The sequence below is a fragment of the Gymnodraco acuticeps genome, unplaced genomic scaffold, assembly GCF_902827175.1.
Source record: "Gymnodraco acuticeps unplaced genomic scaffold, fGymAcu1.1, whole genome shotgun sequence".
Lineage (NCBI taxonomy): Eukaryota > Metazoa > Chordata > Actinopteri > Perciformes > Bathydraconidae > Gymnodraco > Gymnodraco acuticeps.
In genome coordinates this window covers 3,347,328-3,419,416 of record NW_022992250.1, presented here as the reverse complement: position 1 = coordinate 3,419,416, position 72,089 = coordinate 3,347,328, and positions in this window count along the sequence as shown.

Sequence of the window (72,089 nt, the reverse complement as noted above, 5' to 3'; positions counted from 1 at the left end):
AGAATGCATGAATAAGGGGGAGTTGAGCTGAGTCGGGGCTCACTGACATCGTGCACATTCTTGCATATGCACACAAGCAGGGATGCACACTAATACACTGAGACACACATGCATGCACATCCCTAAAAACGAAATCCCATCCTAAATGCCCACAGCCTCCCTCACCAATGTCTATTCACCTCCAAGGCTATTGGAATATAAAATCTCTGTATCATTTGCCATTGAGAAGGAATAAAACATTAAGGGAGCTTTTCCAGATATACATATTGCCTGCACCAGAGTGCAACTTATAAGTTTATCTTTGAAAGTGCCTCCTGTAAAGCAGATACAAGTAGCCTGGGGTAAAATATAATAATTCCTCTCAGGTGCAGTAAAATCAATGCTCTTTTTGTAAACATTTTTGATTGTGTGAGCCAATGCTGGTTCTCTTGGAAAAACTGATTAAAGCTTTCAAATGTTGCTGGAAATGATAGATCATGCTGATTGGAGATGTAGTACTCAAACCTCCCAGTCTTCTTCTCTGTCAGTTTTTCTTTCTGTAAACTTTAATTCAGAACACAGCATATGATGAAGTGGAACAAAAAGCAGCAGGTACTATAATGGATGTTTATCTTGCGGCATATTTCCTTAAAACTGTTATTAACTTCACATCTTCTTTGACTGGCCCTTATGTTGAGTTTCTCTGAGTCAGACAAAACCGTCCGTTAAACCTCTACAGGGCTTTGCTACATGGTCGAAATATACTAGCCAGCCAGGAAAAGCAAGGGGGATTATGCTGTATTCACAGCCACAGGGGAAGGAGAGAGAAAAGCAGAGCGAGCCAGCTGGGAAAATACAATCATTCAAAACCTGCCAGAATTATTCTTAGAGGCCTCTTCCCTCCCCAATTCCTCTGGGTTAAGGTGCACTAAGTCACTTAAGCTTTCTGGCCGTGTATCATGGAGGCTTTGGATAGTATGGCTTCCCACTGTAACAGAGGCAGATTTACACGTCTGCACCAGGGTCTCCGCTGCCACGTTGGCTCTTTAAATACACCCCTACTTACTCCTTGTTATATCTCAAACCACACAGTTAAACATAGTAGTTGAAGGTAGTTGCTTTCCCAGTGTGTATTTTTCTGTCTGTCATTCATCCTCAACAAAAGGACAATCAAAGCCCAAATAGCAATGACCAAATTTTGCAAGTTTGGTAACTCCCCCTTTTCTTGTTTTCTTTGTGTCCGGTACATTCTCAAAAGCCATATTTTGTGTTTCCAATACTTTCTCTGGGCTGGTCATGGTGGTGTCAAAGTGGATGTGCCATTATTTCTAATTTACTGAATAAATATAATCCACCCCTTTCCTAGTAGCCTCCATTTGTTATTCTGGAGGACATGGACAACAAGCTTTTTGGCCAAAAAAAAAGAAGATATTCTTTAGTATGATATGACACTGTTTGTGTACTCAGTAATGTTTTGGAAATCTACATTATCCTGAATTCAACCCAAATCTAACAATAAAGAGGAAATGCTTTGACTGCATTTGCTGTAAACGACAGCCAAAAGTAAATTAAGAAGGCAGCCAATCAGAAAACAGGGAGCTCTTGTAATGAAATATGATAAAATGCAATATTAAAACTGGATACAAACAGAAAAAAGGCCTGTCTCTTATAAGCCTGTTTCTGGGTGGCTGTTGCTAATGTTTTACAATGAATCATATTTTCTAAAAATTTGCTCTCTCCCAATGAGAGGATGGCACCAACAAAGTCCACCAATTCCACTTGGCCTAAACAATCCAGATAATGGAAACCATCAAACACCTAATTGGGAATGTAGTGATATTTTCAAGGTCATTGGCCTGTTGTAGATTCTCAGGAGAATTAGTTATTGATTGTATTAAACCAGTCATGCATGAACCATTGGGAGAAATGTAGCTCCTTCACATTATTCAATCATTTATTTAAAAAAATAGCCTTTAATGAGTTATCGATATTAAATGCAATTGGTATTGATTAAGACTCATGCATGAGAAATTCATTTGAGGGTCCCATTGCTGGGTCACTCTACTGGCCCTTGGTGGTTTAATTATAATTGAGTGAGATAAGAATGGAACCATGCAGTCATGACATGTGAAAGGAGCCTGATCATATATCAACAGCACTATAGTTTCACTGCAGTGCAGCACAATATATCGTGGTTGACATGTTTTGAGACTCGGTACGATAGAGTTGAGCGGGGAGAGGATCATCGCACCGAGACAACCTTTTTAACTGGGTCACAGCAAGGCAGAAACATACAGGAGGAAATAGAAGTGAGATAAATCTGCACGGGGTATGAAGTTATTTTGGAAATAGTCTGCATGTGAGGATAAGAGGTGTGAAGGAAAGGCAGACGCGTCTCACTACATTTGACACGTCTCCCAGCCTCTGGCATCAGATAAGTCACCCTGCTCAGAAGAATATTTAGACATCTCTGGGCTTATGATAACTCCTGTTGGATCCGCTTAGGTAGACTTGAAAGATTAATGTGGACCATTACAAAGTCATGATAGAAGTTGACTTAGCCCATTACAACACAACAGATGATTCAAAATAGTCCATCTTTCAAAGAACTTTTGTCATTTTGTTTTTCTTTGTTTAGAACACTTCATTTTGTAGTCTAATGGTTGGCCTGCATGTTTGCCTTTTGTGGACTTAATGAAGTCTGAGTTTGTATTATTCACTGAATGTTTCAGCTCCAAAGTGACTTTCTCTGGTAAATTACATTTTATTTGTGCACACTATGAACATTTTCTCCGATAGACTTCCCTTACTATTTCACGACAAGGAATTTAAAACATCTCCATATACTGAAAATGTATTTCTGTTCAGGTCCAGTCACTGCTGTGATTGGCAATGAAGAAATTCTCCTGACTTCTGCTATCTCTCAAAACTCCCCTTTGTGTTGGAAAGGTGCAGTATTAATGACGTTTGTCAGCAACAGCTAATTATTTTCTTCTTATTATATAATTTATCAACTACTTTTTTGATTAATTGACCAATTATTTCTGTCTCGCTTTATTTGTCTGCAGTAATATTCACACACACACACACACACACACACACACACACACACACACACACACACACACACACACACACACACACCACACACACACACACACACACACACACACACACACACACACACACACACACACAGCATTTCTCAGAGGCCTTAATGACTTTTTTTGAGGTGAGCTATTTAGACAGAGCTTGTGGCCACCTGTGCATGTTGGCAATTCCTCTTTAGACCAATTACACACATAAAGATCCCCTCCCATGTCCTCAAATTAGATCTCCCTCTCTCTCCTCCCACCTTCCGACTTGCTGATTTTAATGAAAAGGGGCTCCAAAGATCACATACATGTGTATGTGCAAAAAGATGTTCTAATGTGTAAAATATTTGCGAATTCCTAGGGGTCTCACCTATAGGTCTTTATTAGAGGCACTAATGGCGCATTTCCACTGCAGCGCGTAGCACAGTTTAAGCGTGCCGTGCCAAACCCGGCTTGTTTTTTGTTGCGTTTCCACTAGGGGTAGTTCCGGCTAACGGGTACCTTTTCACAGTTTTTCTGGCCCTCCAAAATCGTGGTTCTTTCCGGGCCAACAACCGGGCTGAATATGCTAAACTAGTGACGTGAGTGCCTACACAATTACATTACATTACATGTCACTTGTTAAACACTTTTATCCAAAGCGACTTACATACTCAATACTGTGGGCAATCCAATCCCCACAGGAGCAATTTGGGGTGAAGTGTCTTGCCCAGGGACACAACGACATGCTGACTGCAGTGGGGTTTGAACCTGTGACCTCCTGATCCGAACACCATCGCTCAACCCACTGCACTACATGCCTCCCAATGAACATATTTTACCGTGATTTAATTGTATTACACGTTTCAAAATGATGCTGAAGTAACAACATATTGATACCGGATAGTAAAAACCATGAATGAATGCTTTGACAAGTCTGCAGACAGACGGCAGGCGAAAAACCTTTTAGAAATGTGTGTTTTTTGAATGGAGATAAGCTAACGTTGTATATGCTCTGACCGTCCACACTCACAACAACGGCCTACAGACATAAATAAACCAGCGACTGTATTCGCCATGACACAGACAGTCTGTGTTTTGTACTTGTTTAACTTTTGTCTAGTTTCTGAACAGATATGAGGAGATGTGAGCTCTGAGTGCTAACAGCTAATGGTGGATGTTTGGTTTTGTGGTTCACATTGAAGATGACGTCATGGCTCCCCCTACACTGCGTTACTATAGTCCAGAGGTTGCGCTAGACTTATTCACTGCCCGTCATTTTGACGGACAGGATCGTAAAATGTCCGTCAAAATTCAGCAGTATTACCCGTCGGCCTTTACACTTTCGGGGGGGGGGGGGGGGAGCACGGTCGTGAACTGTCAACGGGGGGCGGGGCGCACGCTTGTGAACTGTTAGCGCCGTGTTATGCATGCCCACTGCACCTCGCGGGAGTGCGCACAGCGTAAAGCCAAAACTCACAGACATTTCAATGATTTGGGTTTGGAAACGGTATAATTTCCTTTTTGGCAGGCATGCTTAACACCGGAGCCTCGCTGCGGGGAAACTTTGGCGCTGTTCCGAGTTTGTTCTAATCCGTCAAAATGACGGACTGCTTTCAGATTTTTCCGTCATTGTTAAAAAAAATCCGTCATAGACGGAAAATATTCGGTTAATGCGATCTCTGCTATAGTCACTGCCCCAACTACTAAACTGTAATGGAAACACAGCATAAAGTGAGCCTGTCTTTTCTTGAATTTAGGACTTCCGGATCATGGCCATCTCTTCCTTTTCAATTTGGAAGGACTTCCTGTCATAAGCCATAGCATCCACGTACATTTCCCCTCTGTGGGACAAATAAAGGTATTCTGATTTTGATTCTGAATTTCAGATTGAAAGGCCTTTCGTCCCATAAGTTGTTCCCCGAGTTCTTTGTTGAAGGTGTTTCTTCCCTTTTTCCTTGTAGTCCTTCTCTAACTGAAAGGCATCAGAGGCCAGAGCCTCCTTCATGATGTTGAAATGTGTCTCTTCATATGATGGTTGGTTGGCTTCTGCTTCTGTCTGCCATTACAGCATGTCGTTCTCCACATGGAACCATCCTGTGGTGTAATGCAACAAGTTGTTACTTTGGGGGTAAAGCAGCTCTTCATCTCTGAAGTCGGGAGGGGATAGTACTCATAACTATCATTGTTGCATAAACAGTTAACCTCCTTGTACACAGGGATGTTGTTTCGCACACACGCACGCATGCAGTCACATGCATAATAAAACCAGCACGCACATTGTGCAGGTCAGAGGAGAGTTAGTTTTCTACCTGTCAAGATAACAGTAACAACTCTATTTAAACTTTGCCAGCCTCGCTGATGTGAAATAATGGCTAATCTCTGCGCTGCCGTGCAAGAAACACACCCAGGGAGGACTGTCAGCAAGGCTCAGTCTGTGTGTGAATGTGTGTGTGCCTTTATGTGTGTGTCTGTGCCGCTGAATACGTGTAAATCACTGGTGGTATTAGAGAGCGTCCTGCAGTGTTTATGTCTGGCTAATAAAATAACTGGAGGCTGCTTCCTAGCCCCCCGCAGTGAGTCTCCTCCTCATTCCTTAATCTGTGTCCCCCCTTCCAGTTCACCATGACACGACTCTCCATCAAAACTCACTGACCCATCAGGTGGACATTTGTGCGTACGACATAATGCTCGTCCATTAGTGTGTTTTCCATTACATGCAAACACATAAGTCTGTGTGTTTGTGTGAAGTGCTTTCCCTTTTGACCAATTACATGGAAGTGGCAGGGAAGACGTTTTGATTTGATTCATGTCATTTATGCTATTATTATGTAATAGCATACATTACTAGACTAGAGAGTGGATGTTAATACCATCCCAATTTAGAGTTTTTGAATTAAAACATTTTTAATATTGAAACTCCTCTACCTTCTTGTGATCTCAATAGTCATAAAGGAGTAAATAAATAATAATCTAAGGGTAAGAACACAACGTTTCTATCCTCATTGTGTGAAAGTAAGACACCATAATACCAAGACAATTACACTTTAACAGCTAATTGAAATTTTATAAATAATATTATTGGTATTATCAAAATAAAATGACTTTTTTATATGTATAAATGTTTAATTTGTGTTTATTGGACAGACCAATCCCTCCTGAACTGTGCCATTAGTTTTAATGTTTGATAATACAAAATAAAAAATGTAATGCATTATTATTATTATTATAATCTGATGTAATACTAATCTGTTTGTATATCTTCAGTAACTGACACAGAGTTCCTATTTGCTGTAGTGCTTATAAAACAGGGTTTCTAATGTTATGTAATTAACTCTGAATCTGAGGACGTAGCACACCCCTACTTTGTGATTTTGAACATTTCAATCTATGCTTAGAATATATTCACCAGGCACAATTTGAAGGAGATAAAACACATTGCACACGGAAACAAAAGCAGGTGCCGTGGTTATAAGGAGAAACCAAGAGAAGATTGTATCAGAGTTCCCTTCTGCAGAACAGCTTGTTCCTCGCCTCTGTTATCTCTCACCATCATTCATATCAGCTTTGGTCATTCCTTACACAGTAAATCATGTTACATGCTAGATATCACTACTGTACTGCCTTAGCAACTGAACCGAATTATTTATATATGCCTTCTGTCGTGCTGATTCAATATTTAAATACGTGGTTATATCCATCACAGGTACAATGCTTGTTGCACAGTAACCAGACACACCTCCACTGGGGATTAGCCAGTCACTTTGCATTATCAAATAGTTAGGTTTGAATTAGGTTGGTGCCAACACTTCAAACATTTGGTATGGCTTGTAAGCTAGACTTCATTATCCAGAATAATGCAGGGGAAGTCCACATCTGCTTTACATAGGACACTATCAAATCCTCAAAGATTTTCTGTGTTTAGTGTATAACAACACGGTATACCCAAATGCATCAGTCTCATACTTATTTCATGCTGCGGGCAAACCAAAGTTCGTGAATATTTCAGTGTCCTATTACGCTCCAAAGTTGTATTTGTCAGGTTCTCTGAGTCAGACGGTTTCAGGTTCAAACTTTCTGAGTCGGAGAGTTTCAAGATGCAATTTCCCCGTTCCTCTTCGACGTCCCTGGAGCCCTCAATTCTCTTTTTTTTATCCACATTCACACCATTTTATGTCTGGGCCTTGAAGGCAGTAAGAACCCACATTTTGACTGAGTAGTGAAGTGACTGGCAGCTACAGCTCTCCCTCCTCTCCTCCTCACTCCCACCTCTCCCTTTATCTTGGAACATTTCTAGTCACTTGTTCTATTCTTTCTTATCTTTGTCCCCCTTTGTTTCTGTTCTCCCTATAACTCTTCTTCACTATCGATTTCTCTCATTCGGTATTATTTTCTATGTGTCCCATAGACCTTATCATTCTTATGTCCTCTCTTCAGTGCTTACTCCCACTGTATAAGATACATGTTCTTTCTCCAATTCTATGCGTCTCCTGCTCTCGGACTGTCCTTCACGGGCAATTTACCAAGAGTGGCCATTCACCTTTCAGCCCTCGAGCTTTCAACACCGGTTTTAACACAAAAATCCCAGAGAGAGAGAGAGAGAGAGAGAGACACGGTCCAATGAAAGCCCTTAAAAGCTTTAAATCCGTTTTTTGCAGCGTGGACGGGAGAGGTGCAGGTGTATGGGAACACAGAAGGTTATGTGTGTGCACACTCACATACACAGTTTGTGTTGTTAAGGGTCTGCTCCTGTCTGTTGTAGAACATTCTATGATGCATGCACAGATCCTTGGTCCTAACAACCCTGTCAATCAAACCGGACTGGGGGCGAGTTCTCTTGTAGTCATTTTGTGAACAGACAAGAAACCTCAGGGATCTTTCTTCTGTAATACCATGTGCAAGCCTTCTGGGTACATTATAAGAAATAGTGTTATGTGAACTCTGGAAGGTAAGGTCCAGGCCAGGGCTATTTCAATGCGAGTATAACCTTTTATATGATCCAGTTTACAATGTACCCATCTTAAACTGAACTTCATATGCATTCGTGTAGATGGTATATGTGCTTGACAGAACAGAAGTCATTTTTTCCATGGTGAAACACAAAATATATATTATAGAAGACAACTGGCAAGACATATGTGCCTAAGGAATTTCAGTTTGTAGTTCAGAGTTGCATGACTATATGTCATGTTCAATTATACGTAATCCAGTACGCAAATGTCTCCCGATATACTCAAAGCTTCAGCATGTTTGGTCTGACAAACGCTTGGCAGGATAACTAAACTCAGCTCATGCCAACCTGAGGCTTTCAACACATATTTATGAAGGTACCTGTAGCCTAAGGACACCCACATTATACTGACTTCTCAGACTTTGCTCCCACTTTGTTTACTTAAGCCAACAATCTTATCACAAAACTGTCATATTAGTAGCTCAGCATATTTCCAAGACAGCATGGAACAGTGCCATCTGTAACTTAGTTTCGAGTCAGAAAATTAGTTTTGAAACAGTACTCTATGTTGATCAGTTGCTTTCAGTGGTGCTATTTTCAAGATATAGTTACATTTAAACTGATGTGCGGATGCTGCAGGGAGAGAGCTGTACGGTCAAATCAAAGCAAAGAAAGGAAACTATATAACTATGTGAGACAAGATAAGTTGAGACAAGGCAGGGTGACGCAAAAGAGGGAAAGGAGAGACAAGAGCGAAAAGGACAGAACACGAAAGATGAGGGCGAGAAAAGACCAAGGGTGAAGCATGGCAAGGTGATGTTGAGATGAGGCAGACATCTTGTCTTGGTCCGCATGCCATAATTGAAAAATAAATAAGTTTATATGATTTACAATGATCAAATGCAGAGTTTGAAATTCAAACTGACAGAAAATACAAGATGCCAATACCAACAAATATCTGTTTTTCACCACATATCTGTTCCCCAACTTTGTTAATAACAAAGTTTTACTATTTTAAAATATTGGCCAATTGTGTTTATCATGTCTTAAGGAGTTTGGAAGTATAACTTATCCCCAAATATATGGTCCAGTAGAGTAATACGAGTTCAGTTATCATATTTTATTATCACAGCATTACAGAGTTATCAGGTCATTACCAAATGGTGTCCCCATCTGATTACTTTCCTCTTATCTCCCTTCTCTGTCTTTCTCCTATTTTCTGCCCACTGCTGCTTGGATTGATACTAAATGGTGTCGACTCTATTTTGCTAGACAGGTCCTGGCTCTCAGTCTATCTACCTCACACCTGCACCAACACGCATCAATAGCCAATGAGTTTTGACAAAGCGTTTGGGTCATGGTGATTCTGTCTATCTCTAACAATTTGTGTAAAAAAAAACTCAGCATTTCCTGTTACATTTCTAAATTTGTATTATGTGTATCTCTTTATGGTATTATTTATTGTGATATACAGTACAATAATATACTTTTGTGCATTACATGAATGCACACACAATGTACAAAATTATTTTGTATTACAACTGATTTGTATTCCATATATTATTCCTCTATTTCATTCCATTGCAATGTAAAAACTGTTATATTTTACTATATATTTTTAATTATTTTTAAATATTTTTCTAGTTCTCTTCCTGTGTTTTTAATTCTTGTTTTTAAATTCCTCGTACGTGTAAACCTACCTGGTAATAAACCTGTTTCTGATTCAGATTCTGAAATAAATCTGTACAATAAAATTGAGATAATATTATTCCTTATTACGTAGGTATCCCCTGGCATAAAGAATGAAAATGGCGCCAAACCAGGAAGTGGAGCTTGCATGTTTGTGAATAGTGGCAAATCCTTATCCCATGGATCTTTTTTGATGGACTATATAGCTTTTTCCTAAATGATCACAAAAAGAGACGTATAGGATTGAATTGAGTTGGCAGTCGGTTGATGTTCGAGCTTTGTGGATTTAACTCTGGCCAATCAGGCATATCAACATGTCAGATTATACGTTTTTGGTTGGAAAGAAACCAGTTATTGCGTGCAAGATTGAGTGGTACCATTTAAACATGGCAGGCTGTAGCTCTGGAACCATTCTTCCAAATGACAGCTGCCTTCTCTCCTTGTTCAGAGGAGTCTGGGCAGCTGTTAATATGTGCAGTTTGGGTGTTAGTATATTGATAAAGCCACAGCTGAGTGGAAATTTGCTGACATTATATCCAAGGGTGTTTCTTACACAGAGGAGGGCTCTGTGATGAACAGCAATCTTGTATTTAACCGGTTATAAACCTCTTAAGCCCCAAGTCTGTTTTTCAGGTTTCAGGCTCGAAAATGACATTCCCAGAACAAATGACCATATCTTCCCTTCTAAAAGGGTTAAATTAATAATCTTTTTTCTCAAAGTAATGATAAACCTGTGAGTTGGATGTAGAAAAGTCAGAATCAATATAGATGTTTTTTTATTTTAAAGAAAATTCAGATTGAACATGGTAAAAAACTGTAAAGTGTCCGTCCCAAAAATATTTTGTGCTTATAGTGAAAACTAACCTTGGATGATGGGTTAGTAGACTAAAAGCTTTAGGAATCCAAAGTACAACATATAATAAGTACCCTGTATCAAGATTGATGCAAAACAAGTGATATTTGACCTTTTTAGACAGATTTAGCAAAAAAAACCTCTTCTGGTGCCATTTGGGTGGATTTTCCTTATCTCTGGCCCCCCTTCATCGATTTTGACATGTGACATCTCTTTCTGACCGTTAGAGCCAATAGAATCGAAGGGAAATCGTCCCGCACACACTCATGTTAAAAAAAGGTTGCATCTTTCGCATTCAATCTTGCTTCAGAGCGTAGGAATGGCCTGCTCTGGTATTTTAAAACGGAATTGCAGTTGTATTGCTTATAGATTATCAGAACATTTCAAAGGGGACACAGACACATTGGATATTAACCTATGGATTAACTACAGCATCGTTGTTATCGTTTTAATGCCATTGAAGACCAGTGTTGACCAGACAAAACCAAGGTAAGCCATGTTAGCGTTGTAGGCTACCTAGCGCCACATGTTTTGATGTACGTTTTTGTTGATAACGTCGCGAGTTTGTATCTTTCAGTGTTGAGGTGGGCACCGTGCAGCTAGGATAAGTAATAAGGGAGCTAGGAGTGATTTTCGGTGCAGTAATAGGTTAGCATTTTTCGCTCGGGGCTAATTCAGAGGCTCACTGTTAGCATTGTGTGTTTTTTTGAGAAAAATGAAAAAGATCAGTTAAATTAGTTTTTTCCCGTTATATGGATATAAAATATTCATAGTTTATTAAATATTAAGGTTCCTTAGACGTTGTTTCCTGCAAATGATGCGATTTCGGCCCCGGAACCAGGTCCGTGGGGCTTAAGAGGTTATGACATTTGGATGGTATACTGGTAAAACGTTATTCAGAAGTATTTGATTGGCTATGAATGCTTCACAATAGGATAACGGTGATTATTCAGAAGTGCTTTATATTTTAGTTCTTTGGATTCTCAAGAGGTTAAGTGGATTTCTCTCAGCAACAACCAGAAAAGACTCTTGTAAGTCTCTTGTAAATTGTAAGTCGAAGGAACATTTTCAACACTAAAAATTGATAATGACATGAACAGTCAATACTGATAAAACCATTGAGTGAGAGACATGAGACACCACATACCGAACATTGAGAACCAAACATTGACAATGTTGGGAAAATCGGAATCAGTTTGAGTATTCAGCAAAGAACAGCAAAATGTTTCAAGATCAATGTTCGCTTTTGGTCTATAGAACATCCACTAAGAATCAATTGAACCCTGCAGGAGGAACTCCACCAATCCCACAACGGGGGCTAGATGTTGTTAAGACTTGCCAGCTCTTAAAACTCATAAGTAGAATTCAGACTTATATTGGGCTTGATGATTAAAACGTTGTATTGCATCTTATGCCAATGCAACATTACCAAAGCCAAAAAGTGTTTTTGTTGATCAGTGTCCTTGAACAGATATCAAACTGCAAGTTGTGCAAATCTTTCCTAACGGATGCTTCTTTATAATGTATTGTGCGTGCATGTGACAGGTCACAGGTTTTTTTCTCAAGCCATGGTAGTAATGTAGCTGTTCCTAAGTATGTTTGGCAGTTACTCAATAACTTAACAATTGTTGTGAGATAATTATTTGCTCTCAACATTGCTGTAGTCCAGGATTGACTCTATGGTAATTTTTGGACAATTGCCTTTAGTCATCTTCTGCATTTTTTTTTTACCAAGCCAGCCTTTTGTTCCTGTTTGCTGTTGACTCATTTTGTCACTGTACGATGGAGGTGTTGCCAGCATGTTGGCAGGAGACGCCATATTGTGTTATAGATTTTGCCTTTAGGAAAGAATGTGAAACATGAGGTGACTTTACACAAGTGTCCTTGTAAGTCATGGGTTGAGGGTATGGTAGGTGGGGAGGCTCATTCTTCGTGCTGAGCTGTCGTTATCTGAACTAGATGCACCCTGACTGACACAAAGTCTTCCTCCCTCCTCTCACTCTCTTCTATGTCTGTACCTAATGAAGTGTCAACACTAATGATGTTCTTTTCGCTGGTGCTAATTCTCCTGACTTGGTGTGTCACTCCTCTGTGCTCCTCGCAGAGAGGTCACATCAGGTTTACCACTGCAGTAAATTCACCTCAGCAGAGCACGCAGGGTGTTTGCGTGCGGGCGTATGTGTGCCGCCTTCTCTTTTTTGCTCATTAAGCAGGAAAGTTTTGCAGTGTTTGCTTGTCCGATAGCCCATGCATCAGAGCTGTCCTGCCCTGGTAAATCCTCCCTGTGAAGGCATGGCTTATTTTAGAATTTAGGTCAAAAATAAATATTCATATATGAGTAATGTTAAGGGAGATTGCATTTTTAGGACGAGATGAGTTAGACATTTTGTTGCATAGACAGCTGATGATTACATAGATAACAGCTTGCAAGGTACCAAAATGAACAGTTACACGTTTTTTACAGCTCTAATAATGCTCACATTCTTCGCACTAACTTTACTGATGCCCCTTTATTCAGGACTGGCATGTCCATCTTAAGATACAGAGGAAACATTCATTATTCATCAAGCATAACTCCAGACGTCTACATTAGGTGAGAGAACACCTGCTTTAAGGGAAGATGAACACAGTTAATCACTTACATTAATGGTAATAGAGTAATAATCCTACAAAAGAAAAACCTGTTCACAAAATCCAGGCATTGTATTACCAATGCAACAGAAGCAGGTAGGATGATTCATGCTGACCCATTCTGCCCCATTCGGATTGACTGCAGACTCAGGTTTAACCTGTGTCACTGAGTGTATCAAGAAGGGTAATAGAAGTCAAAGGCAGCGCTTCATTGACATATAATACTGCATATATACTGCGGTTAGACCATGATTTTGTGCAGGGACACTTACTGCCTGACACTAGGGACTAGGTTTCTTTCTTTGCCTGTGCTTTTGGAAGTTCTGATCTAAAGGTGAATGCAACAATGACAAAAACACTCGTCCACTGAATTTCTTTTAATATGGAATTCTTGATTTTACATTGTGTCACTGTAAGGAAAAATGTAATAACATTGTAAATGCATAATGTGTGTGTAATGTTATGTTAAACATCTGCTCCTACAAATTCTCACAGAAGGCAATTTAGGACACCAGGTTCAAGCTAAGCCACTCCCCTTCAGACCGAACCCAACTATCCATTCACCACCACCAGGGTCAAGTTAAGCCACTCCCCTTCAGACCGAGCCCAACTATCCATTCACCACCGCCACTGTCTAGACCAGGAGTCACCAACCTTTTTTAGGATGAGGGCTACTTTCAAAAAATAAAACAAGTCGGGGGCTACTTTTACTCCTCTTTTTTTCATTTTTTTTTTCAGTGTATATATTTAGCACATTTTAACATTATTATATGCTTACCTTTAACCTTTGTGTGCTGTTTGGGTCTGTGGGACCCGTTTTTAGTGTTTCTTCAAATAACATGTATGCAATTTAATTATTTTAACCTGCTTTATTTTGGGGGGGGGCCTCACATCCTCTAGGGGGGTCCTCACCTCCTCTAGGGGGGTCCTGGGGCATGCACCCCCGGGAAGATGTTTATTAAAATGTTGAAGTGAAATGCATCAATCTGGTGCACTTTGAGCACAAAATGAATTTATGGATACAGCTCTCAACACTCAGATGAAAGGGAGCTGTATACTTTTCAATGATCCAAACATCTTTAGAATATGATCACAATCAATAACAAATCATTTAAACTTGTTTATTCTTATCTTGTTACCTAGTTAGCATTCTATCTTTTTCTTTATGCATATTTTACTGATCACTCCCCTTTTAAACTGTTTTTTGTACTGTCCTATAGTACTGTAGTGAAATATTTGTATTTATTCATGTTAGCAAACTATGGATAAGCTTAAAATGGGAATAATTTGGGTAAAACTGTGAGCTGGATTTGGGGCCTGTTGACATGTGTTTTTGAGGACAAAGGAAGATGGGGGAAGGTGAGAGCATGTCTTGAGTTGCATTCAACTTAGATCTAGCTACAGTGATTGGGGAAACCTAAGGTCTAAGGTGTTAGGGATATTTGGGGCTGCCAATCAAGGAGGTCCAAATGGGAGGATCTGATAACTCCTCCCATTGTCAAAGAGTATAAACACAGACACACACGCGGTGTTCAGCCTCTTTCCTCTGGCTGGCTCACGTGCAGGTAAATTCGGGATCCCAAAGATTAACTGTATTGAATTTGTACTGTATTGATTATATTGCATTGTCATATTACCATTAAAGTAGATTAACGGTTACTTGGTAGCTCTGGATTCCTTCCTGTATTAACCAGCTTGATAGGGACGCGCGGAGATTTGAAAAGCGGACCAGATATCCCTTTAAATCTCTAACAAATGGTGACCCGGACGTGCCAGATATAACGAAGCTGAGGAAGAATCCAGACGACCAGAAAGTTTAAATGGAATATACAATGCATATTTTACTATGTTAGGAAAGTTATATACAAAACGTGAACGTTGATCGCCAGGTAGACGGAAAGTCCTGCGTAACGTAAATAGAGCAGTTTGGCGCGGATCTGCAGGTAGTTTATTCCTGAGTGGCGTGGAGACGGTGCAGTTTGTTCGGTGCGAGGTTTGATTCCTGCACGACAAAACCTGGAAACACGATATTTTAGATCGGGTCGCCGTTTAAAACTGGTGTTAAATAACAGACCAAGGCTGAAAGCTAAAAGCCAGAGGTCTGTTATATGTTAAATCGGGGGAGAGCGTTTCCCTTTGTCTGTAAACTTCTGCTGCTGCCATCTAGTGGCTGAAAGGGGGTATCACACCCTTGACATTTTTCATTACATTGCTGGCCGGTATTGAAGACGGGAAGCACGTTAATAGTAACAACGACAATAGTCCAGTATATTAATTAGAACTGATTTTGGAAAACTGGTACAAAACAATAAGGAATTGAACATTGTTTACAACGACAGCACCAGGAGATGAGTAAACTCAATAATCTGTAGAGTGTAAATACATTGTGAAAAACACATTTTACACTCGAACTGTTTGCACATCATAGACAAGGAATTTAGACAATATAAATAAATGTTCAGAAAGTAGACATAGGCCTACACTTGATTCAAATTTCATTACTGTGATCCGATTGGTGTGCTCTGCAGGTTTACTATTGTTCGAAGTAACAGTGGGATTTAAAATGAGAGAAAATATGGAGATGTTTTTTTTTGTAGTGTGTGGAATATGTGATGCTGGAAACATGTAAGTATTTCAGAGTTGTGTTGGGTAAATATGTAACAATGGATGAAACAATTTTTGGAGTGAGTTTTTGTAATATCATTAGTAGACATTAATTATGTTGTTTAGATGGCATTTAACAACTAAGACAGATAGTATGATTAGAAAGAGACAGAGTGGAAAGGGTTGGATTCATTTAACATCAGTGTGCTAGACTTCTTATAGGTAAGGTGTCCCGAGACCTGGACTCCCCCTCTGAGTTAGAAAGGCTTCGATCCCGACCCTCCAAGCAGACAAAAGACCTAACCCAACAGGAGACTCCTCCTTCTCCATCGTACAGACAGAGAACCAGAGCTGAACCAACAACAACAACAAGACTACATCAAGACTGCAGCCAGAACTATCTCCACCTGTGGCATCCAGAACCAAACAGCATGCTGACATACAGAGAGATACTCTCATCAGCCCCTCAGACAGGACATGAGAGCAGAATCCGCCCTCCATAAAAACAGCAGAGAGACTGTAAAGGAGGAGTGCAACAACAGTGGCATGATGGGGCTGCAGATGTAACTGGGCCAATGGCTGCCTAAAAAAGTTACAGCGGATGGATTCAACAGCTGATGGACTGAAGAGAAGACAGAATAAGAGGAGTTGGCATGGTCGATTAGAAGTGAGGAGGCCGGGGTCACGGCTTGAGAAAACCAGGGGAGGAGAAAAGGAGAACGGGAATGAGTGAGTTACACATAAACACACTTATTCACAAAACGCACATTTAAATAACTTGAATTAACTTCATAAATACGTAAAGACAGAAATATTTATTAATCAATTGGTAAATTAAAAATAGCAGTAAAGAGGAAACTATTAAAGTAAAATGATAATTATCCTAAAACACACTGACAGAGTAGAACCATATTCTTCAATATTTTCATCATGTTAACAAATCATTCTTTAAGAGATTTTTATTCACGTGTGAATAAAGTAGCAATCTCATTGGTTACAATATTGATCACCATTAAAAGGATAGTTTTAGGAACCACTCTATAAGACAAATCTTTATTTGTATTAATAATGTTAAAGGGAGAGCTGGTGCCAAGCCACATATAAAATTCCAATCTAAAGTGTTGATTTCACCATTGTAGCATAGTTATTACCATAGGAGGGCTTTAAGATGGAAATATAAAACGACTTCGGTTTTAAATCCTTGATAAAGGAGGGAGTAATTGTTACATGTTCGGACACCCAAGGTTCCACACACTGCTAAAGAGTTTAACATTGTTTTTTAAGTAGACCAGAATTAAAGATAAATGAGTATAATGAGCTATGAAATGCAGAGCGACACAGATCCTAGTAATGTTTTGACTCAAGATAATAGTTATGTACACAAGTTTCTGAAATAGATCATTAGACATTTTAATACTAATTAGGTGTAAATTGATTGCAGTAGTAGTAGTACTCGAAGGAAGTGAGTTTTGTACCAAGTTTCAGGAAAAGTGGGAGGCAGAAGTCCCAATGACAAGTGAGAATCATCTTGAAAATCATAGTTGAAATCGTGACATATTTTTGTAGACAAAGGATACTGGCCTATGCTGAAATGTCAAAGTCTCTGCAGAGCACGACACATGGCCAAAAAAGACGGAGACCAACTGACCTTTGACCCTGACCGACAGTGTAACTTGACAAGGCACTGTGGATGACTGACTCTGGGGTGAAGCTGACCAAACTTGACATGACAACCAGACAGTGTGAGTGTGAATGAATGCCGGCATGTGATCAGTGTAACTGCATGATTCTAAAACAATAACCAACCAAGCATGTTTTTGGACTAACATATTATTTTGGTGCTCCAAGGGAAACGAGAGGTTTCCTAAAAATTCCACAAAAAGGGGAAACCGCACATGTGACCTGGTTATATTTTACTCTCACATGAGTTGGCGGTTTGCAAATGTAAAACTAAAATCTGAAGATTCTGTTTCTTTTAGGCCTGAAGGACGGAGAAGAACACTTCTTTTCACTGAAGTGTTTACTGTGGAAATAATGATAATGGATGTCAAATTGTAAATAATGTTCGTTATGTCCCTAACCAATTACCTGACAGTTTTTGTTCCCCTCCCATTACAGGGTTTTGTTACACATGATTTCATGTGTAAAAGGGGGGAGTGTGTATAATGTATAAATGTCAACATGGCTGTAAAATTCACAATTTACATTTTTCTTTTAAGGATTGACAGAAACCTTCCGCCCCAACCCAGATGTTCAAACTGAGCATTGAATGTAATTAACCTGCTCCATATCTGGGGATAAGATACTGTTTGATGAATGTTGAGATGTTTCTAAATATTGATTTGAGTTATAACAGGTAACACAGAAGCAGTGGCCAAGGGGCTACTGTGAGAGATATAATTCCAGAATAGAATACCGAAGAAGTTGACCTGTGATAATGAAACAATTTTGTAATAGTTTAACAGACATTAGAGTAACTGAGGTTTGAAATGTAGAAAGAACATATTACAGTTAAAGCTAAAACATAGTAGTGTATTGAGACAGAATTTAATTTAGACAACATCATGTAGCTAGCCTGGTAAATAAGTAAAAGCCATAGACTTTATTGTTTAGGTCATTATGGGGATATACATTTCATCTAAATTTAGAATAGAAAGACATTTGATGACAGTTTGTTGGAATTCTGTATTCATTTTTTCAGCGTGATAATATCTAAGCACTGACAGGTAGAAGCAGTATCACCAGGAAATCATTCACTTTGTTAGTATCGTGATTTTGGTTGTTTTTGAATCCATAACATTAGTGTGTTTCTTTACCAGAAACATTAGCAGTTCATATTATATTTGGATTTTAAATAGGATTTCATTTAAAAATAAACACGGATGCTTGTCAGAAATTCAGAGCTATTGAAATATGTTATTTAGTTTACCTAAAGATGTTGAGGTTCTTATTTAGTTGGCACAATCCAAGTATTAAGATTCTGAAGCTGCACTGGCAGATAGGAGGTCTGTTGTTTCAAGACACCCCACCAACAGGCTCCAAGTGGGTCAAAACAGCTGAGCGTAGGCTTGAGGGAGTTGTATCAGATTTCTCCACACAGGTTGCTGGCGCCAAAAGGGGGACCCGAGAAGCAAGAGGCTGACACAGCAAAGTTCGTCTGGCTGAAGGTCATCAGGACAAAGTGGCTCAACCCCAGGCTCTCCGGCCCCGACCGAGTGACCCAGCGGACCTCTTATGCCGTATGCCTGGGAGAAAAGGGGGACAGCTCGTACCACGGGAGCCAGTGTGCGGCGGGGAAACCACCTGCTAGGACCAGGGGACGACATCAGGACGGACGTGGCCCTGGCAGACGTGGACTACTCGGAAGCAGCGGACTGGAGGAGCAGGACCCTGGAGAAATCCTTACAGCAGACGACCCGGGAGGCATCATCAGCGGGCCGGAGGAGGAGGAGGAGGAAGACATCTCTCTAGCAGGCAGCCCAGAAGCTGCTGTCAGCGGATCGGGGGGACAAAGACACGGCAAGCCAGGACGGCACAGGGGACTTGTCGAGGCAGCAAAGGAGTCTACTTCTCTCTGATCAGTTCCACCCGTGAAGGGAAAGCCGCATCTCCCCCTCCCTATTAGCTGTCCTTGTGGGCTATTCCTCCGAGGGGGGGGGGGGGGGGGGGGGGGGGGGGGGGTGATGATTCTAGCACTCAGCTGCCCCCTCATGGTTCCTTCACTGCCATGGAAAGTGGTGTTCTGTCTCCATGAAGTTTTCAAGTACCAGCTTCGGATGGATGTATACAATGTTTGGGGGACGGACACAGTAGAAAATAATGACAGTGGGTATATTTCAAAATGCCTTGTCTAAGTTTATCTCTGGAGAAGGAGATAAAAAGGGGGATTTGTAGTGAAATATTTGTATTTATTCATGTTAGCAAACTATGGATAAGCTTAAAATGGGAATAATTTGGGTAAAACTGTGAGCTGGATTTGGGGCCTGTTGACATGTGTTTTTGAGGACAAAGGAAGATGGGGGAAGGTGAGAGCATGTCTTGAGTTGCATTCAACTTAGATCTAGCTACAGTGATTGGGGAAACCTAAGGTCTAAGGTGTTAGGGATATTTGGGGCTGCCAATCAAGGAGGTCCAAATGGGAGGATCTGATAACTCCTCCCATTGTCAAAGAGTATAAACACAGATACACACGCGGTGTTCAGCCTCTTTCCTCTGGCTGGCTCACGTGCAGGTAAATTCGGGATCCCAAAGATTAACTGTATTGAATTTGTACTGTATTGATTGTATTGCATTGTCATATTACCATTAAAGTAGATTAACGGTTACTTGGTAGCTCTGGATTCCTTCCTGTATTAACCAGCTTGATAGGGACGCGCGGAGATTTGAAAAGCGGACCAGATATCCCTTTAAATCTCTAACAGTACACATTTGAATGATTTCTTACTTTATATTAAATAGATAAAAGTGTGCTCTCCCTACCTCTCTCGCTCTCTCCCTCTCCCTCCCTCCCTAGCTCCCTCGCTCGCTCTCTCTCTCTTCCTCTGTCTCGCTCGCTCACAGAGGCTGTGTGCTCCTCCGTGGCGATGGCGGCTTGTGTTAAAAAATAATAATAAACATATTTGTAAAGTGGGGGGACACAAACAGGATTTCGAAAAGTGCTGGGGACATGTCCCCAGTGGAGATTACGCCATGCGTGTGTGTGCGTCAAGTGCAATAAATATATATATATGCAAGTTACAACACACAGAGTAAAACTCTGCCCCTCATGTGCAGTATAGGCTGGCATGACTAGGCTGTGTTCAATGGGGCTGATGTGTTGTGTAGATTCTGCCAGAAGGAAAATCAGCGGGGAGGTTGCTTTTCTTCCTGACTGCAACGCTGGTCCCGCAAATCAAGCAAGAACGTGATTGGTCGATATTCATTGTGGGGGTGGGGGGAGGAGGGGTGTTAGATAGATATAGAGTTGTAGTAAGTAGATAGAGTTCGCTATGATTTAGGTTTTGTTTATGCATAGGGTAGATTATTTTAATTACATTTCCTTTTTTGTTTTGTGTATTTTATACATTTTGGATTTGCTTGGCGAGCTATTTTTAGAACATGCTCCGCGGGCCACTCACGTTGCCCCTGCGGGCGACTGAGTGCCCGCGGGCACCGTGTTGGCTACCCCTGGTCTAGACCCTGGGGCGTTTCATCGGATCGGTTCTCCCCTCCCAAATGATACTCCTACACAACGGGGCCTAATCGCCAAAACTCCATTACATTCATGTGTGTATTCCTGGCAATAAATATGTATTCTTACATCAAAACTGTCTCTCCTGATTGAATAACTGAGTTTCCCCCTGAAACAAAGCAGTGTTCATCATCACTGAAACCGTGCCGCGCCACACTAATTGCGCCGCATAAGCTCATGGGTGCGCCGTATAAGTTCATGGGTGCGCCGCATAAGCTCATGGGTGCGCCGTATTTTCGGCTCAGTTGAGGCCCCCTCCGCAAGATGAGGCCCCACGCAGTCTGCATGATCGGCCGGGAGGGACGGCCCTGCTTATTAGCTGGCCCTAACGTGTAAAGTTATACAAGTATTTTGTACCAGTGCTTTTCACAAGTAGACTCTTGCAGGCCAGAGTAGCTGGAGTGATTCAACAAAAATACATATTTGAGAAGAGATCAGGACGAACAGAAAGAGGAAAAGGAAAAGAGGGTAAACTGAAGAGACCAGGAGGGTCAGAGCAGGAGGAAGCCAGGAGGAGATGAAGACATTAGTGAAGAAGAAGAAATGTATGTGAGGAATAAAGATGAAGTGTCAGAAAGAGGGACAGAGGCAATGATCAGGAGGCAGATGAGACTCCAGCTGGACCACATGGTATGTTTTTATTCTCCTTGCATACATATTCCATTACAGCAGCACAATTTAGCAGCTCTTAGTATTGACACATATGTATTGAAATGTGTTGCTGCACCGGTGACCTTTAGCTCGCTTAAAGGTGGGGTAGGTAAGTTTCAGAAACCGGCTCGAGTGCACTAAAATTTGAAAGTACACAGCCGAAAAGAATCCGCCCCTTCCTTCATACTTCCTTACAGAGCACCTCCTCCAACACACATGAACGCGCACATGACGTCAGTAGACTGGTGAAAGTGGCCGCCTGTTGCTGGCGAGTCATTGAAGTACTGCTGCAATGCACGTCCAATGACGGCACGCCCAATGAGGGCACGAGATACATTTGTGCGTGCACGAGATGGAAGGCTGTCAGACAAGGCGGCAATCCAGGCCCGGCTAAACGGATTGGATTGCCGCAGATGAAGATGGCTTCCACAGATGAAATGTTTTAATGGATTTTTTGTCAAAGCACTTAAAATAATCATTGCTATCAAATGTTAAGAGCATTCCATGGAATATAACAAAAAGGGCATCTCGAGCCGGTTTCTCAAACTTACCTACCCCACCTTTAAGAGATGGGTGATGTCATTTGTGTACTTAATAATAACTAAGTACTTTTACTGTACTTACATTAAACAGAATTCTAGGGTATCATGAGTATTTTCTGCTGTTTTATACTATATTTGAGTTTGTTTGTCTGAACACCTTGTTTCTCTTGTGCATTAAGAACACTTGTGTTAGGGCATGATTTAACAATAAATAGGTTGTATATATACAGTACAAAATACCACATACTGTCGGCCCTCCCATGCCACCCTGGCATGACCTCTTGCCCCCCCTTTGCCACCCCATGTAAAATGTTCTTGAAACGCCACTGGTTCCAGCCTCCCTCTAATGAAGGTGCTAACAACCTAAATGTCTCTAATGTCTCTGTGCCACCCCAGACAAGTGATCTGGGCCATTATTGACTTGGCATACACACAGCAATCCCAGTGATGTAAGGAAAAAGTAATTGAATATGAAATAGTCTGCGGAGAGATCGAGAGTGCCTTGGCTCTTAAACAGACATCCATGCTTGTGACACACACACACACACACACACACACACACACACACACACACACACACATACTCTCAATGTGGTAATGGAGAAAATGTATTTCTAATGGCACCATCCAGACTGAGACGGTAATTGTGATGTATTAGCATGCCGTTGTTGAGATTAGATTACAGACAACAGGGTATTGCAGTGTGCGTGTGCGTGTGTGTGTGTGTGCGTGTGTGTGTGTGTGTGTGTGTGTGTGTGTGTGTGTGTGTGTGTGTGTGTGTGTGTCACTTTTCCAGCCTCCTGCACTTCTGATTGGCCCCCAGTGAAATAAATGGTATTGACTCTTTTGCTTTAATTCTAAACCATGATTAATCTCGCAGTTGCATGCTTAGTCACTCCTCAGTTAGGGATTCTCAGGCCTTCGTATGGAAGGGGCTACAGCGAGCTGCTGTGAACACTCTGGCCTGTTTAGGATCTCCGGCTGAAGGGAAAAGTGTGAAGGAAAAGCGCAGGAAACTGTGAGAAGGTTCTTTTAAAATGTCTCTTAATATTTGTAAATATTAGAACAATTTAAGGCACTCTTAGTAAATCAGAACAAACATGATTAATGAGTGTGGAATACAGCATACGGTTTAAACCTGGATTCTCTCACTATTCCAATGGAACAAAATGTGGTTTGACATTCAAAAAATGTAAAATGTATGTCAGGACTGTCTCATAGATCCAAGGCATCTGGACTACGAGAGAGCATCACTAAATCAATATAATAAGCTCAGGAACATTGTTTGTATTCTCAGTAAGCCAACACAAATTGATTGTGCAGAGCCACTGTTTGAAATAAAATAACACAATTTGATCTGATAAGTCCACGTTCTGTCTCCTTTGGGGCAGTTGCTGTCGATCTTATGATATCAATGCTGCCTGATTTAGCAATGTGTTATTATTTATAGTTATTCTCACTGTGTATACAAGGGCGTGTCTTATTCTGCCTTAAGACAGCAACGAGGGATGAAAGAGAAGTTGACATTATGGTCTGAAAATAATTGCAGCTCTGATCTCAGAGGTGAAAGCACTTTCCAACGCTGTCTAATATTTGTCTGTGGATTTGTACAATTTCGACTTGAGATGTGATCTTATACTCTTTCTTTCTATTCACCTCTTCTCTCAGTTTTCTTTCCCTTTTTGGCGCTGTGAGAAGTAGTTTCTCCTATTAGGTATCCATCTACCATTCATAATTGGGCTGCCATTAGAGCTGAGGGAAGCAGGTTGTGCTGGCAGTGGGGGAACAGCTTGCTAAAGTGGGTTATTATTGAATAAATGAATTTCATTTTCAGTGACATAAAGTGAAGGCAAGCAGACAGCCACAATGTATGGGGTTTATACAGGCTCATATTCTCTGTATACAGTACACAATATGATAGATGAAGCATAATGCAGTTTGTGAACAACATAATACCACATTCTGTTCGATCTTTAGCTCGCATTACAGGGTTTGCCATTTTTACGGGTGCAATCTGTGTGTTGAGGTACAGCACACATAAACGTCTCATCTGGATGCACACACTAGCCAAGTAATTGATAGGTATTGTCAAAAATATGCTTTATGAACATTTGTAATGTATCATGTTAAAAGAATATGCGATAGTCATGATCTAAAACCAGGATGTGCACATATTTCACAAACTGGACACTGGATGATCTAACCAGTACTGAAAATGCCAGATCGGCATTTTTCTTCTTGTTTATCCCTGGATGAATGGATAGCCTTTTAACTTTGACCAGATAAGTAATCATTTACTATAACACTGTTCATTTGGGCTCTTTTGAATCTCTATCAAGGATCTATATAGCATTCAGACCATTAATATATCAGTAAACTGTTTACAATGTAAATATAGAGTGGAGTAATGTCGTCCTGAGCAGAAAATCAAGTCACTTCCTCGGTGTGTGTTGTAATCGGAGCTCTCTGAACTTGTATCCCGTTGGTTACACTGTTTGCATTGTTAGTTTCTTGCGTCCAGCTCAACCATCACTATATTGAGAGAGTCGTGTGGAGGCATTCCCTCAATCATAAATATAGCCTAAGTGTTGTGTTTAGCATCTTTAACCAATCACAAATCAAGTAAAACATGTTTTTATTTATACAACAAGAAAGTATGTGGTATGGAAGTCTTCATTAGGCTGTAGTTTGTTTTCCCATTTAATATGTTCTATATTATGTCAGATTGAGATAATGACGCATCACATTACTATGTTCAGAAAAAGTGTAAACTCTATATTAATGAAGTCACAGGAGGGGGGCTTGGATGCGTATAGTGGTGGTTAAACAGTGCTAACCTGCTTATCAAATTTAAAGGCGCTGTTGAAGGTCACTCCAAGGTTCATGACAGAGGGGAGGATATTTTTATTGAGGGAGCCCAGAATATCAACCGGGGAGACTGTTGGTTGGGGTCCAAAAAAGATGACCTCGGTCTTGCTCTCATTGAGGGTAAGGAAGTTTTGGCTCAGCCAGGATTTTATCTCCATTAAGCAGTCTTTCAACTGCTGTAGTGAGTTGGCATTTTGATTGAGAGGCAGGTACATCTGTACATCATCAGCGTAACAATGGAAGGGGATATTATGTTTTGTGAGAATTGAACCTAGGGGCAGTATGTAAAATAGGAAAAGGATGGGGCCCAGAATCAAGCCTTGGGGAACCCCACAGGTAAGAGGGGCTTTGGCAGAGGAGAAGGCACCCAACTGCACTGAGAAGCTACGGTCCGTCAGGTAAGACCTAAACCATGCAAGAGCAGAGCCTGTAATGCCTGCAGACTGTTCAAGCCGTGACAACAGGATACTATGATCCACAGTGTCAAAGGCAGCAGTTAAGTCTAACAGCACCAAGACAACTGGGCTGCCTGAATCGGTGGCTAAGAGCAGATCATTAAAAACTCTTAAAAGGGCTGTTTCAGTGCTATGCAAAGGTTTAAAGCCAGACTGAAATTTTTCATGGATGCCATGCGTGGTTAAAAACGACTGCAGCTGGGCGTAGACTACTCGCTCCAAGGCTTTAGATAAAAAGGGTAGCTGGGAGATGGGCCTGAAATTGGCGAGAATGGAGGGATCGAGATTTTTCTTTTTAAGTAGTGGTTTAACCACGGCATATTTGAAGGCAGCACACATCCTGAGCTAAGAGAGGTGTTTACAAGCAATAAAACACTTGCTCCAACTGATTCAAAAACATCTCTAAGGAGGCGAGAGGGAATGCTGTCTAAGATACAGTTTGTCGGCCGCAGGTGCTTGACTACTTCCGAGAGAGAAGAGAGGGATACAGGCTCAAAGTGGTCGAGGACAGCAGGGCACAGAAAGGGAGCAGGATCTGGGGTAACACTAGTAGGCTATAGGCTAGCCTTAGAGCAGATACTTTCTCGATAAAACATTTAAGAAATGTATCGCAGAGAGTAGTTGATGGCACAATTGGAGAGGCATCACAAGGATTAATGATCGAATTGAGGACATTAAAAAGAACTTGAGGTTTATGGCTGTTTTTGGAGATTAACAGAGAAATATACTCTGTTTTGGCTGCTTTGACTGATTTCTAATGAGACATGAAGTTTATCCTTTTTCCATTTTCTCTCTGCACGCATACAAGCGCGTCTAAAAGCGCGAGTACAATCGTTGAGCCACGGCTCTGAGAGAACTTTGTTGCGTCTAAGCGTAAAAGGAGCAACGGAATCCAGTAGTGTGCATGTCGAATCAAACAAAGAGATAAGCTCATCCGCACTAAAAGCACAGTTCACCTCTAATTTACAAATCGGATAAGTATTAAAAGCATCTGAAAACTGTGAGGCAGTCAAGGGGTTAATTGAACGCAGACAACGCGCAGGGGCACATGATTCGACTCCCGCAGAAGGGATCGAGGTTGTAAACAGATTACAACTATTGTGTAATAACTATTTTATGTGACTGTTATACTGTGTTTTTGAAACAATTTTAGATTTATGCAGGATCAATTTAGCAGGCTGTTACAGTATATATTAGTGATGTAGCCTATTTCTTGAGCGCTGAGGCGGATCAATGATTTTACCAGCCATGATTTGAAGGTTTGATGTGCACAGCAAGGTGTGTGCAGGAAGCTCATATTTACAAATCACAACAGTGAAAGTTCTTACGCTTTCAAATAGAAAATATATGACTATAGACCTGCTTTTTCAAAATACGACTATTGGCTAAGACCAAGTCGTTTTTATCTTTTAAAGACCTAGAAAGGGTTATTAACGCCTTTGTTACCTCGAGACTGGATTACTGCAATGCTCTCTATGTGGGTATGGATCAGGCCTCAATTAGACGCCTCCAGCTAGTTCAGAACGCAGCTGCACGTCTTCTTACTGGCCATAGAAAGCGTGACCATATCACCCCAATTCTGGCCTCACTGCACTGGCTTCCAGTTCGGTTCAGAATATATTTTAAACTCCTTTTATTTGTTTTCAAAGCCCTAAATGGGCTGGCTCCTGCCTATATAGCCGAACTCCTCCATCGCTACACCCCAGGCAGAGCCTTAAGGTCGGCTGATCAGCTGTTGTTGATAGTGCCTAAGACCAGGCTTAAAACCCGAGGGCATCGGGCTTTCGCAGCGGCTGGCCCTAGGCTCTGGAATACTGTACTTTGCCCCTCCATGTGAGGTCGGCCCAGACCCTGTTTTTTTTAAATCAACACTTAAAACTCAAATTTTCTCTGTGGCTTTTGTTTAATTATTTATTTATTTAGTTATCCTCAGAATTGATACTATTTTTAATATTATTAAATGTTATTAATATTATTGGGGTTTTATGGGGTTTCAGTTTTTTATAGTAGGTTGGGGGCGGGGAGACCTTAGAGAAGGTTCTGACTAGACTGACTGGTTGCTACGTCTGGTTGCTTGGAGCTGAGTTGGTATATCCCTGAATTAGATTAGAACATTTTAGAAATATGAGGAATAACCTCTTGGTTTTATAAACCGTTTTGTAATTACTTCTTCATCCATTTTTGGATCTCTGCTGGGTTTTCTTTTAAAACCTTAAACCCCCCCTTGGGCTTGGTCCCTCCCCTCTCCCTCTGCAGATCTAAGGTCCGGTAGAGGGGGATGGGGCACAGAGTCGCTTATCCAGGCGGGGGAGTGCATCTGACGAAGAGATAGGTTGTTGTGCTCTCTATCTTTGTTTTCTTATCCTACATTTTTCACCCTGAGGGAAAGCGTTCTTGGACGCCTTTTCAGCTCTGTTTCTTACTATATTCTTCCTACCTCGTTTACCTTGAACTATTCTAGGAGAGTGTGTTGACGTTGACTCGTTGGGCCTTTCCTCCTGTACTTGTTTGTTCCCCAGTTCTTTCCTTTAACTGAATCTAGGAGAGGGCATTTAGGCCTCTCTACTTCCTTCTTTTGATTAGTTTAGTTTTTCACCCCTTTTCCCTTGAACCAATTTACACGGGAGAGTGCATTTACGTAGTCACGTTGTGCCTCTCGGCGTATACTTTGACTTTCTGTCTCTTTGGAGAGTGCTAGTACGTTGGATACGTTGGGCTTTTTCACTGTTGTCCCTCTTCACTAGTATCCCATGTCCCCTCTTTATAATTTGGGTCTTCATAATTTCCACCCTATTCTAAGGGGAAGCACGATGGTGCCTTTTCTTTTCAATTTCTTGCTTTGTGTTTCTTCACCTCTTACTCGTTTAATATTTAGGAGAGTGCATTTACGTAGTCACGTTCTGCCTCTCTTCCTCTGTTTCTGGTTGTTCTTTTCATACCCTTGTTTCTCAGAGAAGAGAATAAATTCTATTCTAAATGGAGCTGACACATGGTGTCTCTTCACTTGTACACTTGAGGGGTCAGAGTTCATATGGTGAGGGATTCCATGAGCGATATGCGCCGGCCTGTGCCTTTACCTTGGACTTCTAATAGAACTGCTCGGGTCTTGATAGATTGAGTGGGGAAGTTCATGAGATCTTTCTAGAGGGTTATCAAGAATAACTTGTATCCAATGACCTTTTCCCTCTCTGTCTGTGTCTGTGTATTCTCTTGTTCCGATTAACCCAGCCAAATATTTTTTCTTGTTTTGTATCTATATCTACGCCGGGATCCGGAGTCGAGGCTGATCCTCTTGCTGTAGTCCTGTGTCTTGGATCCTCTATCCTGAGTTCTGGATTAAGTCGTGGACTTCGGGTCGTGGCTGAACCTGTCTCTGCGGTCCTGCCTTGGGTCTCGTCATGCTGCCTCCCTGATGGCTTCCACAGGATTGTAGCTGACATCCTTGTGGATTCATCTTCTTATTACAGACACATGCATTTCCTAACACTCGGTCTATATGCTGTAAAATGTATTATCTCTTCGATTTACACACGGCATCTATTGCACGTCTGTCCGTCCTGGGAGAGGGATCCCTCCTTTGTTGCTCTCCCTGAGGTTTCTCCCATTTTTGCCCCTCAAACTGTGGGTTTTTCTCTGGAAGTTTTTCCTTGTACGATGTGAGGGTCTAAGGACAGAGGGTGTCGTTTTTCTCATACTGATATTCTGAACAATCTGTGTTGTTGTATTTGCTGTAAAGTGTCTCTACTGTAGGCTAATTTTATTATATGTACAGCACTTTGGCTCGACCAAAAATCGTTTATAAATGTGCTATATAAATAAAACTTGATTTGATCTGAATAGCACTGGAGATATATTCTAAACCACGTCGTTCGTACTGAATTTGTTGTAATTTTTAAAAAGGTACAAGAAGGTTCCTAATTGAAACGTTGATACCGTTATGATAAATATCTAACTGTCGCAGTATACAATGCTCATTAACTTGCTGTTAGCTGCTACATTTTTACTTTGCTTTATGGGTATTCATTTAATGACTATGGGTAGACATCCATAATCCTGCCGAAACAAAGCAGTAACGCTAATTAGACTTTGTGTCTGCTCATGCGTATTGTTGAGTTTGTTGTTGTTGACACATAAAATGAGTTGTACAAATAGGAAATCATCCTTTTTTGCACAGCTGATTGGTCTTCTCATCGTCAAGGTTATCGATGCATGCCAGACAATCAATGAGAGGAAACATGAGCATAATTGTTCTACAGTATAACAATCTAGTAGTAGAAGGGAGTCTACCCTCTACAGTATATAGAGATAAAATGAAGAAACCCCATTTCATGTTTGTACCTGTCCACCATGCATGCCTGCCATCTATAAATCTTACTCATAGGCACTTTTATTTAATTCAGTAAAGTCAATATAACATTTATCAATCAACGATAATGTGCTACATTCTGACATTAAACATTGCCAGACGTCTGTATTCCATTCCGCCATAAGGAGACGCCCAGCAGGGCTTTCGCAGCTTGATGGCTCCATCTTTCTTTTCCTGCCCATCTGTTTTTCACGGATAAATCCTCCCCTGCCAGGCTCCGTCACCATGAGGAATTCATAAAGAGCTGACCCACACATATGGCCACTTCATTCAATTGCCATCATAACTGAGCTGAGCATGAATACGCTGTAGATCTTCACTCTCTGCATCGTGCTGACGTCTGACAGGTTGACTCTACTTGTTCTCGGAGTGGACATAAACTACTTGTTTGGAGCCATTCAAATAAATCCCACAAATGTAGACTATTACAAACACTGTTTTCCTTTTGCAACAGTGTCCTAAATGCAGTTAAACATGGAGCATCTGAATTGGTTGTGTCCATTTGTCAAATAAGGGTAGATACATTTCTAAAAAATCTTTTTTTTAAATTGGTAGAATGATTGATTGCAATGCATTTACTTATTGTAAACTCAGTTAGTTAATAAACACGTAATGTTAACTAAAATGACCCTGTCAATGTTTGACATTGACATTTTTAAGACATTCCCAGCGGTTGATATTTGAAATACAGTTCCATGAAGGTCTGGAAATAGCCAAGGATGTCAGAGGACCAAGTGGGCTTTTTTTGTTCTGATGAGTTTTCATCTCGAATCAGAAAACAGGGTTATGCTGCTTATTGGATGGCTGACGGCTGTTCTGTCTTTCAATGACCTCTGATGTTCCTGCAGGTCCTGCAGCAAAATAAACTTTAGTATGTCTGTGAGGCTGACTTTGTCCACTTTACTGTATTTTAAACTACCAGCTTGAATGTCTTAAGGATACTTAGTTGCTTCACCACCAAAGACAGAAACAAGGCACTTTGAATTCTACATTCATACTTATATTGCATTTTTGACTGCCCTTTTAATGAGGACTACTGGGAAAAGATTGGTTTAAAACAAATAAATGTCATCTTTGGAAATAGCCCTGCAGTATTGAGATGTATTAAGTGTTGCACTGTTGATACTACTCTCTTTTTTTTGGTGAAACAAGTTATTTTTTATGTAGTTGTTCTGCGTCCATTATCAAAGTGGACCGAAAGCATATTTGGACTTATCCCTATTAAAGCTATAGGTTGAAGGCTCGAGGCAACCCTTAGAATTCTTTAATAGCCTTCTATGATGACAGAAGATGGGGCAGGGGTGGGCACAGGCTTTCAAAGAGACCACTTAGAGGTTTAGCTGAGCTCTCTAAAAAATGTTTTAGTATTCAGTGTAATGTTGCATCTGTCTTTAGAGTGGAACGCACTGTACTTTGCTTGTTTCAGAACTTTGAATTACACATTTAAAATGCACAAAAACACAACACTTTCAATCTATAATATTAACAAAAACAATGCTTAAAGGGGTGTAATTGCCAGGCGGTGTAATTTAACATGTCGAATCTTAAAAATGCAGCCTTGATAGCCTTTTATTTTTGTTTGCCTTCTCACCTCCACCATACTTCTCAACTTTTCTTGCTCTAAATGTTATCATCTAGTTAACACTCCCTTCCATTCAGACCCTGATGACGGGGTGCGCTCTGGCTGCTTCTCTATGCAGCGAACATAGCCGGCCCCCTTCTGCATGCACAAGATAGTTAGACATCAATTTATGTGTGCATAATTCTCCTCACCCTGAGAATGCTGCTGCAGCAGGAAAGAGTCACAATTGACCTTGCTGGTGTCACAGCAGCTCAATCACCCTGTCTTAGCTTATTTCCTCTGCTTCCTCCTGCAGCCTGACAAGGAACAGGAACAGAAGCCCCCCCCCCCGGTACCTCCTCCCCTCCACCCAGCCAAAATCCTTCACAGCCGTGTCAGTTGCTTGTCATCCCTCCCAATGTGGGTTGAGAAAATTATATTAGTGGTTAAGAGAACGTCACTGTGTGAGGGTGCACCTCTCCTCTCGGTCTGCACATTGCACATCTGTTTTTCACCGCCACGTAATCCGTCAGTTCTGCGTGGCACAAATCAACCATACTTATGTTCAGGATGCAACAGAGGGCGGTCGGCTGTGATTGATTGATCTGGCCTTAATATGACAGCCATTATGTTCAGGCTGACAGATCAGTATTAAAAGGTTACAATGGATGTAGCAACTACGGAAGCAGCAGGGTCTTCTCCTCTTCTTTCCTCTTCTCATCTCTTCTCTTCTTTCCTCTCCTCTTTTCTTCTCTTATCTTATCTCCTCTTCTTTCCACTTCTCTTATCTTCTTTTTTGTTCACTTCTCTTCTCTTTAAACTACATGTTGTATCCAGCATCTGACTGATATTGCAGCTGTTTCCAAACGGGCACAGTTTCTGTTGCCTGTAAAGAATCAATGAAGACCCCTGTTGCCGGGGGCATTTCATGTCTCAATGATTAGAACTAAGCGTTTATAGTACTGACACTTGTGGAGGAATGGACGGGATGTTTTGCAGGTCTTACAGTTACGGTGTTACAGCAGGAACCAGGAGTAACTTCCTCCCCTCTGCTTCCATTTGACGGTGCAGTGACACAAACACACAAGCGAACCTTACGGTGACTTGACTTAATTTACACCGCTTCCAGCCAACACTTATTGCTGTGTTTAATCTTTCAGCTATGAGAGACATGTCTATCGCTAACTCAGCTTCATCAGTCTCTCTAAGGGGAGGATGCAATGGAGCCGCCTGTGAAGTGCATGCTATGTGTGTGCGCACGTAGGTGTTTGTGTGTGGGTGGGTGGGAAATATATACAGCAAATGCCTAATGGAGGAGAAACCATTTATGCCAAAGTATTCGAGATAATTGGAAGCCCTCTGTAACTTTATATTTTTATGACATAAAACTGGCACTTTCAAAAAGCAAACGTAAGGATGCGTGGAGCCAACATCTGTCTGAGAGTATTAAACAGGAGCCCTGCTGCCAAAGTATTTATAATCATTTTTACTTTGGGTTACTATGGGTTTATGTGTTGATGAAATATAGAAATATGACAGGGCCATTTTCACTGATGCACAGTACGTGTGGCTGTGCACATTATTCACTACTCCGAGTCACCATGCACATCATTTAGATACATTCTATGAGATGCTATGTCAAAAATAAACACCAATTTCTCATTGCAAAAACAATGCAATCTAAACACTGTTAAGCAAGTATAACATTTAAAGACCTTAAAACATATATTAAAAGTTGAGCTAGCACCTTCTGGAGCTAATTGACGTTTTCTGTCCGTTTTGCTTCCTTACCGGTGAGCTGAAGATTGCGCAACGCACACACTCAATCAGTTGAAAAACAAATGAAGGACCTTTGATGATCTTTCTACTTGTCTGCAGAGTTTCTAGGGAAAGCCACCGGATTTACTGTGATGAAATAAGAGACATAAAGATTGGAGGCTTACTGAATGCCAATGAGCCTTTTCATTAAAAACACAAGGCTATGTTACAGTGCATTTATCAAGCATGGCATCCTCAAAGGGAAACACAGTTTTTATGATCTTAATTCACCGCATTGGGTAACATTACAGGAAGAGCAAATCATTTACATTATTGTGCATGTGTGCAATTTATTCTGCTTGAAGGCAGATGCAGTAGCAGCTGTTTGGAGGACCTCTGAAGTCTTGAGATGAAATGGAAAACATTGGAGAGAAGGAGGGAGTTTTGACAAAACAGGTGGTGGTGAGGGACCACAAAAAGTCCAGATGACTCCGGGAGTGGAGAAAGATGAAAAGGCAAGAGACTTCCTCAGTAACTTACAAACACGGAAACGTTTCAGATCTAAGAGAAGATGCAAAATAGCTTGTAGCGAGTCATCGTTAATTAATCAAACTAAAAGCAGACATAGCTGTGGAATTCCAGCAGTACATGTTATTAGGGTTATAGATTTACTGATGTCAAAGTATTACATTACCCATCTTACCTGCATACCTTTTGACTTTAACCTCAAAGAATGTATCACTTATTCATATTCAACTATATGAAGGGTTTTTCAAAAGCAGGCATGAGTGTTTCTGCTTTAAGTGCAATGTTCAGCAAAATAGCAATTGGCTACATTCCCCACAAGGTCAACTGGTGAAATTTAATAAATTCAGAGAAGATTGTATAATGCTTTTTAATGTAATGCTGATACAAAAAAACTTTTAACACTCTGTAGCACTGTGAGTTTATATAGTCACAGTGGTATCTTGAGCTAACATGTACATTCATTTTAGTTTCCACCTAATATAAGCCTGTTATTTAGCTAAAAACTGTCTCATTTCTTGGAGCACCAAATACATATTCAATTTTAGCATAAAGTGTTCTTCTGGGCACTGTGAGATCTGGCAGTTTTAATGCACCAGATTAAAAAAATGAGTTTCTCTTTTTTTCTCTCCCATTGGCTCAGTGTCTTTCTTTTTACTACAAAACTGTCCCCTGGTCCGAGTAAAAGACACATCTGTCCACAGAGGATCTATTTAAACAGTGTCATTAAGTGCTGCAGTTCCCTGGCTTCTCTAAATGGGTGCTAGCTGGCTGCTAGCTGGCTGCTTCTGGCTGGCTCTGGTGACAGCAGGGACTCTCGAAATAATTGGGATGCCATTAAATTGCCCTCACCAGTTGCTGTTAATAAAGCTCTGTTCGACAAAATACCCCAAAGACATCGTCTATTGGATAATTTATACCTCTGCTCTCACATAAACAAGTTACCGTTAAATAAGTAATGGGACCCTAATTAGCTTCACAACATCACTCTTTCTAGCAGTGTTGCTTTGTTTGAGGCTGATGACACACAATGGGGTTGAACAGAGAAAGACAGACTGGACTGACAGAGAAGCCTTCACAGTAAATAAGCGAAACATTATATAATTAATTTGACTCATCAGGGAACTGTAACGAGTTCATACTTTGCGGTTTGTTGACGAGATTATTCCGATACAGCTAAAGGACATTTCTCAGAGGTGCGTCCCTGAAATTGCTGCCATTCTCATATCCTGATTTTAGCACCACTTGTAAAGCCTGAATAATATGTGTGTCTGTACAAATTGCAAGGGCATACGCTGTTGCAGAGTAATTACATTGTCGAAACGAAAGTCAATATATAATATCTGTGAAAAACGGACTAAAAAATAATTATGTGTTTTCATTTAGAGTATTAGTATTATTATTATAGTATTGTTCAATACCAGGAGAGGGTATTTGTTTATTTTTGATAGCGTGGGCTACTTTTCATAAGCGAGCTGTAGAAAAGATATGTATGCCACTTCCGGCAACACGGCTACAAAAGGGGTGTAGTTTTGTGATGGCCGGTCTCTTGTTCTCAAAGCCACGGAGAGAGAACCAGGCGACAGTGTGTGTGAGGCTCCGGAGACGCCGTTGGTTTTCAACCTGATCAATTCTTGGAGCTGTCTTGATAAATAAAGACAAAAAGAACAAATTTGAGTTGTCCAAAGCGTCCTCTGTTGCCCTCTAGCCTATCAAGTCAGGCTAAATCACTGGTACAGGCCAAAAACCTGAAGAACTTGACATACATAACCCTATGAACACAGTAGGGGGAACAAGGAGATGGAATAATCAGATGGATAAAGCTTCAATTATTAGAGTTCATCTAATCTAACATCTGCACCTCTCAGAGACGAATAAAGCATCTTCCTATCAGTGATGAAATGGTTGCTCGTCTACATCATTGTGGATTTTCTTTGTTGCTTGGGTTTCCTTTCCATTAGACCAGGGGTGGGGAACCTTTTTCCTCTCAAGGGCCATTTCAATTTTTTTCAACATCCTCCGAGGGCCGTACAAATTATTGACCTCTGCTTAAAAATACTAAAATCACAGCCCATTCATTTTGTCTTTCTTTCATGCTGTGCAAAGAAAAAGCAACCTCTTAATCCAGATATCTCACCATGACTCACGCATGTGCACGGTGTGGCATGACCACCAAAACAGAAATATATGGACACAAGATGTGTGCAAATTAGTTTCCTATCCATGTGAACATGATTTAAGTGTGTGGGGGGGGGGGGACCTAACCTCCTCTAGGGGGGTCCGGGGGCATGCTCCCCCGGGAAGATTTGTTTTTAAATATTGAAGTTAAAAGCATCAATCTGGTGCACTTTGAGAGCAAAATTAGGAGATCTATGGATACATCTCTCAACACCCATATGCAACAGAGCTGTAAGCAGATTTTCTTTTTCTTTATGGATATTTTACAAATCACTCCCCTTTTAAACTGTATTCTTCTTTATTAATAACAACCTTTTTTTACTGTCATATAGTATTTTATACCTGTTTACTTTATTCTCTTATTTTTTTATAACTATAATGATCATATAAAGATGTGCCTTTACCTCACTGGTTGTAGAAAAAGCTTCTTATATTTGTTAGCATAGCTAGCTAACCAGATGCTAATAACAACAAAGTTATTGACTGTATGATCAGTATGACAGATGAACAGATCGCCACTGGGCTTTCAACTAAAGACACAGCCACGCAGAAACTGCAGCATGTGTACGGCTCCTTATGGGTACTGCTGGTTCTGAAGTCCCGGAGCGGCGTTCTGATGCTCTCTGTCAACTCTAAACCCCTGTCGGACAAGACATATACCACGTGATGACACGTTAGGCTCGTGTTGTGTTCAAGGACCCTGACCTTGGCCAGAAAAAAACAGGCACTCGCTTGTTTAATTCTTTTGCGGTCTAGATTTCTTATTTTTTTCTTTTTTGCGTGTGTTACCGTTACCTCGAGGGCCGTATCAAATTGTCTCGCGGGCCGTATTCGGCCCGGGGGCCGGAGGTTCCCCACCCCTGAATTAGACCTTCTGTGCACTGCGCTCTTCAATCACATTGGAGTGGAACATGGCCAAATGCCAAATTGAGGATGAGTTGTTGCCAGGAAGTGGTGTTTCTTCAATATTGTTTAAACTGTGCTTTTTTCACTCAGCCGCAGAGTGATTAAAAGCTCATTGTCTCTGAACTACCATTTGCTTGTTAAAAAATATTCTCCTGATTGTTTCTGGATGGTTTGAGCAACTGCTTTATTTAACGCTTACACGTCTGGTTTTTCATATTATTACTGATTGATAAAACTTAAATAACTAATACTTCTGTCTGTAGCACTTGCTGTTTGATACATCCATGGACAAATGGGATATGGGATTGATTCACAAAAGTGCCGAATGAACTGCTCACAAAAACTTCTGCAGTTGTTGGTGAATTCAAAATGTTGCTGCGTTTGCTTTTTATGTTGAAAGGAAATTGAAATGGGATCAGTTGAGCTTCAACAAACATTTTTTTTAAATCTGCCTTATCCGTCAATAATCTTTTAAGTGTATTGACTAATTGTTTGGCAACGTTGTCACTTTTCATTGAATCTACTAAAAATACATTATTTTTCTCAAGCACTCAAAGTAGCCCCTCCTTCTCCAGCTCCCTTCCTTTTCCAGCTTTAATAACAACACTTTTAATATACTACAATACACCACAGCAAGTGAGTGATTACACTGGGAACTGATGTCAGTGCACCTGTTCTTCCATTAATTCTACTTTTTTCTTAGTCTTCATAATTATGCTGAATTTGCATTTCCTTGCACATGAATCATATATGGTGGCCTTATTGTGGTAACAGCCACTGGCATTAAACATACAGGATAACACAGGCCTTGCCCCTGTAACACACACACACACACACACACACACACACACACACACACACACACACACACACACACACACACACACACACACACACACACACACATTTACATTAGCCCTTCCGTCATGCATGCATAACACCCACATTCACTGCTCAGTGACCCCTGCTACACACAAACAATGCTCACACACTGGGGACTCATTCATTCACTGGCTGGCAAGGGACCCCCCCGCCCTTTGGGACCACACAACACATGGACATGTCCCATTATCCTGTTGACACCTATAGCTAGGGGTTTCCGCTTGCAAACAAGACAAGAGGTCTCTAAATGAGAGAGAGCATTGGGCATGAGTTAGACATATATAAGATAATTAGGATAACCTAAGTGTGAAAGAAGTTGTTATACAAATGAATGAGAGTTAGGAAATGAGAGAAACTGCATACATTGAATGTGAAACAGTTCTTAAGAATACAATATAATAAGAAAAAGCTAAATGTATGGGTCTGGTTGTGAGTCAGAGAATGTTATTGAGGCCCACAGGGCTTAAATTATAAAACCTGTCAGGTTATAATAACACTGTTGATCTATTGTACATGGACTTTCCCCCCCCGTTAGGGACACCAGGTCGGTACACATCAACTCTTGTTGTCTTGAATTTCAAAGGAAATAGAATAAGGCACATAGCCATTTACATAGGGGAGGTGGCCATGTGATGACTGGGGATTAGGAAATAAGTAACATTAGTGCTTTATGATCTTTCAAAGAAAACAACATACGCCATATGTGATATCATTGGCATATAATGAATACAGACAATTGAATTAACACTAAATAGGTACCAAATATTTGATTAGTTTTACCTGTAACATCTATGTTAATGTTCTTACAACAGCTCAGTCATACTTTTTACCTTAAAGTGTTATACATTTCACTTGGAAGTATTCACTATACGTTGTATTCCCAAATATGGTAGACAAACCCATTTACTTAGATTAGAGATCAGGGCAGATTGACCCAATACTCCACTCCCTTTCACTCATCTGTTCCTATGGCCGACATTTAATTAAATGGTGTTGAATACCAACAGCAATTCAATGACGGCTTTTCAGCTGCACACAATGGCTGCTGTACTGGTAAAGAGGAATGAGATGAGTAAGCGCTATTCAAGTACATCATACACGACAGGTGCGCTTGCTTGAATGACTCTAAGCATTTATTTTTATACTGAGTGCATCTCCTTCACTAGTCTTTGAAAAATCAGAGTAAAGGTTATGTTCTTTCAAATGTATATCAAAGAACATTTGAAAAACACCACTCAACCCCTAGATTCCTTGAAAAGATAAATCCATGTGATGTTTAACCTAGCAGATGCTCCTCTGAAACCTGAGGTTGTCTGTTGTGGCGGTCGTCCGTGCATGATTCTTCCTTGCGTTAGTGTACCCACAATATTGACTTGACAAATGGCATTGGTTAGCTGCTGTGCTTGGATTGACACAGCTCATGTGTTCAGAGAGGTTAATCGTTTCATTCAACTCTTCCATTCAACTCTTCCATTCAACGCCATTTCAACCGGTGCACTGAATCTTGATAACTTGAGCAGCACAAGAGGAGCATTTTCTTGATGGCTCCTTTGGTAAAATCCTATAAGAAACCATTTACCAACAGCAGGTTCTCAAAATTTCCTCCCAAACACCAGCTTCATTGACCCGTCCTATTTAGTCTGATATTTCCCCTTTTAACACCCAACACTTTTTTTCCCCTTTAGAGCACAGAGGAATTTAGTTCTGTCCTGCACTAAAGCAAAGTCCCCAAAGAGGTGGTTGTGCACATGTTTGTGTTTGCTGTTTGAAAGGGCAGGGAAACAGCTGCAGGAGCATCAGGGCAGGTGTGACAGGGACAGCAGAGCAGGGTGGCAGAGAACATCTGCCTAAGTGCTTTTCAACTCACGAAAAGAGATGAAAGGGGAGGCTAGCATGGGAAGTCAGTGGCTTGTAAAATGTCGATCTAGCGGAGCATGATAAAACAAACCTTTGACACAGGTCTTATACATGGTGCAAACCTTTTAACACATTGCTTTCAATGTTCTTTCTCTGTTTATTGATGATGTTACATATGTGTCTTACTCACACCAACACAGCCTGCTCCTCTGCCTGTTTATCTTGCACAGAAAAAGTGAAATAGATATTATCACATGAAACAGATGGAGTTTGAGGTGAGGAAGCTATTCATAATTTCTCACACCCCTACCTTCTCTTTTTTCCCGCTCAAACAGCAGAAAAGAACAAAAACAAGAAACCCTCTTTAGCCTTTGTGCCGTTATACAAGGGGATTGGGGGTTACATTTCCTCCTGCATTTGAATATCTTTGAATATGATTATTACGGTAAATGGCTGATACATGTTGTTGCTTCCTGCTGCAGAGTGGCTCTTTGGTCAAAGCTTTTATTTTTCAACCATCTACTGTAATAATAGTTTTTGAAAGTTTTCCATCCCTTTGTTCCTTGTCCCTGTTTGGTACTGCACAGTCCTTGTGGTTTAAAACTGTCCAGTGACGCTTCTATTATGCAAAACAAACCAACTTGTTTACAAGATAATTAACTGTCCTTAACAACTTTCCAGTTCGGCATTTACTGTAGTTTTTTTTTCTCTTCTAATCTTTCTGTTCTTTTTCTTTGTGCCTTTCAGAAAGACAAAGAAGACCCAAGAGTGATGCAAAGAAAACATTTGAAGGTGAGAGGTGAGTTAACGGCGCATTCATTACTTGGGACATCTTTCCCCCTCAACACAGGCTCATTAATTTCATTACAGAGGCCTCTGCACAATGAAAGAATGTGATTGTTTACGTCAGGTGATAGCATGAGGCTTAGGGGGAAATGAAATACCGCCTCCTTTCAATCAGATGTAATGGGTCATAACTGTGAAGCTCGAACGTCGCGCTGAGGTGATCTACCGCCGACATGGATTAAAGGAACGAGGGAGATTTATTCAGACTTTATTGCATATCAATTATGCGGGCCATGTTCTAAATTGTGACACTTTCTCATTATGTCCTTCATCAGTGTTGACTTTGTGGTTGATGAGGAATATTTGTAGGTGACATGTGCACATACTTGTGTCCATGATGCAGTTATGCCTGTGAACACCTGCATGGATTGTATGTGTATCATGAAGGTGGGGCATCAAGAGCTGTATTTTCCCATTAGCTGTCATCCAGACAGATTAATTTGAGTCGAGATATTCTCTGTCCTGATTTAGATGAAATGATTACACACTTTAACTGCCCACTCCTCCATCTGCCCGGTGGATTAAATATATTTCCTTTGATTCAAAGCCAAATAAAAAATCATTTTATTAAACACATAACTAAGAACAAAATTAAAATGTATTTTTAATTTTAGGCTGCTGGTCCAACATGACCATCACCCACAGTCTCCCAACTAATGAGAAACTTTACACTTTTCCTCTTCCTAAACTTCCAGCTCACTCAGAAGATGTGTTTTTCATTGAGTGAATGCTTCTTAAAACCTGAAAGTAAATTCAATGCAATTTTAAACATAGAATGGACAGTTTGTCAATAATTGCCCTGGTGATAACAAGTCAGGAAAGGTCAGTTGTATCTAGGGCAACGGTTCCTAACCTTTTTCAACTCAGGGCCCACTTAAGAATCTACATTTTTTTCGTGGCCCACATTCAACCATAAACAATAGAGGCTGAATAAAGTCCTCAGAGTACTTTTTATTTTAATTAGAAAGGAGCTATCTATCAGTAACAAACAAACATTTGTATTACACGGTTTAGTTGAATACTCGATTCTGATTGGTCAATTCAGAACATGTGACACGTTGTTAATCCAGTAGTACCGCTGTCAAGGACTGTAATGAACTTTGCTAAGGAGGATCAAGAAAGAAAAAGTAAAAGAGGTTCAAATAAAAACAAATCTTAATAATGAAATGTTTCCACACAAATCATAATGTTTTGCAAATTATTTGGCGGCCCACTTGCAATGCCTTCGCGGACCACTAGGGGGCCGCGGACCACAGGTTGGGAACCGCTGATCTTGGGAGTTCTGCGATATAGCTATTATCCCTTACGGCATTTAATCTAACAGTGTCCACTAAAGAGTGCTCCATGGTTCCATGTCTGTGGCTTTATCTTCTACATTAATTATCAGAACAAGAATTAGCAGGCGGAAGGTGGTGAAGGGGAATAGCTGAGGAAAGGAGTTTGGTTTCATAGTGAGAGATCCATTGCTGGATAATTAATCTTGTGGAAGCACTGGCAGATTGATTAGCCAAAATAGATTGCAGGTGATATGGAACCTGGTTGTTGCAATGAACCATAATGTCTGCATTATTTCATTTAGTTCCGCTTAATGTACTGGGGCTACGGCACATTCACGTTACCTGGCAGGGGAAATTAATTGAAGTCTCTCCCGGACTCATACATCATAGTTTGAATATGTTATTCTGCGGTGGAAGTCAAATGTTTTAACTTCAGAGGCAAAAGGAAGCACTTACAGTAAGAGGCTCCAGCCTGACCCTCACCCTGTGGGGAAGCAATACTCCTCATTTTCAGAAGGTTAAACTTCACCTGGGAACATGCAGGACACATTATTACATGTTTCCTAGTGTCTTTGGAAGTTTTAGCTCTGGAAATGTAAGTTATGTGTCATATTTGTAACAACTCTGCAGTTTTAAAATGTCTATTGCAAGGCAGTCACTGGTTCCATTCCTTTCATTGTTATATGAAAAAAACAATTAGCAGACTCATAACTGTATGGTTACAGTCATTTGTTACATTATTACACTGAACAAAAATATAAATGCAACACTTTTGTTTTTGCTCCCATTTTTCATGAGATAAACTCAAAGATCTAAAACATTTTCTATATACACAAAATAACCATCTCTCTCAAATATTGTTCACAAATCTGAAAAAGTCTGTGATAGTGAGCACTTCTCCTTTGCCGAGATAATCCATCCCACCTCACAGGTGTGGCATATCAAGATGCTGATTAGACAGCATGATTATTGCACAGGTGTGCCTTAGGCTGGCCACAATAAAAGACCACTCTGAAATGTTCAGTTTTATCACACAGCACAATGCCACAGATGTCGCAAGTTTTGAGGGAGCGTGCAATTGGCATGCTGACAGCAGGAATGTCCACCAGAGCTGTTGCCCGTGAATTGAATGTTCATTTCTCTACCATAAGCCGTCTCCAAAGGCATTTCAGAGAATTTGGCAGTACATCCAACCGGCCTCACAACCGCAGACCACGTGTAACCACACCAGCCCAGGACCTCCACATCCAGCATGTTCACCTCCAAGATCGTCTGAGACCAGCCACTCGGACAGCTGCTGCAACAATCGGTTTGCATAACCAAAGAATTTCTGCACAAACTGTCAGAAACCGTCTCAGGGAAGCTCATCTGCATGCTCGTCATCCTCATCGGGGTCTCGACCTGACTCCGGTTCGTCCTCGTAACCGGCTTGAGTGGGCAAATGCTCACATTCGATGGCGTCTGGCACGTTGGAGAGGTGTTCTCTTCACGGATGAATCCCGGTTTTCACTGTTCAGGGCAGATGGCAGACAGCGTGTGTGGCGTCGTGTGGGTGAGCGGTTTTCTGATGTCAATGTTGTGAATCGAGTGGCCCATGGTGGTGGTGGGGTTATGGTATGGGCAGGCGTATGTTATGGATGACGAACACAGGTGCATTTTATTGATGGCATTGTGAATGCACAGAGATACCGTGACGAGATCCTGAGCCACATTGTTGTGCCATTCATCCACGACCATCACCTCATGTTGCAGCATGATAATACACGGCCCCATGTTGCAAGGATCTGTACACAATTCCTGGAGGCTGAAAACATCCCAGTTCTTGCATGGCTAGCATACTCACCGGACATGTCACCCATTGAGCATGTTTGGGATGCTCTGGATCGGCGTATACGACAGCGTGTTCCAGTTCCTGCCAATATCCAGCAACTTCGCACAGCCATTGAAGAGGAGTGGACCAACATTCCACAGGCCACAATCAACAACCTGATCAACTCTATGCAAAGGAGATGTGTTGCACTGCGTGAGGCAAATGGTGGTCACACCAGATACTGACTGGTTTTCGGACCCCCCCAGAATGTTTTAGATCTTTGAGTTCATCTCATGAAAAATGGGAGCAAAAACAAAAGTGTTGCATTTATATTTTTGTTCAGTGTAGTTCGGCATACAGCAGATTAAGTGCAGATTGATTGGAAAATAATGCACTGCTTGACATTAAAACAATATTAAAGCTAGTTATGCAACAAATAATAACATGGACTTGATTTATCTTGTGATATAATACTCTAGTCTACAGATTTCCAAACTGTAACTGAATATAAACCACTGGATGTACAGAATACTAGAAAACACGCTATTCTTTGCAAATTTAAAAAAATGTGGCAAAGTAAAGGAGGAATTATGTTTTATTTCATATATGTGAACGTATAACCATTTGACTATTAACCCTTAGCCCAGATTCCAATGAATTAAACTTGTGGATCCAACCTCACCCTTTACGCTGCGCACCCACATACTTTTTACCAAAGGAGAAGGAAGCCAAACAAGAAGCCAAATCCAACATTCACATTTTCACCTCGATAACATAAGTAAACACTTGTTGTTGGAGCTGTGAATAGGAACACTGAAGTCAGTATGACACACCTACCATTCGCAACACCAAGTCGTAAAAGATGGCCCTGATTGGCCAGGGTCTGACGCTTTTCCGCCATTACTCAACAAAGTCAAAGCAATAACTCATGACTCCTTTAACAGCCTAACAAACTACAATCTCATCTTTGCAATAGATGATCTTAAACAACTGTAAAACAAAGTAATGAAGGAAGTCTAATTTATGGGCTCGATTATACAAACGGATGGACATAAAGTGTAACCCGCTTTCTGAAATCACCAATTAACTGTGTTAATTAGATGCAATGAATGCAGTCAAGTGGAAAATGATGAAAACCAACTGTAACCAATTAAAATGATCATACATCAGGCACACCAGTATATATACAGTGTGGTTTTCCATGCTACTGATCTCTCCCAGGAGTACCCATCTGATGGCCTGGGACTTAGTCTTACTACAGTCTTCTGAAGCTTTTTCTTTTCCATACACACTCACACATACATGCACATACCATCCCTTTTGCCTCATCTCCCCTGAGTTTATCCGAGCTTGATGATCCCATGTTTTACAGCCTCTACACTAAGCAAAGCCATAATGATCTTATATTTAATATTATCTTCCAGATCAATGTTTTCATGGCCAGGGCCCAGTTAGTCCTGATATCAGGCTATAGCTCCAATCTGGTGAGATACAGAACCCCAGCAGATGATGCATCTCCCTGTGGTACATTCTGCTTGTCAGGGGGACGGCGATGTCACTGCAATGTCATCGCTTGTTATTGCCACTTAGTGGGTTTTTAGAGTATAATAGGCTGCTTTGCTTTCCATGGTGAATCTCTATTGTTATCCAGAAGACTGATGAGAGCTGATAAAGCCGCCGTGACTCAGAGATTAAGTTTTTAACACATGATCCGATTAATCATCATCAAACTTTTTAGTGTAGATTCAATCTGGTCATTTTAATGTCCAGGCTCATTTCCATTCCATTGTTGATATGGTTTCAAGCAGTTTTTTTTATAAGCTCAGTGTAACCGCTGTACATTTACAGTAACATGCTAATCGATGTTTTAGTGACTTTCAATTATCCGCCTTATTCATTCCATCAACATTTCATTTGAAACTTTTCGACTTTATGGTTTGATTGCACTTTGCTCAGGTTAATCAGTCATTTTGGTTGCAGCATCAGAATTGACTGAAGCTCACACAATATATTCACCCCACATCTCCAATGAATCCCCTCGGTTGGGGACTCAGTGGTCAAACCTTTCTGAGGACATATCGAGCACATTATTGATTTTTAGCACTTCACTTCATCTTCATCACATAGCAGTGAGACCTGAGTGTTCCAAACAGACAGCTCTGCCCATCCCCCCCATTAATTCTCTCTCTCCCCCTCCTCTCTCTCTCTCTCCCTATCGTCCCTCTGGTCCCTACATTCCTCGTTCCAACCTCCATCACACCCTCTTATTGTGTGAATGCTATAGCCGATACTCAGGGGAGGGTATCGACGTGAACAACAATGTTTCGACTTCATTTTGCACACGCACACGCACGCACGCACGCACGCACGCACGCACGCACGCACGCACGCACGCACGCACGCACACACACACACACACACACACACACACACACACACACACACACACACAAACTGCAGCCAGCTAGAGGTCAACAAACAAACAAACCAACATAACAGTGCAGGCTCCACTCACAAACAAACCTTCCTTTCCAGTCTTTATTTTAAAACAATTTTCAAACAAAAGTTTATTCACGCCTGTTACGTGCCAGGCAGGCTGTACTGGTGTGGTTTTCCTTCCCTCCTGTGTTTCTCTCTTCTCCCTGTCTTCTGCACAGCTAATCAGCAGCTGATCGGTATCTGCCTGTGCACCTAAGTCTGATGGCTGATTGGATCCTCTCACCCTCAGCTGGCCTATCAGCAGCCAGGGCCGACCATAAAGGAGGCACCCAGGAAGTCTTCTCGCTCTCTCACTCTGGGCCTGTTGCTGATGAAGGAGCCTGCAGTGTTTAGCCACTAAATTTCTTTGTATTGTCTGACCTTATTGAAAGTGTGTTGAGAGGTGGAGGAGTTAGGTAAGTCTGGGGTACCCTGTACATTTCTCACCACGTAGCTAACTAATGTTTAGACACACTAGGTTAGCGGATTGTTGCCACCCCTGTATATTGTTTTGTCAAAGTCTTTGTAGTTTAGTTAGTGAGGGTTTTTGTTTGAGTTTTGGTTTCAAAGGATAGATGTAGAGATAGGCCTGGTTTTGTTATGCTTGTTTCTTTTGTTTGGCGCAATCCTTTGACTCCTCCTCCTCCTCACCAACTAAGGTTTCAGTTACATGTCTGTTCGGTTCTGGGTTAAGAAAATAAACCTTTTGTAAACTGTTACGCTGACTCCCTCATTAATTATTGGTTGTATGTTATTGTCTCCAGGTCCCCTAGACCTTAGTGGGGACGTAACAAGTGGGGGATCGTCCGGGATACTACAAACTTTTTTCGTTGGCATGATCAAATGCTCTTTAAGAACTCTTAAAGGACCTCTGACCTCATGTCCAAACACTAGCTCAGCAGGACTAAAACCTAGAGACTCCTGAACAGCTTCACGGGCAGCAAATAACACCAAAGGAACACCGTCATCCCAATCTTTATGAGACTCGTGGCAATGTTTTCTTAACATGCTTTTCATAGTCTGGTGAAACCTCTCTAATGCCCCCTGACTTTCAGGATGATATGGGCTGGATGTCACATGTCTACCTTAAGAGAAGTTTTTAAATGCTTGTCGGCCGCTTCCCTAACGCTTAACCTTGCCAAATGTGAGTTTGGAAAAGGTACCGTTCTCTACCTTGGTCAGCAGGTTGGTCGAGGGCAGGTGTGCCCTGCTGATGCAAAAATCAGTGCAATTGCCTCCCTCCCAGTGCCAACCACCAGGAGGGAACTTCGCCGCTTTCTGCAGAAACGGCGATAGTACCCTGCCATTCCTAGGAACCGGACGAGCCGCCACAATCCTTTGACTCCTCCTCCTCCTCACCAACTAAGGTTTCAGTTACATGTCTGTTCGGTTCTGGGTTAAGAAAATAAACCTTTTGTAAACTGTTACGCTGACTCCCTCATTAATTATTGGTTGTATGTTATTGTCTCCAGGTCCCCTAGACCTTAGTGGGGAAGTAACAAATGGGGACTCGACCGGGATATCTATTTTCCTGAGCTAAAAACAACCAATAATTGAGAAGTCATTGTAGGTGTTGTACATAGGCTGAAAAATGGGGTTTGACTTACAGGACTTTATTGAAAGTCCAAGTGTTGATACGTTGTATTCCTGTCGCAAAGATGACATGTTATGTATTGCAGCTCACTTTAACATTTCAGTAGACAAGTATAAAGTAAAAAAAGAGATAAGAGAGAAAATCCTGCAAAAACTAGAGGAGTTAAAGATTCTGGAAATCCCAAGCATGTCAACTCAGCCTAGGGCTAAAGAGTCTATTGAAGATGATAGGGAAGGTGTATTAGCTACACCTAGCGTTGACAAGTTTAGTCCTGAAGCTCCTCCTGCAACGCTTCCTAGGTTAGAGGCTTTCTCTCCGGGTAGTTTAGGTGCAAGTAGTAATGCCAAACTAAAAGTTTGTCTTGCCCGTCTTCAGCTGGAGGTCCAGGAGAAGGAAATGGTGCGTAGAGCAGACTATGATTACAAACTGCAGATTCGCAAGTTAGAGATAGAAGCTGAGAAATAAATCACGTTAAAGCGGCTTGAAGTTGATGCCCAGAGAATCTCTTCAGAGCAGACATTTGAGAGGTCAATACCTTCGCATACAAAAAGTTTTGATGTTAGTAAAAATATTGCTTTAGTGCCAACTTTTAGAGAGTCAGAGGTTGACTCATATTTTTGTGCTTTTGAGAGAATTGCTACCGCACTAGTCTGGCCTAAAGACATGTGGCCAATCCTACTTCAGTGCAAATTAGTAGGTAAGGCTCAGGAAGTGGTATCTTCACTTTCTTTGGAAGAAAGCTTGCAGTACGAAGTGCTTAAGGAGTCGATCTTGCGTTCTTATGAGCTTGTGCCGGAGGCCTACAGACAAAAGTTCAGACACCATAAAAAGTCTGCTACGCAGACATTTGTTGAGTTTGCGCGAGAGAAGGGCATTCTCTTTGATAAATGGTGTGCGGCTAATGAAGTGAAGGATCATTTTGAGAGTCTTCGTCAGTTACTTCTCTTGGAAGATTTTAAGAATTCTTTGCCTGAAAGAATGGTGATATTCTTAAATGAACAAAAGGTCACTTCACTGGCTAAAGCAGCTGTTTTAGCAGATGAATTTATGCTCACTCACAAGACTGTGTTTTCTTCACCCTTGCGCCCAGATAGAGCTTCAATATCACAAACCGGAAGACCTGATCTTGGCCCAACAACTTTTGAAAGGTCAAGAGGACCACCATCACCTCCACGGGGGCCCCGTGAGTGTAGCTACTGCCATAAAACAGGACACCTTATTTCAGGGTGTCATTTCTTAAAGCGTAAGCAACAAGTTTCGCAACGCTTTCAGACGCCAAAAGGAATGGGACTCATTAAAGGAGTTTCCCTATCAGACATAGAAATGTCCCAGGAAGATGATGTACCTGATCCCTGTTTCAAACCCTTTATTTCCAAGGGCTTTGTTTCTTTAACAGGGGATCCTAAAGACCAGCTGCCAGTACAGGTACTTAGGGACACAGGAGGTTCTCAGTCCATAATTAGAGAAGGCATCTTACCTTTAACCTCCAAATCATCATGTGGATCAAGTGCTGTTGTTCAAGGGGTAGGCATGACACTAAGTGCGGCTCCTTTGCACAATGTTTATATTCACTCATCTCTTGTCAAAGGATTCTTTAAAGTTGCTGTCCTCCCTGCCTTACCCATCAAAGGTGTTGATTTCATCCTCAGTAATGACTTGGCTGGGGGCAAAGTTAAGCCAGTACCTGAGGTCATTGATTCTCTGGATCTAAGTTTAGACGCTGAGAAATCAGCTGAAGTATCTCCCGAAATCTTTCCTGCTTGTGTTGTTACAAGGGCCCAGTCAAAGAAATATGGAGAGGATTTGTCTGATTATTTTCTTGCTACAGGGCAGTTTCTTGAGGACGTGACTGAGTCGGACCGACTGCCAGAGGAGGCCCGGTCTGCTGGTGCTGGATCACCCAGTAACAGCTCAGAGCTTGTACAACTGCCTGCCACTCGGGAAGAATTCATGGCAGCCCAATTAAGTGATGAAACACTTTCTAAATGTCTCTCTTCTGTTATCAGTCAGGAAGAGGCCAAGTCAAAGAAGATGGCATACATTATGGAAGATGACCTATTAATGCGTCGCTGGATTAGTGATGCCTGTGAGGAGTTGGACTCCTTGGCAATTTATCAGGTTGTTGTGCCAACAGCCTATCGTTCTCAGGTGATGTCCTTGGCTCATGATCATCCGTGGTCGGGTCACATGGGGGTAACAAAAACGTATGAAAGAGTTTTTTAAAACACTTATTTTGGCCAGGACTAAAGTCTGATGTAGTTCTTTATTGTCGAACATGTCATGTGTGCCAAGTTGTTGGTAAACCGAATCAGGTGATTCACCCTGCTCCTCTCATTCCTATTCCAGTAATGGGAGAGCCATTTGAAAGGGTGATTGTGGATTGTGTGGGACCCTTGCCTAAAACTAAAACTGGAAACCAGTTTCTCTTAACTGTCATGTGTGCTTCCACTAGGTTCCCAGAAGCCATCCCACTATGGAAAATCACTGCTCCGGTCATCACCAAGGCACTTCTGAAGTTTTTCTCCATGTTTGGTCTACCGAAGGTAGTTCAAACAGACCAAGGTACCAACTTCATGTCTAAAGTGTTTGCCCGGGTACTTGACACCTTAGGTATCAAGCATGTGACATCCAGCCCATATCATCCTGAAAGTCAGGGGGCATTAGAGAGGTTTCACCAGACTATGAAAAGCATGTTAAGAAAACATTGCCACGAGTCTCATAAAGATTGGGATGACGGTGTTCCTTTGGTGTTATTTGCTGCCCGTGAAGCTGTTCAGGAGTCTCTAGGTTTTAGTCCTGCTGAGCTAGTGTTTGGACATGAGGTCAGAGGTCCTTTAAGAGTTCTTAAAGAGCATTTGATCATGCCAACGAAAAAAGTTTGTAGTATCCCGGAGTATGTCGCCAAACTTAAGGATCGTCTACATCGTGCTTGCTCCTTGGCTAGGGAAGCTCTGACTTCTACCCAGGGGAACATGAAAAAACGCTACGACCAAAAGGCGGTAGCGCGCTTGTTTCAGCCAGGTGACAAGGTGTTGGTTCTATTGCCTGTACCTGGGTCTGCTCTGTCTACTAAATTTGCTGGTCCTTATGTTGTAGATAAGAAGCTCGGTGAAACAAACTACGTCATTCAAACACCTGACCGCAGACGTCCTACCAGAGTGTGTCATATCAACATGCTAAAGAAGTACTGCACCAGGGAAGACCAAAGTGAGTCTCCAAAAGCTCACCAGGTGGAGACAACAGTCTCTCCTATGGCTTCAGTTTCAAAAGTGAGCTCAAATGAGGATGAGGATGAGTTGGTGATGCGCAGTGCAACACCACAGGGGGCCAGACTAAGCAATACTGAGGTATTGGCTGATTTGCCCAATTACTTGTCTCACCTTCCTTATATCCAAGGAAGTGAGATACGGAAACTGATATTTGACTTTGCATGTCTTTTTAATGACACTCCCTCACAAACTTCTGTCCTAGCTCATGATGTGGTTTTGACCAACCCCTCGCCCCTCAAACAGCGTGCGTACAGGGTTAACCCAGTTAAGAGAGAGGTTATGAAAAGGGAAGTTGAGTATCTACTTAAAAACGGATTTGCAAGGCCTAGTTCCAGTCCCTGGAGTTCCCCTTGTGTGCTAGACACAAAGTCAGATGGAAGTCCCAGATTCTGCACTGACTTTCGCAAAGTTAATGCTGTCACTGTCCCCGATGCACACCCATTACCGCTCATTGATGACTGTATCGATGAAATTGGTCCTTCACAATTTGTCAGTAAGCTGGACATGTTAAAGGGATACTGGCAAGTTCCTTTAACACAGCGTGCTTCTGACATCTCGGCCTTTGTGACACCTGACAGTTTCCTTCAGTATACTGTGATGCCTTTCGGTATGTGTAATGCACCTGCCACCTTTCAGAGGCTTGTAAATCTTGTATTAGGACATGTTCCAAACTGTAAGGCATATCTGGACGACATTGTTGTCTATTCTAATGACTGGTCTAGCCACATGTCTACCTTAAGAGAAGTTTTTAAATGCTTGTCGGCCGCTTCCCTAACGCTTAACCTTGCCAAATGTGAGTTTGGAAAAGGTACCGTTCTCTACCTTGGTCAGCAGTTGGTCGAGGGCAGGTGTGCCCTGCTGATGCAAAAATCAGGGCAATTGCCTCCCTCCCAGTGCCAACCACCAGGAGGGAACTTCGCCGCTTCCTAGGAATGGCAGGGTACTATCGCCGTTTCTGCAGAAACTTCTCATCGGTGGCGGACCCACTCACTACGTTGACCAGTCCCTCAAAGCCTTTCGTTTGGTCCGGTGAGTGTCAACAGTCATTTGAGAGCCTAAAAGGTATTCTGTGTTGTACTCCTGTTCTTTCTGCACCAGACTTTTCGAAGCCATTCAAGCTCGAGGTCGATGCCAGTGGAGTTGGGACAGGGGCTGTTCTTCTACAAGAAGATGCACAGGCTATCGATCACCCCGTGAGCTACTTCTCCCGAAAGTTCAACAAACATCAGTTGAAGTACTCTACTATTGAAAAAGAAGCTTTAGCTCTATTGTTTGCCTTGCAGCACTTTGAGGTGTATCTTGGCTCCAGTGTAAAACCTATTAAGGTATACACTGATCACAATCCGCTGGTTTTTCTTTCAAGGATGTTCAACCACAATCAACGCCTTATGCGTTGGTCATTGATTGTCCAGAACTACAACCTTGACATAAGCCATAAAAAGGGCTCCGATAATGTTCTTGCAGATGCACTATCTCGTGCTATGTAAATAGAACATGTTCATTGTAAGGTCCAAACATACTGTTTGGATTTATATGTGTGGGGGTGTTACGTGCCAGGCAGGCTGTACTGGTGTGGTTTTCCTTCCCTCCTGTGTTTCTCTCTTCTCCCTGTCTTCTGCACAGCTAATCAGCAGCTGATCGGTATCTGCCTGTGCACCTGAGTCTGATGGCTGATTGGATCCTCTCACCCTCAGCTGGCCTATCAGCAGCCAGGGCCGACCATAAAGGAGGCACCCAGGAAGTCTTCTCGCTCTCTCACTCTGGGCCTGTTGCTGATGAAGGAGCCTGCAGTGTTTAGCCACTAAATTTCTTTGTATTGTCTGACCTTATTGAAAGTGTGTTGAGAGGTGGAGGAGTTAGGTAAGTCTGGGGTACCCTGTACATTTCTCACCACGTAGCTAACTAATGTTTAGACACACTAGGTTAGCGGATTGTTTCCACCCCTGTATATTGTTTTGTCAAAGTCTTTGTAGTTTAGTTAGTGAGGGTTTTTGTTTGAGTTTTGGTTTCAAAGGATAGATGTAGAGATAGGCCTGGTTTTGTTATGCTTGTTTCTTTTGTTTGGTGCAATCCTTTGACTCCTCCTCCTCCTCACCAACTAAGGTTTCAGTTACATGTCTGTTCGGTTCTGGGTTAAGAAAATAAACCTTTTGTAAACTGTTACGCTGACTCCCTCATTAATTATTGGTTGTATGTTATTGTCTCCAGGTCCCCTAGACCTTAGTGGGGACGTAACAACGCCAATCGAAATAATACATACAGGCAACATGATCAGAAACACAGCACAGTTAGTGTTAGAGAATAACAGTTCTTGGTAGATGTTGTTATTTTGTTATTAGTTGTGAGGTATGATGTTTTATTGGCTACAACTGAGACCAGAGGTCGCGTTAAGCGAATATTTTCCGTCTATGACGTTTTCTGTTTTTAATAATGACGGAACAATCGGAAAGCAGTCCGTCATTTTGACAGATTAGAACAAACTCGGAACAGTGCCAAAGTTTCCCCGCAGCGAGGCTCCGGTGTTATGCCGTGTTATGCATGCCCGCCAAAAAGGAAATGATACCGTTTCCAAACCTAACTTTGCCGTACAAATCATTGAAATGTCTGAGTTTTGGCTTTACGCTGTGCGCGCTCCCACGAGGTGCAGTGGGGATGCATAACATGGCGCTAACAGTTCACCAGCGTGCGCGCCCCCCCCTTGTGAGAGTTTGTAAAGGCCGACGGGTAGTACTGGATTTTGACGGAAATGTTACGATCCTGTCCGTCAAAATGACGGGCGAAAAAGTCTAGCACAACCTCTGACTGAAACATAGGTGATTTACAAGCAACATTACTTTGAAAAGCACTGGAAGGCTCACAAAACAGGAATCATTTAGGGAAAAGACCAACAAAAACTAAAGTTGAAGGAGCGCTGAACAGTGTACAAGCATCATAGTCATCCTAAAATAAGTTTGTTCACTTCCCCAGTAGAGTCACAACAAAGGAACTGCCTGCTGATATTTGTATCTTGCACAAACAAGGACATACAGTAAGGGAAATGTGAGATGGTGCAACAGATACCAACAGTACCATCATACTGGATTTATGCACCTTTGTCTTTCAAACAGCAGCATTTGGAAGAGTCTGACAAATAAGTTGTGGTTGAACTTTCGATCGGATGTTCCCTTAGAGATTTATTTAGAATTGTTCCATCCAAGGCCAAGAAGCTTTTCCCTTGCTGGTAATTGAAAGATAAATTAGGAAGTGCTAGATGGATAGTGTCAACAAAGTTTCCAAGTTTAAGAGCCAAAATGTTCAGATGGATCTGGCAACATAAGGTGAATGAGCCAGTCGTTCCCTAAAGTGACACAATCTTCATCATTAAGTTCACTTTGGACTTGAATAAAATGAACATTTCAAATGACAAAGTGAGAGAAGCAGACTTCATACAAGGGAGCTCCGAGCTGGCAATCTATTTGGTCCTACCGTAATGATTTGAATAATTACGTGCCCGGCACTGCCCGCATACAGCTCATGTACATGTCACATCTAACGTCTAGATCATTTCAGGGTCGCAGGACTAATGTGAAGGAGCTTATGCGAATGAAGACAGAGACGCAGGTATTTTTAGCAGAAAGACAACATGTCAGGGGTTTGGACTTGCGTTAATGTGGTGGAAAGATACAGCATTAATGGGATGCACATCTTGTTCTCCTTAATTTAGATGTCTGATGTCCCATTAGAAACGATTTAGCTGATAGCATTTCAGGGCTCTTTTGCCACTATTTCTACACTTAGTTTAACTCTCTACTGCTTACAATCTTATGCCAAATACAATCTAAAGTGTGCTTTCTTGAATCTTACAGGCTTTTTAAAGGCTTATTTTTGGCTTGTGTTGAATTGTGTTTTGTTGTGAGATTTTACCAGTTTCACAGTGTTAATAAGTTATAAATTATAAATGAGCATTTTACCCCACCCTGGGATTTGGAGCTGATTTTCAGGGCTCTAGTAAAGGTCTCATTTGATCCCCTGGAGTTAAGTCTGATAGGTTTGCCTCAATCAATACAAACCAATCTGAAAAATGAATCACCGGGTTCTGGCAAAAACCAGCACCAGAATTTAAAGGATTTTGAAGTGGGAGTTGGCCAGAATTGGGATATTATAGATAGACATATATATATATATAGCTCTGACAGGTTTGATATAGCTTAAGGTCATGACAGCCACTCATTACATTAGTGAAAATAAAAAAAGGAATTATTGAAAATAAAAATGAGTGACAAGGTCAGTGATTCTTTATTGTAGAGGGGAGAATTTATCATGTGCTGTCACCGTGGTAGGTTCTTTGCAAGTCTACTGCACCAAAGGGCATTATCAGCAGCAGAATAAGTGCACGCCTTGGTCCATAGCATCTTAATGTTGCATGCTTCACCGGCACATTCATTCCATAGTCTGAGGCATCTTTGCCCGCAAGGCCACAATAATTTCCCTCAGCACTGGAGGACACAACGTGACTCTTATTTTGCAATCTGTGCTTAAAGAAGCATGAAACATCTCATCAAGAGAAAATGGCTGGCAGTGGCTCGTAAAGTGTTGTCGTTTCCCTCCTCCCTACCATAACTACAAAACCTTGGAAATATGTTTTTACTCTGTGTGTCACTTTTTGCGGGCAAAAAATGGCTAAGAGGCGTGACAAATCTTAACGCCCCAGTGTCACTGAGGGATTTTGTTCATGTCCCCTCTTTGCGATAGTTATAAATAACGGTCTGTGTTACTTCACCATTTCCCCATAGATCTAATGAAGATGAGTGAATGGTCGCTTTTTCCCCGTAAATCCCATATTCCATGTCAATGAAATCCATTTATCAATTACTCTCTCTCTCTATCTCTCTCTCCCTCCCCCTCTCTCTCTCTCACTCTCTCTCTTTCTTTCTCGCAACATTGAGCAAAGTTGATGGGATGATCATGGGGCATGTAGCGCATCAAATGCATTTCTGAGCTGCTTTACCCTTTGCATTTCTAGGGCACATCCTCACTGATAGAACATCCTAATATAGGTTCATTGTTTAGTATTCAGTGCTTATACAGAGCATAGTTTGCATACAGTCAGACATCGCAGTCTTTTCAAGCATTTCATTTTAACGATGATAAACACTGTGCATGAGATACAGGATACGGATCACAATAAGGACTATATTCAAAGTGCAGGGTGACTTTCAAAGTCTGTACCGTACATTTAATTTGACTTAACGGTTCTGGTTTTCCATTATCTCCGACTTACATCGCATGAACTGATGAAAACAAAAATCATATTTGAATTAAGTGTAAGAAATGGTGACAGTCAAATAATTAAAGAATAGGATGGGAGTCTTATGGATAAAGATGAAGAACCTCTATTGAAATGATAACATATTTCCAACCCATAAACATAGCTAGTAGGGTTGCCAGAAACTGACCATGATCAAAATCGATTATTCGGCAGCCCTGGCGAATAATAATCGATTAATCGACCCCCCCCCCCCCCCCCCCCCCCCCCCCGCGGGACAACAACAAAAATTGCATTTGCATTTCACTTCCTTTGTACTTATAAGTTCGAAGTAGTTCCACGAGGAGGAACTCTTTTTACCTGCCGCTTTGTTCATCTCGCACGTGTGAGGGAGGGTGGGGGCGGGGGCGGTGTGAGGGAGGGTGGGGGCGGGGGCGGTGTGTAGCGTGCTGCAGCAGCAGTCTGCTCTGCACGCAGGCTTCCTCCAAGTTTACAGTAAAACAAACTGGTGGTGTAACCAATGGCCATTTACAATTATTAATACTATTACTATTATTAGCATTAGTCTATATTTTGGTTGAAACTAAGCCAGAAAAATTCAAAAAAAACATAAATAATAATAAAAAAATATATAAATAAAATCGATTTTAAAAAAGAATATTCGATTATGGAGACTGTAACGATTAATCGAATAATCGAATAATCGCTGGCATCCCTAATAGCTAGCCCTTTTTGTCCAACCACTGTATTTCAACCATCCAATCACTCAGGTTTTTCACCTGTGTTGTTCAGCAGAGGGAGGCGGTCAATGCACACTATAACAAGCAACCTTTAAAAAGTAAATGACAAAGGAAACACACCTCGGTGAATAAATAATGCAGAGCAATGTTTTGCTCGGTTTGCTGCAAAATGATTGACCTAGCTGCAGCACAATCCTCAGGAGAGGTTTTCACTATAGTGTTGAGCTACTTATTGCATGCACTGACATATTTCTGCTATGAGCAAAAAGGAGACAGAGCATGTGTTTATTTTCTGATTTACTTTCCTTCCCACTGTCCCCATTCAGGCTGGAGCGTCAGGATGTAGAAGCTGAAGGACAACGAGAGGGATGAGGTTGTTTTTGGTGACAAAGACACGTTGTCAGGCTCCTGGGGTATTGGAAAACAACCTAAGTTAGTGGATGTGTTAGAGTGAAGAATTGCTAGAAGCTTTTGTGTAACTTGTTTTTGGGTGCACTCCAGTTGTTCTCTGGGCTGTCCTTAGAGGATAAGGGATGGAGTGGCTGACCGACTGATTGACTCACTGGGTGACTGACTGTGTTCATGGCAAACCTATTTTAGCAATTTGTTGAAACGGCTTCTTTGGGCAACCAAGAGCGATACTATTTATTTTTACTCTTAATTTGTGCAATTTAATATTCTAACATTTAAAAAAAAGCCTTGTTTCTAATGCTTTTACCTTCTTAATCCGATTATTTTGGAAGTCCTTTAAGCGGTAGGATATGTTAGAAAAAGAGGAAGAAAAAAACATAGATGGAACATTTAAAAAAAGTATGCATTCCAAATGATTATTTAAACAGCCAAATACGTCTCATTCAGGCTGAATGTTCAATAGGATTTGAGCCAAAATGGAGCATTTTGATTATGCACAACCTTTAAAGCTATTGAAAATGTTGTAGAAAACCCATAGATTGGCAACATTTTGTTATGTGTTGGTATAAATAATCATGGTCAAGATATTTATATTGAACCTTTTCTTTCTGTAAGTCCATCGTTTGCATTTATATCATACTACTATTACTGCAATTGATTACCCCCCCTTCCTTAGGCAAATATCACTGATTATCTCTCAATTAAAAATAAATGTGGGTGAAATTTTACACAACAATAATATCAGTAGCTTTTACTTCATGTACCATCCCAATCGGTTGTATTGAAGGAACAACAAACTCTTAATATTAGGTTTAAATCAAAGGAAACATACTGTCAACTGACAACACCATGACTGTGTGGCTAAGTGACTCGCTAACTTAATACTCTGAGTATTGTTTGTAGCCTTTATTTATCCAGGTAAAAAATCCCATTGAGATCAACGATCTCTTTTACAAGGGAGACCTGCCGCACATTGGTTACATACACATGTAACAGAAATACAACAGAAAACAAAAAGGACACATACAACATAATGACAGGGGTACCATTTACAAACTTATTCACAATGACAGGTACCAGGAGTATCAAATATCATTTCATCCAGCTGTATAACAAGTATAACAACGACCACATGCCTTCTTCTGTGATCCTGTGCCAAAGGGGGTCATTCAATGAAGAAAGAGACAGAGTGACAAAGGAAGAAAGATGAATAGAGGGGAGAGAATAAAGGACACGCATAGAAGGAATATTACTCTCCCCCGTCTTTGGATCCTTTGCTGCTCAAGTCAAGGGTACCTCCTGCACTTTTCAACTGTGCTTCCTAATTTATTATTAAAGCAGTCAGATGAATCTTTAATGCACAGGAAATTAAAGAACATAGTGGAGGAGTACATAGATGAAGGCAGTGATGAAAGAAAGCAACAGGAACAGAACAAGGCAGAGAGGGCAGAAAAGAAAAAGGAAGTTAATGTGAGAATAAAAGAACAGATAGGGAGAAAGGGTGATGACATTTAGAAAAAAAGAGAGACAGGAATGATAATGGAGAGCAGACTGAAGGGTGACAAAGACCCAGGTTGTGTGTATGTGTGAAAAGGAGGGATAAGGTGCAGATGAAAGGAAGCACCCTGCTGCTACAGCCTGGTTCACACATCCCCAACAAATAATGGGAACAGCTTTCACTGGTGTGTTGCTTGTTCCACACCGTCACGATCAATAGCTATGAGTCATAGAATACATTGTGGCCTATTTGAATTGATACTGGTGTTTAGGGTTGCACTTAAGGCATTTTGGATTACAGTAGCTAATTTGTATTGGTATTTTCAAGGAGTTTCCAATGGACTACTAGCCCCGCTGTCACTCTCCATGGTTCTGAAAACACGTAACCACGTCCCCAACTCCGGGGACTTCCGGCCGGGGACTTCGGGTGGCAGTATACGCCGTGAAGTTGTTTGCGGCCTGCCAGTAAACCCAAAGCAGAAGAAGACGAAGTGATGTCAGCGGCTTATTTGCGTAATCTTCCCTCAGGGAAAAGTACTCCGGTGTGAACGCGATTGGTACTTAGTGCCCTGGGGTACTAAGTACGGCAAAGTACTTGGTGTGAAAGCGGCTATTGGCACCCATGGCAACGACAGGAAACCACTTCATAGCATCCTTCTTATCACATAAAACACCATGGCAACAACCTGGTAAGACTGGAGCAACGTATACCACTAAGGGAATGTAGGCACAACCTTTATATATACAGGCTATTGGTACAACACAGCAACTTTTTAAAACTTAAGCATGCATTAATGTAAAAAGGCATATATCTAAATCCGTTAGACCAGACATCAAACAGACTTAAACCGGCCAGCTCCCTATTACCAAGTCTGTGTAATATCTAATTTAACCAATGTGTAAATACAGCTCTGATGTTTCCATCACAGCTGGCGTTAGACCTTAAGAAAACAAACAACCGAGAGTGGAAAAGTCTTCCACACAAAAACTCAAACAGGAGTCAAATTTGGAATCTTCTGTCCACAAGGGCTGAAGAAAAAAAGAACAGCTAAAGCAACTATCTTATTTATGAAACATTGAAAAAGTAATTTTTTGGGCAATATTACAACGAGAAATATTTATATTTGTTGGATTTGTAGATGTTTAAAAATAAGTTAATTCATTTTTGACTGGAATTGCAGTATGAACATTATTATTAGTATTTTTGACACTGCTATGTTCATCATCATTTATTTGTTCACAAATTTAAATAAATGAAACAAACATATGACATAATGGAGACATGTGAAATAGGACACCTTGATATGCGATACAAAACTTGTAGCTGTTATTTGCGTCATGCGGTTCCTACCACTGCAGCACCACCCCTTTTATAAACGGTGTATTTTCACCCGGTGTGAATTCTACTGACACAAACAAACTCCTGTTGTGTGCTGCATGTGAATCTCCAGTCAATGTTTTTACCTGATTCCCCGGTTATTTTCTGATGCTGCTAATCCGGCAACACACGCAATTTTGGTTCCAAGAATGGGTGCATCTTGTGCAGCCCACCCCCCGCCTGCACTGAGCCGCCTGATGCTCACTCAGCACACTTGTGTTCCATCATATTTTAGTCTCTGCATTTAGTGAAAGCAAACCAGTATACACTTGTTAAAAGCAAACCAACCCTTTAATTCATATGTTAGATCTTCTTTCCAATTTGAATCTAGCAGCTAACAGGAACACAGTTGTAAACTTATCATGGCATTAATGCATGCAAACAGAATAAAGATTGATGAGTGATTTCATTAGTATTTCAATCCATTACAACTCGTAGCCAATGCAGAAGGCCTTTTACATTATTCTGGCAAGTCTCTTTACAGCCGTCTGAAGGCAGCTGTTGTCTGTGTCATCTGCAGTCTCTAACTGGAGTGGTGTTACTCAATGCCAAACCCCAATTAGGCACGGCAGATCTGCTGGAGACATTGTGCAACCAGCACCAGATTGTTCCAAAGTCACCACTGAAACAATATGGACATTAAGGAGGCAACTGTTTAATTCCCATATTGCCACCAATCATGTTTGTACGTAAAACAATGAAGTCTAAGTAGACTGCATTACACATGTCATTTATATTGTAAGGCTTACTGAATCAATTGTCATTATCTGCTCTTTGATGTATGTTTTAGCTGGTTTGGTCGTAATTCACGTGGCAGGGTCACAATTCCTGTTATGGGTAGTTTAGGAAAACTAGTTTTGGAGTTTTTGGAGACTTCTATACAACCTCAAATAGAAGTCTCGCTCTACATTCTATTTTGTGATGGATCCAGATAGATGGTTGTGATCTTATGGACATCCTTTGGGAAAAGAAAAGCCATAAATACACATAGTCCAAGACAGAGCAGAGGAGAGGGGGTCTGATAGAAAATTGCGGGTAGAAAGAGACTGAAAATAAAGGAAGAAAGGGTAGTAAAGAGCAAAGGAGGTAGACTGTAAAATATATGAAGGACGGGGGACCAGCAGGTGACACCTATGGTTTTCCCCTTGAGGCATCAGAAAGGAACACAAAAACTATTAAGTCCTCAGCTGAAACTCTATAAAGAAAGCTACTGTAGAGGAACTTCCATTTCACCCTGCCATCATCTAATAGATCAATACTGTGCTGTTTTTCTTTTTCTTCATCATGAAATATGATCACAGTGTGTCACAGTATGTGGCATCCTGGGAGTTCTGTGGAGAGAATCTGGCTCCCACTGCCATGAGCCCATACATCATACATCCCATAAAGTAACATTGTCCCCAAGTAGAGTTCCCTCTGAGGGGCGGTGTCTTCGTAAATAGGCAAGCTTCAAAAGCAACAAGCTAGTACATATTTTACTCTTACAGCTGTAGGCCCATAAAACCACTCTGTCTACGAGTATTTCTTGAGAGGGTGGTCCCAGTGGATAGACCCATAGTGTCTGAAATATATTATATATGCATCAATGCCAAGAAACTCTAGACTTTCTTGTGAACTTAGTCAAAACTCTCTTTTCTTTAGGTTTACAACATTTATACCAGTAGATGGCAGGGAACCCTGAGACATTTTTTTCATGTTCATCGTGATTACGAAATACCCCACTCAGCGCAACCTCTTAATGTGTTTTTAATAGTTTTTGGATGATGCTGGTGTGTTACGGCACAGAGGCATATGCTATTTCACTCTTTGACTGCACAGATGATCTTAAGATAAATCATTGGATTGTTCATGGGATTTTCTGCTAATAATTAACAAGCCATAGGCTAGCCTTTGTTATTTTCATTATTGATGCAGGACACCATTTCTGCTGAAGTAAGAAATAATATAATAATTAAATAAATCTGCTTTTTTATAGATTTACTGAATCATCAATGTGAACTGACTTATCATACCTATAAAACATCAAAAAAACATTTGATTCGATCACATCAATACTTAGGCTTATGCGTAAGTCAGGGACAGGAGCCTGTATAAATCAGGAAGTAGTCTTTTTAAAAAAAAACCTGGCCACACTTACATCCTTTTGTATTCTGTCAACAGTGGTTCATATTTCCCTGTATCCCTGGCACAAGACAATTGCAGATCCCCTTTTAAATGTCTATACTGTATGTATGACCTCTCACAGGGGGCTCTGTTGGTAGTGTGACAGAGTATGCACTTTCAGCACAGCCTCTACCACCCCTGTGCACCATAAAGTCACAACATCCTATAGCATGGCCTGTACAAACCCATTGATCTTGATCTACTGAACAGTGGGGTACAGCAGATGTTTGGGGAGCGGGCTGTAGTAATGGCCTGAGGGACTGCCAGCAAAAGTGTTGTTAAAGTGCATCATTTGTCTATAGACAAGTTAGCTTTCGCTGTTTTGCTGTGTTTCTTTTGTGCTCCAAATGTTTAGTCAGCAGAGGTGGGAAGTAGTGGAGTACAAATACTTCGTTACTGTATTTATGTACATTTTTCTGGTATCAGTACTTTACTCCACTACTTATTTTGCTGACGACTTTTTACTTTTACTTCTTACATTTTGAACACAAATACCTGTACTTTCTACTTCTTACATTTTCAAAACAGGCTCGTTACTTTAGTTTGAATGTGTGTTTGGTGGCGTGATCATTATTATTTAGAGTCATTGCGTGCCTATTGATTTGAACACGATCCGTGTATCCATCATTTCCTGGTCTTCTCTAAAGAAGAGGGACCAATGAAAACTTTGTAATTGTGCCGTTGTTCAGCATCGAAACATTCATTAGCTAACAATGACATTATTGTTCTATTAATATAAAGGGAGGTCAGGTACTCTTTAAAACAGCTGGTAGTTATGGGTACTTTTTACTTAAGTACATTTCGAAGCCCATACTTCTTTACTTTTACTTGAGTATTTTGAAACACAAGTATCTGTACTTCTACTTGAGTAAATGTGTGTACTTTTGCCATCTCTGTTAGTCAGTGTTAAGATCTCAATAGGATAAGTTGAAAAATGTGCACTCAATACTGTGTGTTAACATTTCAAACGGTGTCCTTAGTGCTCCACTTTTTGCCTTTGGCTCCCTCTCTGAGTCAGTTTCTTTAAATACAGTTTAGAGAGCGGGGAAAGGGTGGGTGGGGTGCTGAGGCTCTGCTGCTGCTGTGCACACAGTGGAGGACACGCTGCTTATTTAAAGTTTTGCTGTGTTGAAATGGCGGCAGCAGAGGAGAGAGAGACAGAACATGCCTCGCTAGATATTTGCTAATTATTATGAGTTCCTCCAGAGATTGTTAGTACCAACTCTTTATCAGTCCAGGGCCTCTATATTGACAGTGCTAGCTCAATATGTTATCAGCAGGCACAAACATGTGTTGACAGACAGCACTGTTATCTTTACAGCTAGCAGTAAAAAGAAGAGAAGGTGGGGCTAATTGGAAATGTTCTGGGTCTCATAAGATTCTGTTATCATAACCATTATGTTATTGCAGTAAACTTTTAGTTCACTAAGGAGATCGACCAGCCTTTAGAGAAAGCTTATCACATTTTCCTGTGCAGTTCCAAGACATTCATTTAGAAACTTCAAAGCTTTTTTTAGGCATCACATTTTATTAATTTCAATGTTTTAATACACATACTATACCTGTATATATACTAAAACTGGATTCTGCCTCATGGTTACCTATGTGTCTTACTGTATGTGTGTTTTTCATGGCGTGTAAACATCTTTTGACCTATTATTGAATATATTGGGTTGTATTCGACTTATTGTTTGTCTGAAATCATGATTACGTTTGTCTCTTTCGTCTCAAATCTTCGGTAAACATGAACATACTTATTGTTGAACACTCAACAACTCGCAATCCCTCTGATACAAAGCGGACTATCATCAAGCCAAGTGTCATTTAGCATTCCACCTGAATTTGACATTTGTCTGAATCATAATTGATTCGGGCATGTTTTGTATTTGGGAGATATGGTAAACCGATGAAAATCAAAGGAGCCAGACGCTGAGATGGAGCATCTGCCAATCTGACATTTAGTTGGCTCACTGTCTAACCACCCGTAAAGGTCTGTTTGTTTGCATGTCTGTTTTCCTGCTTTGGCCCGTTTGTCTGTACATAGCTGTGTGTGTGTGTGTGTGTGTGTGTGTGTGTGTGTGTGTGTGTGTGTGTGTGTGTGTGTGTGTGTGTGTGTGTGTGTGTGTGTGTGTGTGTGTGTGTGTGTGTGGTGTGTGTGTGTGTGTGGTGTGTGTGTGTGTGTGTGTGTGTGTGTGTGTGTGTGTGTGTGTGTGGTGTGTGTGTGCTGTGTGTGTGTGTGTGTGTGTGTGGTGTGTGTGTGTGTGTGTGTGTGTGTGTGTGTGTGTGTGTGTGTGTGTGTGTGTGTGTGTGTGTGTGTGTGTGTGTTTGAGAAAATATCAGGGGAAAAGAGCCCTAAGCTCACATACGAAAATCTTGGTCTCCCAAAATTCTAGTTAAATGAAGTGATGTATTAAAATGCAAATATATGCTCCGTGGATGAAAAGTGAGAGAAATGTCCTCCAGCCACAAAAGTCTTAAATGAAGGAGACGCAACTATCGGCACTGTGACTCGCATACATTTTGGATGCTGCAACAAAGCTCATTGCTGGCTGTTTCAATTTCAAATGCTCTCATCACCTAGTGATCATTTTATTGAAAAAGAAGACATAATTTCAGCCCAAGTGCTCACACATTAATTTAATAAAAACATTAATTTATAATCAACCTATAATTGCTGACATGAATACTGTACAGAGGTCCATGCTGTGCTTTAGGCTTGCATATTGTATGTATCTGTGGGCTGAATGTTCATGCTACACTGCTTTTAATTTAAATGTTGCGCAGCAGGGTATGCATTAACACTCATGAGATAATAGCCGAAACCACTTGAATACTGAGCGCTTCTCAGTCAGTCTTAAAATAAACAAAAGTTACTTCACAGAGAACCCAGAGCTGGGAAAGTTAGTGATTGCTTTGTATAAATAAAACCCATATTCTCTGTAACTCAATCCCTTTACTTCTTCTTTCATCCTACATATTTTCCCTCATTACAACTGCTACATGTCTTCTTGGTCTCATTTTGGTTCGTTTATTGCCCATCCTGTGCTTTTCTGTCTCCATCACTCTCGACCAACCTCTCTGGGTTTTTCCTTTTTTCTCTCTCTCCCTTTGATCCCGCATCTTTTTTTTTACCCACCTCACTCTCACAGTGTCTAATGGCGTCTCAGCTCCCTCCAAACAGAGGGTCCATGCCGTTATGGCCTGAACCATAATGAGCTCATTTATCGGAGTGGAACAGAGAGAAGCCAATGCTGTTCTGACAGACAGATATTTAAGAGCTATGTTCTGAGGTGTATCTCTGTCAACCCCCAACTAGCCAGCCAGCCAGCCATCTCTTTATCTCTCTCTTGCTTAAAAATACCTCCTTTACCACTAGTTTCCTCAATTTTTAAAAACCTCTTCAACATGACTGATTTGCTCTATCTTTTCACTCGTCTACCCCCCTGCTCGGTCACTCACTTCTCTCTTTCTCTTCCTGAATCTGTTTTTTCGTAATCCCTGCCAGTTTCATTTCAATATCCACTGTTCTGGGCCTGACGATGACATATGAACTCCTCTAATTGTGGAGCTCAGTCTCACACAAAAAAAAAACATTTGCCATAACGAATGGACCTCTCGCCATGCCAATGAGGAGTAATGGAACTTTGATTGCAGGATTAATCTCAATGGCCCTGTTGTCCATTGGCTATCTGCGATGTCTCTCATCCATCAGCTGAAAGGAAAGGGGTAGGAATGAGATGATAACCTCCCTGATCCCCTACAATTACTCTCGGTTTCAGGCTGCCCTTCAAGCCCTCTCATTGATCTCTGATAGTTCCCACAAGACGTGTGTCCGTGACTTTCTATTGCCAATATATCTGCTGATATCGTCCTGCTACAGTATCTCTTCCACCTTCTGTTCTGTATTCCCATCCTCTTCTCTCTTCCTCTGCACCCACTCCCTCATCTTCAGAACTAATTTGGGCTCGATTTGTTTTTGTATTGTTTATTATTGCTGCTCTATTATAGGTTTAATGAGGACTGCTAATTATGGAAGATTGACTAATGTAGAAGGGATTTAGGAAGGAAGGGACCTGTTTCACAGATGGTGTAAGAACTAAGTGAGATTCATATGGTTTCTAATAAGCATTGTAGGGAGCCAGCATGCACAATATCTAGTGCCACATTAATTGAAGTAAGCCGATTTTAGTTAAATGCTGTGTTATTGGTTTTGGGGTAAACTGTAAACAGAATATCGACCCATTCAAACTTAAAGGTCTCATGTCATGGCCATTTCTACTGATCATAATTCCATTGTTGAGGTCTACTAAAATAGATTTATATTGTGCAATTTTCCAAACTCACATTGGTTTCTCATACAGCATCTCTGTATAGTATGTGTATTCACTCTCTGTCCTAAACGCCTTGTTGGAGCTCCTGCCCCCCCCTCCCTATGAGCCCAGTGGCCGTCTGCAAGACCGCGAGACACAGCGAAACCCAGCCCGAAACCAGCCCGAACACACACACACACACACAGCCTGGCTGGGAGTTTGTGTGTGTGCTCACACACCGACTCACAGCCTCGCCGCTTCCCGCCGTCTCAGGGAGATCAAAAGATTGAGTGTGTGTGTGTGAGGAAGTCCGCGGACTTAACGTAATGGCTCCGCGGACGTAACGTAATGGCTCCACAGATTGGTCCATTTGGGTATGGGCACGTCACTGTACCCAGGAAGAACAAGAGAAATCTCCAACGAGGCGTTCTGGGGCAGCATAGACAGGTATTTTCTGTGTTAGAGTTTTACTCACTACAGGGTGTACTTTGAGGGTTTTTGACTCTGCAGACCGTTTACATGCATAAAAACCATCATAACACACAAGGGGACGGGTAATAACCGGAAAAGCATGACATGGGACCTTTAACATATGACGTTTAAGTGAAACACACAGAGAAATATTAGATACGGAGAGGCAGTTTCTGGCTGTTTAGCAAAGGAAAGTCACCAGATAAACCCTCACTTTTGTCTTTGAAGCTGTTGCTGCTTCCTGAGTACATTTGCTTGAACCAATGGAGGTGATGGAACTCCTGAGTTTTGTGGATTACCCATAGACTGTATAGGGATTACCACTACCATAGACCCATTTCAAACAACAACAGATCCATTGTTGATGTTAAACTTTTGTTTATGCAGCTTTCATCTTTCCTTTTTTTTCTGCTATGAAATCTCACCGGCGTGAATAACAAAAAGCTCTATAACGCTACAAAGAAAACAGTATTTAAAAAAAAGAATGACTTGCAGATATCATGTTAATTCATTGTCAGGACTTCTTGATCCTCCACTTGTTTTAGAAAAAAAAGAACCACCAATGCCAAATTTGAAGCATGGAATGTGTTGGACGGTTAAATCCCTCCTCGCATTTATTTCAATGTTTGTCTCAGCCTAAATAGGGCTTTGTGCAAGCCATTGCACACAAACACATTAAACATGTTCTGCCCTTTGCTAATGAAGTGTCTATTTCTGATTTAATTAAGAGCTAAATTTGTTGGCTGAGCTGAGAAGAAGTTACTGGAGCTGATGAGACGCATATAGATTAGACTTACACTTACTACATGCAAAGGATATTAGATAAACTAATTACACTCGGAGGGAGTTTGCTGGATTTTTTATGTATCTGAAAGCACTACTGTTGTAAAACACATAGCCTACATTAATGTTCTTGACCTTAATTACTTGCATGAAATGTAAATGTATAATCATTTAACCTATAGATTAATCAGAAACTGAGCATGTACTCAACTCTTTTTTCCTCCACTTCCCAGCAGATCCCCTTCTTTCTTGCCAAGTTTACCAATGTCTCTCAACTCGACCAAGACTTTGGCTTTTTCATGGAATTACCTGCTTGCTTCCTCTTTTTTTAGGCTATCTTGCCTCTCTTTGAAGTTTCGCTGCCCTCACTTCTTCTGGCTGTTTCGTAAATCCCCGTACCTCCTTTGCCAGCCTCGTCTGGAGCACCCACTCCCTCTTTTGCTTAGTCGGGGTTGCCTGTGGTTTCATTACTCTGGCAGCTTCAGTATGATATCGACCTCCCTCCACCTCCAAGTAAGCCTCTTCTAAAGAGAGACGGAGCGGTGGAGTGACCAGGACCAGGTGGTCCGACCTGGGCCCCAGTGTAACAGCAGGGGGCACTCTTCAGCCTTCACTGCCATTTGTTGCTGTCGCTGCCAGCTTGTGTGTGAATAGAGTGGGCAGAATGAGAACAACAATGCTGCAGTTTTGTGACTGTTACTGTGCTTTATGTGTGTGTGTGTGTGTGTGTGTGTGTGTGTGTGTGTGTGTGTGTGTGTGTGTGTGTGGGTGTGTGTGTGTGTGTGTGTGTGTGTGTGTGTGTAACTTGGTGTGTGTGCAGGCATGGTGAATCTCTGTCCTTGCTGTACATGAGAAAAGGGCAGGAGCTTAGTCGGGTAAAGCAGAAGATGATGTTGATCTCTCATTAATATGTATGACCGTGTGTGTGTGTGTGTGTGTGTGTGTGTGTATGTGTTGGGTGTGTGCTTGTGCTGGGTGTGTATGTCTTCTGTGTGTTCTCGGGCACATGTGTCTGGCTCAGTGATGAAATCTAAGGTCATGTTAGAAACTGCGGTGAAGTCAAGTGTGTGTAAATTGAATGAGGAAATATTCGCTTAGTCCTTATTACACGTTGAGGGATGTTAATGTACTGTAACCGTTTAGGACTTACTGTCTTGCTCATCCAATAAAGAAAGGAGAGTGTGTGTGAGGACACACAAAGTCAAGCCCACACAACGCAGTCTAAACCCCAAACCAGCAGCATATAATGGACTTTTTGTGCAGTCTTTGTTTTTTGTGTTACCTAGACGTTTCTTAAGTAATTAAAAATAGCAGAGCCTCCTCCTGTTAAAAAGTAGGAGAACCTAATCGTAAAATCTGAGTGGGATTAGGAAATGACTTTGGCATTTTGAATAACAACACATTTCTTCAGTGAGGTCCTTTGTCGGATTCCCATTCTTTTTTTTTCACTGACTTGAACAGATCCATATACCGAGTCTCCCACTTCAACTTAAATAAGTTAGTACAATACTATTTAAAAGCTCTGGACTGAGAGACAGATCCCACTGAACTGTCAGACAGTTTAGAAGATCACATTTCTTGTTGAAGGGATTTCCGAGATGCAGGTCAGATCCTTTTACTGGATGGACATTTGAGACACTTAAGAAGACTGACTGCTTGGAATTATCTCAGCTTGATTATTTATTATGCTGCTTCTTCATCCTGGAAATGGACTTAGAGGCCCATTTTGACATACCTTTAGAAAGCCCAAACTGTACGATACGGTAAATGTGATCAATGGAACTACAGTAAGATATGGAATCATTTATAATACACCTGCTGTTCAGAACTATGAGTTAAGTCCTGTCTCAACCCTTACAACATGTCTAGCTTTAAATGTTTATATGTGGGGGCTTTCTCAGAAATTCAAAAGTTTTAAGCTGACCAACACTTTCTCCTGTTAAAAAACATTTCCTGTAAGATGACAAGTTCCTTTTTATGAGAAATAATAGATGAAAAAAATTCAAATGTCACAGTGGTCGTACCTTGACTTAAAGACCTGCTTCCCCTTTGCTTTCTCCGGCATGGAATTCGATAATATATAAAACGAAACTCAAAAGCATGCCTCCCAGCCATGGCGCCTAAATAATAATGTAAGAAAGGCACTCTTCCTTGCTTTCCTTTTCATCAAGATACCATCTTATCACAGTGCTCTCAGACTTTTCTGATTACACTTTTGATTTTCCTCTTTTGCCTCTTTAGTTGCTTAGGCTGCAAGCCTTCACTCCATTAATTCATGAGATACATTTGAAGAATGCTTATCAGGTTCATCACGTTTAATGACCTCATCATTATACTAGAAGAGGCTCTAATTGTGGCGGGATCAAGGTGTGTTCCATGTATAACAGTTTAATGGCTCTTATATATAGCTTTTGATGAGTGATACATACATACTGTATGAGCCAGTACTGACAGAAAACTATTTATGAACCATCACCTCGATATTGCAGTGACCCATGTACCTTTCTTCTTGAGCTGAAGCATGGTTTCACACAGGGGACTGCATGCTACTTCCGTGCTGGTGCAATATGGAGGAGCTTATCGCTGGGGAGCCGGTCATCCCACGGTCAGATCCGTCCTTCTTAAGATGTTTGCATAAATGCCATTGCTGCAAAACTCAGATTGGAACACTTAGAGTACAACACCTTTTCAAAGTCATTTTTATAAGATATGTTTTCCATGTGATTTATTTGTCTTAAAAATAAATAATCCTGGTTTTATGGCACATAAGTGACCATGATACTTTAGCAGCCACTTAAGTGGGGCAGAAAAGTAGAGACTTGGGCATAGCAGATACATCTATATAATAAAAATGATTTCCAACACCACTGCCTCATAGTCATCTGCCAGCTAACTGAATGGATGCTACTTCGTTCTTCATGGATATTTTTTATTAAGCTGTCGTGAAAAAACTAATACATTACATTCCCTATCAAGTCACAGCTTTCATCGGCTTTAAGCTGATGCACTTTTTCTCATTTTGGCCATCAAAGGGGCTTTTCCCCCCCCCCCCAGTCTACTTTGTCTAACAGTAATGCAATCTGGCATAAACAGGTTCTACTTCAAATTAAGCAAAACCAATACGCATTTAAAGATGACTGTAAACATGCAAAACGAGGCCCGGAATTCTATTGATCATAGTTAGGCCGCTCAATACTGTTGGCTCAGCGTTGGAGCCAGTAATGAATATTCCCACCAGTGGTGACAAGGAGGCCGAGTAGTTAGACACACAATTCTATACTGGAAAGGTCATAGACTCAATAATTAGAATGAGCAGTGGGAACAGCAACAAGCATGTACTCACAAAGTATCCTTTAGCAAAAGAGCCTTAGTCAAAACATTTCTACGGGCGTACAATACATGACTTGAATTAATTCATGGTGAAACTGATAGACGTTTCTTCTCTATTACGTTTTATTTAACAATTAAACTGCCCATTTCACCCAAAGTACATTTGGACAACAATGCAGGAAAAAGCAGGCTAAAGAACTTTGTTAGGGGTCACCGTCGCAATAACTGTTTTGACATTGTTATTTACTTTCCAGACATGAAATCTCACCAACTGGCTCAAGGACGTGATCATAATGTTGAATCTTCTCAATGTCACTCTGTACTACTCCCGGTCTTATTTGTTGACTTCTCCTCTGTATCATTCATGATCACACAGAATAATGTATCAGATAAAAAACTGCCATGAATAATATGAATAGAAATTCACATATCATTTCTGTGAACCCTTGTGCTCACCCAAAGAAGTTTCCTAAGTGGAGTTTATTTCCCATTTCCTGTGCATATAGAGATGACTAAGTTGTGGGGCAATTGATTGACCATAGAGAAATCTTTCTGGTTACTGAACCATGTTTTGTAAAATGCATTTCAACCTGAGTTCTCACCTACCTTCAGCATCCTTCACTAGCCTCAATGTAGCTGTCAACTTGTACCCTACTGCTCTGCAGACAGTGAAGTTAAATGCCAGTCACCACTATAGGCCATTGTATATTTAATGTGTGCGTGGACTTGAGGCCCTTGTGCTTGGCAGGTAAGGCAGGAAAATGCATTATTGATACTGTTTGAGGTATGCAAAGCAAAGCAAGGAACCTCTTTGATCTCTCTTAGACGCAATGTCGCATGCAATGTCTCATGAAATGTCTCTCAGATTCACTCGTGTGCACACTGCACTGGGAGGCAAGAGCCACACATTTCTCCTTGATCACTTCT